At 44.3% G+C, this 64886-nt stretch overlaps 11 non-coding genes across 11 annotated transcripts; 4 read left to right on the forward strand and 7 right to left on the reverse strand.

The window, feature by feature from the left end:
• Positions 1–1974: 1974 nt before the first annotated feature.
• On the reverse strand, positions 1975–2048 carry trnat-agu (transfer RNA threonine (anticodon AGU)). The gene has a single exon. It is a non-coding gene; the product is annotated as a tRNA-Thr (tRNA).
• A 9425-nt stretch (positions 2049–11473) lies between these two features.
• Positions 11474–11555, reverse strand: trnas-gcu (transfer RNA serine (anticodon GCU)). Its single transcript has one exon. It is a non-coding gene; the product is annotated as a tRNA-Ser (tRNA).
• Positions 11556–14909: 3354 nt separating this feature from the next.
• Positions 14910–14983, reverse strand: trnat-ugu (transfer RNA threonine (anticodon UGU)). The gene has a single exon. It is a non-coding gene; the product is annotated as a tRNA-Thr (tRNA).
• A 5514-nt stretch (positions 14984–20497) lies between these two features.
• On the reverse strand, positions 20498–20570 carry trnav-aac (transfer RNA valine (anticodon AAC)). The gene has a single exon. It is a non-coding gene; the product is annotated as a tRNA-Val (tRNA).
• Positions 20571–26693: 6123 nt separating this feature from the next.
• On the forward strand, positions 26694–26767 carry trnan-guu (transfer RNA asparagine (anticodon GUU)). The gene has a single exon. It is a non-coding gene; the product is annotated as a tRNA-Asn (tRNA).
• A 6224-nt stretch (positions 26768–32991) lies between these two features.
• On the reverse strand, positions 32992–33065 carry trnai-aau (transfer RNA isoleucine (anticodon AAU)). The gene has a single exon. It is a non-coding gene; the product is annotated as a tRNA-Ile (tRNA).
• Positions 33066–37821: 4756 nt separating this feature from the next.
• trnas-cga (transfer RNA serine (anticodon CGA)) lies at positions 37822–37903 on the forward strand. Its single transcript has one exon. It is a non-coding gene; the product is annotated as a tRNA-Ser (tRNA).
• Positions 37904–42287: 4384 nt separating this feature from the next.
• On the reverse strand, positions 42288–42361 carry trnat-agu (transfer RNA threonine (anticodon AGU)). Its single transcript has one exon. It is a non-coding gene; the product is annotated as a tRNA-Thr (tRNA).
• A 4139-nt stretch (positions 42362–46500) lies between these two features.
• On the forward strand, positions 46501–46589 carry trnap-agg (transfer RNA proline (anticodon AGG)). Its single transcript is given in 2 exon segments — positions 46501–46536; positions 46554–46589. It is a non-coding gene; the product is annotated as a tRNA-Pro (tRNA).
• A 4778-nt stretch (positions 46590–51367) lies between these two features.
• Positions 51368–51449, reverse strand: trnas-gcu (transfer RNA serine (anticodon GCU)). The gene has a single exon. It is a non-coding gene; the product is annotated as a tRNA-Ser (tRNA).
• Positions 51450–62161: 10712 nt separating this feature from the next.
• Positions 62162–62232, forward strand: trnag-gcc (transfer RNA glycine (anticodon GCC)). Its single transcript has one exon. It is a non-coding gene; the product is annotated as a tRNA-Gly (tRNA).
• Positions 62233–64886: the final 2654 nt, after the last annotated feature.

The raw sequence follows: 64886 nt of genomic DNA on the forward strand, positions 1-64886 counted from the left end.
CTCTTAAACCAGCAACTATGAAGAAAAACATGCCGGAGAAATACTCGATTTCAGTGCGGCGACACTGGGCCAGAGTAAAGTTCATTCAATATGATTGCCGAGTGGCTGGAGGGTGGATTTGGAACTACTGACCGATTGCACCACGCATTTTCCAGATCTGCTTGGATCACCAATCCCTTCAGCTCATCACTTAGAGGGACAACTAGATTCTCGGTTTCTTTTTCCTGACGATTGATGAAATTTTACAAATTGGAAGCGATCAATATCAAATGTAAAGACGCCACCGACATGCTCACAGATGCAAAGCGGCCACACTCTGCTTCAGTGAGATGAAAGTCAAGAGCGATTTTACGGTCGAATGCAATGGCTAACAAAATTCATTCAACGAAAGTTCAGGTCGTTGAGGTGCCTTTAAAGTCCTGATTGTTTCTATTGGACTTCTTCCCAAAGCATTTGAGATTCACGTGAGACGATTTGGGGACGTTATTTTCTTTTGTGCAAAAGTTTCAACTGCAGTTCAAGATCATAAATTCCTGGGACGACAGTTGTTCACAATTTATCGGTGCTGGGACCACTGCTGTTCACAATTTATTGGTGCTGGGACCAAGGTTGTTCACAATTTATCGATGCTGGCACAACTGTTGTTCACAATTTATCGGTGCTGGGACCACTTTTGTTCAAAATTTACATTCATGATTTGGACACGGGAATCGGAAGTACAATTTCAAAACTTAGGGACGACACCTAATTGCGAGCTGTAGTTAATACAAAGAAAAATGCGAATAATAAAGGAAGACATTAGTAAATTCGCAGAATGGGCGTGTAAATGGCAAATTAATTGCAATATTTATTATATACTCCCTTGCCTTTTTGCCCCCCCCCCCCCACCAAATGCATTACCTCACATTTCTTCAGATTGAATTGCATTTGCCACTTTTCTTTCCACCTGTCTGCTCTATGGATATCTTCCTGCAGTCGACAGCTTTCCTCCTCACTCTCAACCACAGGAACATTTTTTGTATCATCTGCAAATTTCTTCATCATGCCCCCTACATTTCAGTCTAAATCAATGATCTGTACCATGAAAAGCAGGGACCGAGTACGAAGCCGCATGGAACCCCACTCGAAACAGCCTTCCAGTCACAAAAGCACCCGTCGACCACAACCGCTTGCTTCCTGCTACTCAGCCAATTTTGGATTCAACTTGCCAATGTCCTTTGCATCCAATGGGCTTTTACATTTTTGACAAATCTGCCCTGTAGGACTTTGTCAAAAGCCTCGTTAAAATCCATGTTGATTTCATCAATCGCGATACCCTCATCGATCCTCCTTGATACCTCCTCAAGTAATTCAATTCAAACGACCATCCCTTAACAAATCCACGCTGACTGTCCTTGATTAATCCGTGCCTTTCTAAATGACGATTCATACTTCAGCTCGAGTTCAGGCCGACTGGCCTGTATTTACTCGATCTATCCCTGTCTCCCTTTTTCAACAATGGTACAACGTTAGCAATCCTCCAATCCTCCTGCACGACACCTTTTGCCAGGGTGGATTGGAAAATGATGGTCAGAGCCTCCGCTATTTCCTTCCTTGCTTCTGTTAACATCCTGGGATATATTTAATCTGGGCCTGCAGATTCAGGTCGAGCGATTTGAGGACTTCTTTTTCCTCTTTGCAAACGTTTGTCCGGCAGGTCAAGATCACAAGTCTTGGTCCAAATTCGGACGACGTCCGGCTTTGAACCTCAAATCGTGAATTATACCCCGATCCCAACGAGCCCAGAAACAAGAACGTGTCCTTTCATTAACGTGTTGCAGACACATTCTCTGAGAGGTCTGTCTGTGGAATGAAAGGGCGTTTTTGAACAGTCATTCTGTTATCCGTTTCCTCCTGAAACCTGAACAAACACGAACACCACATTGTTATTTTGTCGCTTTATTGCATAAATTAGGTAAAGTAATGAGCTGCACAAGGCGCTGCTGGGAGTTGAACCCAGGATCTCCTGTTTACTAAAAAGATGCTTTAACCAACTAAGCCACAGCGCCAATTGATGACAGGGTGCCCCCACCTCCTCACTAATATCTATCAGCGACACTTCACTGTTGGGGGTTCAGGCCGTTTTATCTCTGTCCATTTCGCTTGTCCGTTCACCTGTGCATCCCGACACTGACTGCATTTCTCGCTGTGTTTATCTTTGTGTATCCTTCAGTGCGTTGATAAATGGATGATTATGTGTGATTGTATTTGTGACATTAAATAAATCAGGGCTTCAGAGAATTCTCGCTCTGACATTGGAGAACTATTGAGCCGAACTTTACAGCGGAGTGTTGTTTATTGTGGTGCTGAAACTAAAAAAAAGCGTAAGAGGAGCAAAAAGGGAAAAGGAGAAAAACTTGTGAGGGAAAATGTGGACAACTCTCAAGGTTTTTACGAGTATATTAAGAGAAAGAAGGGAGGCTGAGAGTAATGTGGGCTGCTTAAAGACAGATGGAGGTGATATTGTAATTGAAAATCAGGAAATGGCAGAGTTGCTAATTTTTTACTTTGCATCGCTCGTCACAGAAATGGATGACGCTAACATACCAGAGACACGAGGAAAACTGTTAATAAATCAAGGGGATTCAGTAAAAGTAAAATAATGGCAATGGAGAAAAAGAGGAGGCGAAAGATCGACAAATCTCCAGGACCTGATGGTTTCCACCCCAGGGGATGAAATGGAACAGGTGAGGAAATTGTACACACTTTAGTCATGATCGATCAAAACTCTCTTGATTTAGGAATTGTTATTTAACGAAGCGCATCTTGATTGGAGGCTTCTGTTTGAGAAAGATCTCGAAGTGATAATTGAGAGACCGAAAATAAAGCTGTTTGGCAGGAGCGCTGATGCTGTCGGTTGTTCGCTGCTCTCGTATTGTACAATTGTTAAGCGTGCGTTACTTATTTATAGCAGTATGGGCTCCAGAAATGACCGGGTTGTGAGTTCGAGCGTCTTCTAAAACAATCAAACCTTTTTCTCTGAACATTTTGATCGGAGTTCAAGGTACAAATGGTATCTTCCATAACGCATCTTGTTAACAACCAGTCGTTTTTACAACACGCCCTTGTGGGACAAACGTATCGAGGTCAACAATCGGCTTCTTAGTTTTCCCATGTGGGCACTTGGGTTCCTCTGGCCTACCGTCTTTCAATAGCAAGTGCCAGTTTACTTGTTCAAAGGGGGAGAGGGGGCTTTTAGCGGCAGCTCATATGGCAAAGGGGCCGGTACAAGATCTTTAAATCTAAAGAACCAAACAAACAATTATTTTCTTTAAGCCGATTTTGATCGGTTGGAAGTTTCGTGTGGGGAAAATTTGGAAGAAAAATATGCTGCCTGGTTTCACTGTGTAACGGGTGAAATTATTCAGCTCACAGATGTTAATACGCTGAAAGGTCGAGAGGCCGTTTCCAGCTCCCGTGTGGGACAAGTTCAGCTTTTGAGCCGGTGGGTAAAGTGTTATTTTAATTGCTGCTAACGAATGACAAGACATTTGGCACAAACAAGAAGAATTGTAAACTCACGAGTTCACTGTTCATGTTTCTTACATCTTGTTCAACAGAAACAAGGATTCTCCTCAACACGTTGCTGAGAATTTTATCAAACGGTCCTCACCCTTGCTCGACGGCTGCAGGGTTAATTCAGAGATCTCCCATGAATATGTACGATGGGAGCTTATGTAGTATCGAGCCTGGGTAGCTCAGTCGGTAGAGTATCAGACTTTTAAAGTGGGTAGTGAGCTGAAGGTCCAGCGTTTAACTCCATGTCCAGGCTCCAAATTTCGGAACAGCTGGCAAGCTGTGTCTTTGCAGGGGGACCTGCGATGTGTTGTCAAAGTTTCGACAGTATCTTGTTTCCCAGGGATGGGCAGTAATGCGCTGTCTGAGGCGGTTTCCGATCAGGAATTGAACTTTATTGTGTTAGTTCACTGTATTAATTTCGCAAAACTCATTCAACTCTGTAAAAAAAGACGAATATTTGTTCAAATCGCCATTGATCATCCAGTAACTTTCTGTTTCCGGCTGAAAGAATTGCTTACTTTTTTTATCCGCTCATTCACCAGGCCGAATTTAGGGAGTTCAGTGGGGAAGTGAAAAAGGAAATGAGAGGCAAGGAGAATTATGACTATAGACTGACGGCCAACATAAAAGGGAACCCAAGAGACTTCGACAGGCATGCAAACAGTAAACGGGTAGTCAGAGGAGGGGTGAGGCCGATTAGGCACGACAAAGGAGATCTACTCCTGGAGGCAGAGGGGATGGCCTTGGTACCAAATGAGTACTTTGCATCTGTCTTTACCAAGAAGACAGATTCTCAGCAAAGGAAGTTATCGTTGAGATACTGGATTGTCTAAAAATTGATAAAGAAGAGGCACTTGAACGGCTGGCTGTACTTAAAGTAGATAAGCCACCACGTCCGGATGGGATGCATGCTCGGTTGCTGAGGGAAGTAAGGGTGCAAATTGCAGAGGTACTGGCCATAATCTACCAACATCCTGAGATATGTGTGTGGTGCCAGAGGACTGGAAAGTTACAAAGATTACACCCTTGTCCAAAAAAGGGTGTACGATTAAACCCAGCAACTATAGGTCAGTCAGTTTAACCTCAGTGGTGGGGAAACGTTTCGAAACGATAACCCGGGACAGAATTAACAGCCACTTGGACGAGGGTGGATTGATTAGGGAAAGGCAGCACGGATTTGTTAAAGGCAAATTGTGGTTAACAGGCCTGTTAGAGTTTTTTGATGAGGTAACAGAGAGGATAGATGAGGGCAATTTGGTTGATGTGGTGTATGAGGACTTTCAAAAGGTGTTTGCTGAAGTGCCGCATGGTCTGCTTCTGATCAAGATTGCGGCCCATGGAATAAACGGGGCAGAAACAACATAAATGCAGAATTGACGAACAGAAGGAAACAGATTACTGGTGAACGGTTGTTTTTCGAACTGGAGAGAGTTGTACAGTGGTGTTCCCCAGGGATCATTGCTGGGACCACTGCTTTTCTTTTATATATTAATGACTTGGACTTGAGTGCACAGAGCACAATTTCAACATTTGCAAATGAAACAAAACTTGGAAGAGTCGTAAAAAATGATAAGGATAGCGATGAACTTCAAATGATATAGACATGCTGGTGGCATGGGCGGAGACGGGTCAGATGAAATTTAACGCAAAAAAAATACGAAGTGATACATTTCGGTCGGAAAAACGAGGAGAGGCAAAATAAACTCCAGGGCACAAATGCAAAAGCGGTAGAGGAACAAAGAGGGGTTTATGTGTACAAATCGTTGAATGTGGCAGGGCAGGTTGAGAAAGCGGTTAAAAAGCATACGGGATCCTGGGCTTTAGAAATAGATGTCTTGAGTGCAAAAGTACAAAAGTATAGAAGTCAGGATGAAACTTTACAACACACTGGTTCGAACACAACTGAAATTTTGTGTGGGGTTCGGGACACCGCACTTCAGGAAAGATGTGAAGGCCTTCGAAGGGGTTCCGGAAAAAAATACTATAATAATTCCAGGGATGAGGGACTTTACTCACGTGGATCGACCGGAGAATCTGAGGTTGTTCTCCTTGGAACAGAGACGGTTTTGTCGAGATTTGATAGAGGTATTCAAAATCATGAAGGATCTCGGCATGGAAGATGGAGAGAAACTGTTCCCATTGGCGGAAGGGTCAAGAACCAGAGGACATCGATTTAAAGTGATTGGCAAAATAACCAAAGGTGACATGAGGAAAAACTTTTTTACACAGCGAGAGGTTCGGATCTCAATGCACTGCCCGAGGGTGTGATGGAGGCAAATTCAATCATGGCCTTCAAAGGGGAGCTGGATCAGTACTTGAAAGGAAAAAAAAATGCAGGGTTTCGGGGAAAGGCGGGGGAATGGTTCCAGCTGGATTGCTCTTGCAGAGATCTCGCACGGACTCGATGGCGCGAATGGCCTCTTTCCGTGCTGTAAGCTTTCTATGATTCAATTCTATGTGTTGGTTGCAATGCAAAGGGAACAGAGCGTGCCATAAATCGACACGACTCTGAGTATCCTCACAAGCAATGTATTTTAAGAGCAACTAAATCTGAAACGTCTTACTTGATATCTCAAGTCGTGCACTCGAAAGCAATTTGGTAAAGGGAGACTAATATTGGTGAATGGAGATAGTTGGTGCACAACTTGATATTGCTGTCCACCCGAACAGAAAACGAGATTGAATGGATCGAAGTGGTCTGAAACGATGGGCGATCGGCTGTGAGACGCAACCAACTTTTACACTGGCTGCACAACTAAAGTAACAGCGTTTCGTTTGTCTAGGGGTATGATTCTCGCTTAGGGAGTTTCATTGAGTGATATGCGAAACGTCCCGGGTTCAAGTCCCTGACGAGGCCGTATGTGTTTAGACAATTGGTGAAAAGTCACCAATTGTCTTCTCACATCTTTTCAGTTTTGCTGTTGGTGGAACTGAATTATATCCGGAGGATGTTTGAGCTCCAGTGGACTGAATGCCGAAGTTTCGTCGACGCAATACACATGAAGCAAATAAAATGTCTCAAGATGATGAGGAGATTGAAACTGAATTTGGATTTTTCCCAATTCAGGCGGATATTAGATGACGGGATAGAAAGCCACATATCCAAGTTTGCCGATGACACTAAGATGGGCAGCATTGTAAGCAGTGCAGATGAAAGCATAAAATTACAGAGCGGCATTAATATAAAAAATGAATGTGCAAAATTGTGGCAAATCGATATGAATTTCGTCAAGTGTGAGGTCATCTACTTTGGACCGAAAAGGATAAATCAGAGTACTTTCTAAATGGTGAAAAGCTCGAAACAGTGGAGGTCCAAAAAGACTTTGGGGTCCATGAATATGCATCATTAAACTGTCATGGACAGGTACAAAAAATAATCAAAAAGGTTAAAGGAATGTTGGTCTTTATATCCAGAGGACTAGATTCAAGGGGATAAGTATTATGATACAGTTATACAAAGCTCTGGTGAGACCAGACCTGGAGTATTGCCTTCAGTTCTGGGCAACGCACCTCAGGAAGGATATATTGGCTATGAAGGGAGTGCAGCGTCGATTTACTAGAATGTTGCCTGGACTCCACAGTTAAAATTATGCGGAGAGATTACATAAACTCGGGTTTTCCTCGAATTCAGTCGATTAAGTGCTGATTTGATCGAACATTTCAAAATATTAAGGGGAACTGATGGGGTAAATAGAAAAAAAAAACATTTCCGCCCGTTAGCGTGTCTCGGACTCGGGGAAGCAGCCTAAATATTAGTGTCAGGACTTTCAGGAGTGAAGTTGGGAAACACTTCTGCAAGCAAAGGGAGGTAGAAGTTTGGAACTCTCTTCCGCAAACGGCAGTTGATGCGAGCTCAATTGTTAATTTTAAAACTGAAATTGATAGATTTTTGTTAACCAAAGGCATTAAGGGACATGGGGCTAAGGCGATAATATGCAGTTAGGTTACATATCAACCAGGATCTCACTGAATTGCGCATAAGGCTCGAGGGGCGAAATAGTATACTTTTGTTCTTCAGCTCCTCATTGTTACAGAATGATCCTGCATTGTATTGGGAATCGAACCAAGGTCTCCAGCGTAACAAGTAAGAATTCGACCCCAAGCACCATCAATGCGCGCGTTTGTAACAGCAGCATGTGTCCATTTGGAATCCGATCTGAATGAACATGCCGTTTACAGCTGCGGTGGCCGAGTGTTTGAAGCGTTGGACTCAAAATTCAATTGAGGTTTTCCTGCCCAGGTTTAAATTCTGATCGCAGAGCTACTGTTTAAAGATCCCTTCAGTGCTGAAATAGATTAATTGGAGTTAATTGACCGCATTTATCTCTCTCCCAGAATGAGAGATTCTCCAGCGAGGCCGGTGCTTTTAACTTGTGTCCAATCTTCTCTTGCAAGATTTCAAGACGCAAGAAGGAATCTCTCCCAATCTGTAACATAAATTCTGCTAGTTTGAAAAACCTGACATTTATACTCTTTAATTTCTTTGCATGCATCTCTCTTTCTCTCCCTGTCTCTGTCTCTTGTCTCTCTCTGTATTGTCCCCGATGGACTTCTCAGGCTTCCTTGAACGGCGATGGCTGATCTAACCTGCAAAAATAGCAGAGAAGGGTTAAGAAAAAAAAGACTGAGGAAGTAGGAAAAGGAAGGGTGCAACCCAGCTGATAAATTCGTAGCTAATGTTTCCACATTCGTGGCTCTTCGTTGTCATGGTGAATGAAAGCAGCAATTTGAGTAAAGTGTACTTATGGTGGAGTGTAAACTATGACGATGCCGAGACAGACGACAATGTCGTTTCAGAGTAATTCATTCTGTAAAGTGTTACTTGATAATACAAGTCGTACATTCAAAACAAATTTGATAAAGAGAGACTAATGTTGTTGATCTGAAATAATTAGTTTAGAACCTGATATTGCTCTACATCGTATATCGTACAAGAAAGCGAGTTTGAATGGCCATGGTGTTCTGAAAGGATGGCGGATCGGCTGCGTGGCAGCGAAATTTTACAGGGGCTGCACGGCTCTGTTACCAGTTGGACTTTGGATCTGATTCTCGCTCAGGGAGTTTCACTGTTTCAAATCCCGGTATGAGCCCCCTTGCGTCCCCATTTTTCGTCAAAAACCACCAATTGGCTTCTCACATCTTTGAAGCAAGTGCAGAAGGCAGGTTTGATTTATCTCCAGCCGAGCATGTTTGAACACCAGAGGAGAGAATGCAAAGGGTTTGTCCACGAAAGACACGTAGACGAAATGAAGATAATCTTTCAAGAAGTTGTACAGATTGAAGCCGGCACATGAATTTATCCCAATTCAGGCGATCTCATGGGTACAGATACAAAAGGTAAAGGAAGCTGCATTGGCCTGGAACCAAACCCCTGGTTTCCCGTCGGCAGGCGAGAGTTCTGCACTCAACCACCAATCCACGCACGGCTGCAGGCTGCACGTGTAGCGTTGGATACAAGTCTGGAACATGCAGTCTGGCAGAGTTCCTGTGATAAGCCTGCGCAGTCTACAACCGCGTGCTACCTGTGGGTGACCAAACGAGTGGGTCAAGCATGGTCTTGAAATTCACTGAGATTCGAAATCACTTCACACCGCCACTGTAAAATGGTCAAATAAATAAGAGCTGTAGTTACCAGGCAGCGTTTACTTTTTTCAGAAATAATGTAAGAATCCAGCCCTATGTACACGTCTAAGATTTCACGGCATGCGACGAATTTCCTTTAAGCTGCCACCTAAATTCTGCTCAATCACAGAATTGGAGATTTATACTATTTTTCTTTGCATGTATCTATCTATCTCTGTCTGCGTTTCTTCACTTTCGCTGTTGATCCCTAATGGACTTATCAGGCTTCCTTCAACGGCCAGGTCTGCAAACCCGGGATGGGAAAAGGCTGTCGGTTCTTCGTCCAATTGTTGGATTTCAACGGGATGAGATTTGCTGTGTTCCGTCTCCGTTTTCGGAAAAAATTAACCCAGATGGGATTCCCCGTCCTCGGGTCCCGTCATCTTCGGGTAATGGGAATGAACCCGATCTAGCACTCGATTTAATATCTGTATTATCATTGTTTAACAATAAAATTATAGGGATATATTTTTTTTGAGGACACATTTTAGAAATGAACACATTACAGACTTATTCGAAAACTAGAAGCACGTGGGATGAAAGGGTCGGTGGAAACGTGGGCAAGTAATTGGCTGAAGGATAGGAGGCAGAGGTTAGTGGTGAACGGATGTTTTTCTGACTGGAGAGAAATATGCAGTGGGATCCCCCGTGTGTCGGTATTAGGATTATTGCTTTTCTTGTTATATATAAATGAATTGGATGTGGCAATAGGGAGCACAATTTCGAAGTTTGCGGATGATACAAAACTTGGTAACGTGGTAAATAGTGAGCAAGATAATAGCAGACTTCAGGAGGACAAAGACAGACTGGTGAAATGGGCAGTCACGTGACAGATTTAACGCCGATCAGTGTGAAGTGATGCACTTTTGGAAGAAGAACATGGAGAGGCAGTATAATCTAAATGGAACTATTTATGGGGGGTTCTAAGAGCAGAGGGACCTGGGGGTTCATATTCAGAAAACAGGGCAAGTTGATAAGGTGATTTCGAAAGCGTATGGGATACTTCGCTTTGTGAATCGGGGCATTGAATATTAAAAAAGGAAATCATACTAATCCTTACAAATCAGTGGTTCGGCCTCAGCTGAAGTATATTGTACAGATCTGGGCACCACACTTTAGGATGAAAAGGCATTGAAGAGGATTCAGAGCAGGTTGACCTGGATGACACCAGTGCTGAGGGACTTCAGTTCTGTGGAGAGATTGGAGAAGCTGGGATTATTCTCCTTACAGCAGAGATGTTTAACGGGAGACCTAATAGAGATATTCAAAATAATGAGGGGTTTTGAAAGAGCAAGTAGGGAGAAACTGTTTCCTCTGGCAAGTGGGTCGGTAACCGGAGATCACAGATTTAAAATAATTGGCAAAAGAACAAGAGGGGAATTGAGGAGATTTTTTTTTCACACAGAGGGTTGTTAAGATCAGGAACGCACTTCCTGAAAGAGTGGTGGAAGCAGATTCCATAGGATCATTCAAAAGGCAATTGGACATAATTGAAGAGGACTAATTTGCAGTGTTATGGGGAAAAATCTGGGGTGTGGGTCTAATTTGGACAGATCTTCGAAAAAGCTGACACTGGCACGACGGCCGAATGGCCTGCTTCTGTGCTGTAAATTCTCTGATTCTATGATAACCTTCTGAATCATTGAAATTGATGCTATTCGTTGTTGAGGAACCAAGAAAATTATAACCTTGATATTCGGCTTCTCCATTCCCTTATGAATATCGCAGCTTACAATGTCCAGGCGGGGGTGGGACTGAATGGGGGATCGAGTGCGGAGATTGGAATGGAAGCCCAGCAAAATGAACTTGGTCTCATCAGTTTTTGTTATTTTTCCTACCAGTTGCCCGAAGCAGGCGGTGAACCTTCGTGTCGAGAGAGGATCGTCATTTCAGTTCAGAAGGAAAAAGGTCTCAAGAAAATCGGGTAAAACGCACACAGAATGATCCGGGACTTACAGCACACCCCTTTTTAACAGACACAGACACGGAATAATCCGGGACTAACAGTACGTCCCTTTTTAACGGACACAGACACGGAATGATCCGGTCATAAATCTTCATTGTGGTTCATAAGTTTCTCTTTCGTTGACCATAAGATTTACTCTTTTTACAATGACACCAATGTACAATTTGATACTTCGCGACCGTACAATCTCAACACCTTCCTGGAAGGAACTGTAGCTGATTTCAGCAAACAATGCAAAACCCACGGTCTGCCGTTTCGAGAAGGATGGGACTTTCACCAGATCTTCTGGGTGGACTGAATGATAGAAACAAAACTTAAACAAAATAACGACGAGGATGGGACTCGAACCCACGCGTGCAGAGCACAATAGATTAGCAGTCCATCGCCTTAACCTCTCGGCCACCTCGTCGCATTATGAAATAAGCGAAAGCTCCTTTATTCAAAATGAAAATACTGGCTATGTTGCCAACCTGAAGTGAAAACTGCAAATGTGTTTATCCTCAGCAGGTCAGGCAGAATCGTTAGACACAGAAACAGAGTTAACGTTTCAGGTCGATGGCCATCACATGAGTATTCCAACTCACTCAACTTGCGCATTGTAGATGGTTGAACGGCTTTAGGGAATTAGAAGGTGAGTGACTTGGCTCAGAATATCCAGCCTCTGACCTGCTCTTGCAACCAGAGTTTGTACGTGGCTGGTCCAGTTATGTTTCCGGTTAATGGTGACCACTAGTATGTTGATGGTGGGGGATTCGGCGATGTTAATACCGAATCCCCACAGAAGAGATTTACTGTAATGATTCCAGGGATGAGGGGCATAAGTTTCGTGGACAGATTGGAGAAGCTGGGGTTGTTTTGCTTGGAACAGAGACGGTTACGAGGAGATTTGATGGAGGTATTCTAAATCATGAAGGATCTGGACAGAGTGGATAGAGAGAAACTGTTCCCATTGGTGGAAGGTTCAAGGAGCAGAGAACATCGATTTAAGGTGTTTGGCAAAAGAACCAAAGGTGACATGAGGAAAAACTTTTCTACACAGCGAGTGTTTAGGATCTGGAATACACCGCCCTCGGGGGTGGTGGAGGCAGATTCAATCATGGTCTTCAATAAGGAACTGGATAAGTATTTGAAACGAAAGAAAATACAGGGCTACAGGGAATGGACGGGGGAGTGGGTCTATCTGGATTGCACTTGCAGAGAGCCGGCACGGACTCGATGTGCCGAATGGCCTCTTTTCGTGCTGTGACCTTTCTTTGATTCTATTCTATTTGTGGGAGGCGATGCGAAGCGACCGGAGCGTGACGTAAATCGACCTGTTCATGTACATTCCCTGATAATAAATCCTAGTGTGATGCAAAGAAGAAATTCATAATTATGGTACATATCTTTTATATTATACTGACTATAAGAGGTACTCGGTTCACCAGGGCGCCATTGTGCACATTGATTGATACTTCGCCGAGATCACACCTTACAGTCCCAACACCTCCATCTAAGAAACAGTTGGGTAGCAATCCAGACTTTGCTGAATTGTGCAAAAATGTGTAAACCAGCAATGCGGAAAAGCACTTCTTATCAAAGATGGGTTTTTTGTGAGGCGGCCAAAATGGAAGGGTGTACAAATTCTGGCAGAGTGAGATTCGAACCCACATAATTCAAAGATGGAAACCAGCATCTGAGACAGCGCAGTTGCTCACGCATGTGATAAGCCATTCAGATCTGATGATAAAGGTCATCGAGCTGAAAAGTTCCCTCTGGTTCTTTCACCACAGGTGCAGCCTGACCTGCTCAGCGTTTTCAGCACTTTCTATTTTCATTTTTGTGATTTCACAATGGCTGTTTTCCTGAAAACACCCAATTTGACCCAAGGACGCAGCTCACACTTCACTTTCCTCACGCGCTTAAAGTCTGCCGTTTCCGAACAAAATCTCCTCCGCGCCGAGCTTTCAAAGGACCTTTCGCTCACGGCCAACCTCCTGTAATCGACACCTTTTCACCATTGCCGCTCTTTTCATTTCTCCTCATTCCTTTTCAATCGGACATTTCCACAGACCTATTAAGATCAAGCGAAACATTTCCGACTTTGCTGCACCGCCCAGATTGCCAATAATGCACCTTCCAGCCGTCATTCGCAGCTATGCAGCGCCGCCCGTCTCTCCCGCACATCAACTGCTCGGGGAAAAGCGCCAACGACCATGAAAACAAAACCCAGTTCTTCAGTTAACATCCCCCGTATCACAAGATACCCATGGAAATTTCACGGAAAAGTATGCGCTGTCCTACCGAATGCCAGCTCTCCTTTCTTAGAGCTTGTCTCTGGAGCAGATCGAAATTCATCGATTGGTTTCAAGTCACAAATGAACATTGATGCGAACGGGACATGTGCCCCCGAGAAAAAGCGGTCGATGTGGAGCAAACTTAAAGACGTAAGAATGTGAAAGTAAATGTTAGAGTGGGCAAGGCCGCAGTAAATCTCAATGAAATAGACCATGATTGTGGAAGGAAGGAAAAGCTGGAAGAAGCGGCGGGTCTGAATTTTGGATCATCCAACAGAGACACGTGAGAGAACAAAAACAGGATACAGACAAAGGTGCTGGGGCAGAAAGGCAAAGAAAGAAAGAAGAGGAATGAAACGAGAGTGAATGAAAGAATGGGAGAGAGGGAGGTGAAAGAAAGAAAGAGAGAAAGAAAGATAGAAGGGAGCGAGAAAATCAAGCGTGCAATACTCACCCCGCAAACGGGCGCTGCTCCCAATCGGCTACACTTCGTCCCACAGACCCTCATCCCATTCACACCATCCTACAATACACTGTCAATGTTGTGCAGAGAGACAGAGAGTATAAAGGCATAAAGAAACACACACCATCCTACAATACACTGTCACTGCTGTGCAGAGAGACAGAGAGTTTAAAGATACAGAGATACTTACATACTATCCTACAGTACACATTAAACATCAGTGCAGTGAGTCAGATAGTTTACAGGTACAGAGACACTCACAGCGTCCCACAATACACTTTAAACCATGTGCAGTGAGACAGAGCGTTTAAAGATGTAGAGAAATTCACCTTTTTTTTCAAAAAGTGGCACATCCCAGAAGCAAGAGAAAGCGTGGGTCAGTCTCCCTCTCCTGATAGAGCTGAGGCTTGTCAGTAGGGAGTTCCCTCCTCCCTGTATTGGCCGTGGAGGAAGTGCAGAGTAGATTTAATAGAATACCTTCAGCATGACCGAGGTTAGGCTGACTGGCCTGTAATTACTTGATCTATCTTTTTCTCCCTTTTTGTACAACAATACAACTTTAGCAGTCTTCCAATCCTTCGGCATATCACCTGTAACCAGGGAGGATTGGAAAATTATGGTCAGAGCCTCCGTTATTTCCTCCCTTGCTTCTGTTAACAGCCTGGGATATATTTCATCGGGGTCTGGAGATTCAGGTGGAGTGATTTGGGGACTCATTTTCTCTTTGCAAAGATTCTCACCGCAGGTCAAGATCACAAGTCCAGGTCCAAATTAGGACTACTTCCGGGTTTGAACCTCAAATCGTGAATTGTACCCTGACCCCAACGAGCCCAGAAACAAGAACGTGTCTTTAAGTTAACCCGTTACAGACACATTCTATGAGAGGTCTGACTGCACAATGAAAGGGCGTTTTAGAAGAGTCAATCTGATATCCGTTTCCTCCTCAAACCTGAACAAATACCAATTGAAAAGTGCCATTTTGTCGCTTGATTCCACAAATCAGGTAAAAATAATTAGTTACACAAGGCACTGCTGGGAATTGAACCCAGGATCTCCTGTTTACAAGACAGATGCTTTAACCAACTAAGCCACAGCGCCCATTCAAGATCACTTTGCCCTACCTCCTCTCACTAATATCTATCAGCGATACGTCACTGTCTGTTTGGGGTTCAGACCGTTTCATCTTTGTCTGTTTCACTTGTCCGTTCACCTGTGCATCCCAATGCTGCCTGCATATCTCGTTGTGTTTATCTTTGTGCATCCATCAATGCGTTGATAAACGGATGAGTATGTGTACTTATGATTGTTACATTAAATAAATTACCGGTTTAGACAATTCTCGCTCTGAAAGTGAAGAACTATTGAGACGAACTTTACAGCAAAGTATTGTTTATTTTGGTGCTGAAAATAAAAAACCGGAAGAGGTCCAAACAGGGAAAAGGAGAAAAACCTGTTAGGGAAAATGAGGACAACAGTCAAGATTTTTACCAGTATATTAAGTGAAAGAAGGGAGACTAAGAGTAATGTGGGCCGCTTAAAGTCAGATGGAGGTGATACTGTAATTGAAAATCATGAAATGTAGAGTTGCTAAATATTTACTTTGCTTCGTTCTTCACAGAAATAAATGAGCCTAAGATATCAGAGATATGAGGAAAACTGTAAATAAATCAAGGGGATTCAGTATAAGTAAAATAATGGCAATGGAGAAAATAATTAGATTAAAGATCGACAAATCTCCAGGACCTGATGGTTGCCATCCCAGGGGACTGAGAGGACTCGGTGAGGAAATTGTACATGCTTTAGTCATGATCGTACAAACTCTCTTGATTCAGGAATTGTTCCTTCGATGGAAACAATTTCAATGTCACTCCATTATTTGGGATGGGTGGCAGTGATGATGTTGGAAATTCTAGACCCATTAGTCTGACATCCTTTGTGGGGAAGTTGCCAGTATCCGTTATTGGGGAAAGAGAGATTGAGCACTTGGATAAACATGAATTGATCAGAGAGAGCCAGCATGGATTTGTAAAGGGTGAGTCAAGTCTAACAAAACTAGTTGAACTTTATGAAGATGTAACTAACGTGGTAGATAATGGAGTGTCCATGATTGTTATATGATATTGACTTCCAGAGGTATTCGATAAGGTACCATATAAGAGACTGTTAACGACAATGACAGTGCGTCGAATTTAAGGCAAGCTAATGAAATTGGTAGGGAGTTGGTTAGAAGGTGGGAGACAGAGATCTGGCATATAAATGACGTAGACGAAGGAATAGAGAGCCGTATATCCACGTGTGTCGCTGACACCAAGATAGGTGTCACAGTGAGTCGTGTAGATGGAAGCAGAAAGTTGCCAAGGGAAATTGATAAATTAAGTGAGTTGGCAAAACTGTGGCAGATGGAGTAACATAGAATTACATAGAATGTACAACACGGAAACAGGCAATTCGGCCCAACTAGACAATGCCGGTGTTCATGCTGCAAACATGCCTCCGCCAACCCCTCTTCATCTAACCTTATGAGCAAACCCTTATATTCCTTTCTCCTCCATTTGTTTTTCTAGCTTCGCTGTAAACGAATCCATGCTATTCGCCGAAACGACTCCTTGTGGGAGCGAATTGCACATTCTAAACACTCTCTGGGTAAATGTGTTCCTCTTCAATGCCATGTTGAATTAAATAGTGACTACCTTATATTCATGGCCTCAATGATTTGGAGTCCCCGCATTCACAAGTGCAAACACCTTATCTACGTCTAACCTATCAAACCCTTGCATAATCTTAAAGTCCGATATCAGGTCACCCCTCAGCCTTCTCTTTTCCATACAGAAGAGTTCCAGTCTGTTCAAACTTTCAATATGGAGAAGTGTGAGTTCATCGACGTTGGACTGAAGCAAGATAGATCAGAGTATTTTCTAAATGGTGAGAAGCTCGGAACTGTGGAGGAGCAGAGAGATTTAGGGGTCCAAGTACAGAAATCGCTGAAAGCCAGTGGAATGGGTGAAAAATTAATTTAAATGTCTCATGGGATGTTGGCCTTTATTTCAAGGAAGCTGGTATACAAAGGTGGGAAGTATGTTAAAGATAGAAATCCCTGCTGAGACCCCATTTAAAGTACTGCATTCAGCTCTGGGCACCACATCTCAGGAAGGAAATATTGGCCTTGGATTGGTACAGCGCAGATTCACCAGAATGATACCGGGGCTAAAATGGTTAAATTATGAGGACAGGTTATGCGGAGGTCGGTCCTCGTTTTTCTCTTATGGATCCGGCCCCATCCGTTTACTGTTGACGGGAGCGGGTCTGATACGAAGTCAGTCAGAATCGGATGAAAATCACATCACGGGCACAGCGGGTCTGGGACTGGCGACTGGTTTTACATTGAGTCTTTTTTTGGGATAGGCTGTCCATTGTTTGCATAATAATAATAAGTTTGATAAAATGAAGGTTTTTTCAGTTATTTCCCGTTTCCACCCTCACCAGTTTTATATAGTAAAATGTAACAATGTTTAAGGGATGTGATGGACAGTGTTGGTGGAATCAGTGCAATTTAACTTGAGAAATTGTAGAATCTCTTGTCCATCCCAGGCTCTTACCTCAGGTTTAGACCCTCAGCTAGTTTAAAACCTGTCACTCACTGATATAAATAAACCAGTAACAATCCCGAAACCTCAGCGGGTATATTTGTTCCGATACTAAGTGACGGTCCCAATTTCCACTGAAATTCTCGATCAGCAAATACCAGAGGCTGTTTTGGGTTTGACAAACTGTGAAACAGATTGTTTTAAAAGCCGGAAAGAGGGAAAAACTGGTGGTTGATATTAAGTGTTACACATTAACGCTTTCTGTTTCCAATTTACAATTTATCTTTGTGTGTGACTGAGAGGAGCGGCTATAACGGAGCCCAGTGACTGGGTAACGAGCTGCACTGAATCATTGTCCTGTGTTACAGACCGGCTCGTTAGACCTGTTCATTCCGTCTCATCTCATTGTCAGCAAACAGGAAATTACTAAAGTTTAGGCTGGTGAATAACAGCTCGAAATATCAATCCTCTCCACCATTGGGGACAGAGTCTTCCGAAAAACAGGGATTTTCACTCATGCAAATTTCATCCACATTTTCTGCTCTTCATTTCTCAGATCTATTTGATGCGGCTTTCCCTTCAATTCACGACCTACAGGAAAAACCCGATTTTATCGTCAATTTTCGGGTCAAGAGGGATGGTGAGATTTCAAATCATTAAAATCGACCCTGATTGACGCCAATATCGTCAGCTACACCTTTGACAAATGCAAAGCGGCTTCACTCACGGTTTTGCTGCACAACTCGTTCAAAGATACTGTCGGTAATTGGAGGGTCTTTGAAGTCATGACACGATCATAACAGTTCGCGCTGCCGTTTTTTTCAAGACGCTTCAGATTCATGTGGAATGATTTAGGTCTGGCGGTTAAATCCATTCCCTCTTCACAAATCCGCCTTTGAACCTGTATCCTTTAGTATTTTTTATAACCGATACCAAATCGGTTTGCCATGTACTGTACATTACTTTTTAAAATATTACAGATGAGCGGAGCACTTGAGCTGTCACAGCTGTGACTTTGACCTTTCTCCCTCTGCTCTCGATCTCCCCGGTAACTGTCACTAACCACAAACTTCTGTCTCACTTCTCCATCAGAAAGTTCCGAGCCTAGGTTTTCAAATGAAATAACACCCATCTCTTCAGTCAACGACAGTTGAGAGAGAGTTTCTTAGTTTCATAACACACTTTATCCAAATCCTCCTTAAAGCACCATCAAAAGTTGTCCTTTAGTTAATAATAAGATCAATAAAAGTTCTTATCTTCTGGGGTTTTGTTTCAGATTCCAGGGCTTTGAAAGTTCACTGCGGATATTTATCGAAGCGCATCTTGATTGGAGGCTTCTTGGAGAAATCGGAGAAAGATCACAAAGCGATAATTCAGAGACGGAAAATGAAGCTGTTTGACGGGAGCACTGATAGAACCGATTGCGCGCTGCTCTTGTGGCGGAAGCGCTCAGCGTGCGGTACTTTTATGAACTCCAGAAATGCCCAGGTTGTGAATTTGAGCCTCATCTGGAACAATCGAACATTTTGAGTTCAAGGTACAACTGGTATGTTCCATAACGCATCTACTTCTTAGTGTTCCCATGTGAGCACTTGGGTTCCTCTGGCCTACCGTCTTGCAATAGTAGGTGTGAATTTACTTGTTCATAGGGGGAGAGGGAGCGATTAGCGGCAGCTGATATGGCAAAGGGGCCGGTACGAGATCTTTCAATCCAAAGAACTAAACATACAATTCTTCTTTTCGTTTAGCGGATATTCATCAGTTGGAAGTTTCGTGTGGGGAAAATCTGGATGGGAAATATTCTCCCTGGTGTCACTGTGCAACGGGTGAAATTATTCAGCTCACAGATGTTCATACGCTGAAAGATCGAGAGGCCTTTTCCAGCTGCCGTGTGGGACAAGTTTAGCTTTTGAGCCACTATGTAAAGTGTTATTTTAATTGCTGCTAACGAATGACAAGACATTGTTAAATAATAGCAACATTATGAAATAAATTTAAAACAGAAATAGATAGTTTCCTAGAAGTAAAGGGAATTCGTGGTTACGGGGAGCGGGCAGGAAATTGGACATGAACTTAGATTTGAGGTTGGGATCAGATCAGCCATGATCTTATTGAATGGCGGAGCAGGCTCGAGGGGCCGATTGGCCTACTCCTGCTCCTATTTCTTATGTTCTTATGTTCATTTTTGGCACAAACACGAGAATTGTAAACTCGCGAGTTCACTGTCCATGTTTCTCACATCATGTTCAACAGAAACAAGGATTCTCCTCAACACGTTGCTGACAGGGACCCTCACCCAATTTCGACATCTACGATGGATAATTCAGAGTCCTACAATGAATATGTACGATAGGAACTAAACAAATTGCGAGCCTGCGTCGCTCAGTTGATAGAGTAACAGACTTTTAAAACGGGTAGTGATCTGAGGATCCAGTGTTCTGGTTGTAAATTTTGAAACAGCTGGCAAGTTCTGTCATCGCAGCGGAGCAACAACTACGGGACAGACGATGCCTGCGATGTGTTGTCAAAGCTTTGGTGTTAACTTGTTTCCCAGGGATGGGCAGTAAGGCGCTGCCTGAAGCGGCAATTGCAGCTTCCCGCCAGCAACGTGTGATCGGACAGGCGGCCTGAATGTTGTTGCTCTCGTGGCTTCACTCAATGCGGGAGCTGGGGAACATCGAACATCGAAAAACTGATCTGTTTGTTGCCGCGGCTGCAATGCTGTTTATAACTGTATTTATAAACCGAGGCAGCGCTGCAGGATCCTTTAATGATCTCTCACAAATCAACTGAAAACAATCGCAATGTGCAGCTTTGAGAGGGGCTTCCTGCACAGTCGGGGCATGAAACCTGAATGAGGGCGAGACACTGTCTGTATATGTGTAGTGTTTGAATGTATATTGAACTGTACAGAGAATGGAAAACATATCGGTTCTGTGAGGTGTGGTATTTTATTCACATTGAACCACAGAATGAATTCTTGCTTTTTTTCAGACGGATTGATTTTTAGTGGGGAACTTTTTCAAAATGTTTCTGCCCGGTTTCGAACCTGGGACCTTTCGCGTGTTAGGCGAACGTGATAACCACTACACTACAAAAACTCTGCTATACAGTTCACTATAGGAAACCCTCAGAAGATAGCTGCCGACTGCAAATGCTCTCAGTGTGGGAGACGGGTCCCTGTCCCGTTCAGGGAATCAAATTCTCCAAAATAGTTGACTGTATTAATTTCGAAATACTCATTAAACTCTGAAAAAAGAATAGTTGTTCAAATCGCCATTAGTCAACTAATAACTTTTTGTTTCAAGCTGAAGGAAATACTGACTTTTAAAAAAATTATTCACCAGGCAGATGACAGAAAGTTCAGAGGGGAACTGAAAGTGGAAATAAGAGGGGCAAAGAGAGGGTATGAGAATAGACTGGCGGCCAACATAAAAGGCAATCCAAAAGTCTGCCACAGGCATGTAAACATAAAACGGGTCGTGAGAACCCGACTCTGATTCGGGACCACAAAGGAGATCGATTCATGGAGGCAGCCCAAAAATGCTTCTGCTCGGTTTCGAACCGGACAGTTTTCGCGTGTTCGGCGAACGTGATAAGCACTGCACTACAGAAACTCGGCTGGATATATTGTTATAGGAAACCCTCAGAAGATAGCTGCCGTCTGCAAATGCTCTCAGTGTGGGAGACGGGTCCCTTTCCTGTTCAGGGAATGAACGACGACAAAATAGTTTACTGTATTAATTTCGCAATACTCATTAAACTCTGAAAAAAGACGAATAGTTGTTCAAATCGCCAATAATCAACTCATAACTTTCTGTTTCAGGCTGACGGAAATCCTAACTTTTTTTTTATTCATTCACCAGGCAGAATATCGAAAGTTCAGAGGGGAACTGAAAAGGGAAATAAGAGGGGCAAAGAGAGGGTATGAGAATAGACTGGCGGCCAACATAAAAGGCAATCCAAAAGTCTTCCACAGGCATGTAAACATTAAACGGGTCGTGAGAACCCGACTCTGATTCGGGACCATGAAGGAGATCGACTCATGGAGGCGGAGGGGGTGGCCCAAAAATGTTTCTGTACGGTTTTCAACCGGGGATCTTTCGCGTGTGTTGCAAACGTGATAACCACTACACTACAGAAACACTGCTACATACGTTGTTTTAGGAAACCCTCAGAAGATAGCTGCCGTCTGCAAATGCTCTCAGTGTGGGAGACGGGTCCCTGTCCCGTTCAGGGAATTAACTTGTACAAAATAGTTTACTGTATTAATTTCGCAATACTCATTAAACTCTGAAAAAAGACGAATAGTTCTTCAAATAGCCATTAATCAACTAATAACTTTCTGTTTCAGGCTGACGGACATCCTAACTTTTTAAAAATTCAATCACCAGGCAGAATACAGAAAGTTCAGAGGGGAACTGAAAGGGGAAATAAGAGAGGCAAAGAGAGGGTATGAGAATCGACTGGCGGCCAACATAAAAGGCAGACAAAAAGTCTTCCACAGGCATGTAAACATTAAACGGGTAGTAAGAACCCGACTCTGATTTTGGAGCATCAAGGAGATCGATTCATGGAGGCAGAGGGTTTGGCCCAAAAGACTGTGGACCAAACTCTGGAAAGTGGGTTGAGGCTCGATACCTCTTTTTCGGACGGCTCAGACACGAAGGGCCGAATAGCCTCCTTCTGCGGGGTAACTTTCTATGATTCCATGATATGATTTCCGGCTGTCTCGGAATGGTGTTAATATACAATCTACTCTAAGTATACTTTAATCAAATTGGTGCCTCTGTTTCACTGTGAGAGAGAAGAGGCATTAATGTGTAGACATTGGCTGCAGCAGCTGGGTTGCCCCTTCACTTTTCCTCCTGTCCCAATCTTTCTTTAACCTTCTCTGCTGGTGTTGCAGGTTCGATCAGCCATCGCCGTTCAAGGAATCCTGAGAAGTCCATCAGGGGATAACACAAGAGACAGAGACAGGGAGAGATAGAGAAATGCATGCAATGAAAATAAACTGTATAAATAGAATTATACAATCATTATTTTTTGAGTTCGTTCATGGGATGTGGGCGTCGCTGGCGAGGCCAGCATTTATTGCCCATCCCTCATTGCCCTTGAGGTTGGTTACAGTATAGAAGGAAGTTATTCAGACAATCGAGCCCGTGCAGGCTCATTGTAAGAGCAATCCAGTTAGTCCCAATCCCCCGCTCCTTTCCGGTAGCCCTGCATTTTTTCCCTTCAAGTACTTATCAAATTCCTTTTTGAAAGCCACGATTGAATCTGCTTCCACCATCCTTTCAGGCTGCGCGTTCCAGATTACAACTACTCGTTGGTAAAAAAGTGTTTCCCCATGTCGCCTTTGGATCTTTTGCCAATCACCTTAAATCTGTGTCCTCTGCTTCACGACCCTTCCGCCAATGGGAACAGTTTCTATTTATTTACTTTATCTAAACCCGACATGATTTTGAACACTTCTATCAAATCTCCTCTAAATGTTCTCTGCTCCAAGGAGAACAACCCCAGCACGGGGTAAATGCGATCAATTAGCTTCAATTCATTTATTTGAGCATTAAACAGCTCTTTAAACATTACTGTGACGTTCTGGTCGCGAGCCCTCACGGTCTCAGGTGTTCCATCAAATTTCCACTGCTGTTAGAATTTCTGCCAATGTTCATTTTGGCCTGTTCGCAGAAAACCCGATTGTCGTTCGATGGAGCAGAGGATGTGAAGAAGCTGAAAGTGAAAGTGCAGATATTATTTTCATCGCAATGACTGGACACGTTTCCACAGGTAAGGGCCTCTCACCTTAAGGTTCTTTCCAGCAGAGTGGGACAGGTGATCAAAGTGACTGGGCTCGAGCGGCGCAACCAGTCAGTGCGCGGTCCTTATATGACAGTCCAGGGCCTGGAAATGGCGAGGTTGTTATTCGAGGCCCACCGAAACCAACCAATCCTTTTCCTTGTGAAAATTTCGGCCGGAGTTGAAGGTACAATTGGTGTGTTCCAAAATGCGTCTAGTTATTTGCATAGCCGTGTGGTTCCTCTGGCGTATGCTGTTGCAATAGCAGATGAGAACATTTCGGACTGAAATGAGGAGAAATTTCTTCACTCAGAGGGTGGTGAACCTATGGAATTCTCTACCACAGAAGGCTGTGGAACCCAAGTCACTGAATATATGTAAGAAGGAGCTGGATAGATTTCTAGACACAAAAGGCATCAAGGGGTATGGGGAGAGAGCGGGAATATGGTATTGAGTTCCAGGATCAGCCATGATCAAATTGAACGGCGGAGCAGGCTCGAACGGCCGAATGTCCGACTCCTACTCCTATTTTCTAAGTTTCTATTGACAATTGGTGTGTTCCGTAATGCATCTAGTTTTTTGTTCAGCCATGTGGTTTCTCCGGCCGACGCTGTCGCAATAGCAGATGAGATGTTTAGTCTTCTTAGTTTACAGAGGGAGACTTCGGAATTGGAGCCACATACTATGATTTTGATCCATCTACAAATTATGGGATTTAGCTTGAGCTTTAAACCAGCGCGTTAGACCGCTCAGCCACGATACTTTCCATCTTGCGATCTTCACGTGCTACTTTGACAGGAATAGAATTACTGCAAGCAAGAATTCTACCCCTCAAGCACCAATGCTCGCACGGCAGCAGGATGAATGTGTCCAGTTAGAAACCTGTCTGAAGGAACATTCCGTCTGACAGAGCTGGAAGTCCAGTAGATTGACTTTCTCGGTGAGCAGATGATGAGCCTCCTTCTTGAGAGTGTTTCGCCAATCCAACTCAGAGTGGATTAAACATTATAAATTCGGGTGGGACTGGAGCCACTAGTATAAGAGAAAGTGGATGGGGGCTGTTTCCCTTCCTTGACAGATATTAATGATCCTGTTCCGGTTTTGCTGCAAAATTTCACTTCCCAGCTCCGAAATCAACGAACTAAAATTTAACGGTGGTGCGATGCGAACACACAATTTCTGAGCGAAAAGTCCGATGTGCTACCCATTGCGCGACTAAACCGGTTATGAATTATATGATTTCACATTACCCATATGCAGCTTATGAGCTTTAGATGCGGCAGAGCAAGTGGTTCGAAAGCTCAGTGGGGTTTCAAATGAACTCCTGAGAATGTTTGTTCAATGCGTAGTGCTCTCTCTCCCTCTTTCTTTTGCTCTCTCTCGCTTTCTCTCTTGAGCTCTCACTCTCCCCGTTCATCTATAGAGGGTTCGAATACAAAGAGGTGGAAGTTATGTTACAGCTGCACAGAGCTCTGGTGAGACGCCATCTGGAGGACTGCATTCAGTTCTGGGCACCCCACCTCAAGAAGTATGTATTAACCTGGAGGCTCGAGGGGCTGAATGGCCGATTCCTGTTCCTATTTTGCAATGAATTAAACAATAATTCAAGAATAGAGGCGCTAATGTATCAGGATGAGTGAGTGAAGAATGTTTTCTGTTTGAAGTACTGATTTCATTAATTGAATATTCTCTGTGTCCCAGCTCAGTGCAGTCCAGTCCAGAAAAGCTGCTCGCACAAAGTGGCATTTTCTGTGAGAACACAAAAGGCTTGTTCAGGCCATGACAGTACCGAGTGCGGGTAGGTCTGCGCATGAAATGGAAAAGTGAGGTGAAATGCTCCCACGAGCAGCGGATGTCTCTGTTTACATTTCCAAAATGCACACACGCATCGGCCGAATCGATTCAACTCATGGGGAAGCTGCGAGGCGAGACAGGGCTGCAGTGGATCATTTAAAGCAACTGACATACACAAGATTCCGCCCGTTTCACGTGGCATCTCCTGTTTCTGACTATTATTCCCCTCCTGCTTCCTCTATTCCTCCAGCTGCCAGCTGAATTAGAAGCTTGATGAAAACACAGGGGAATTCATGAATCCCATCCTGACCTGGACAGCAGGGAGGGAGAGGGAAAGAACGGTGCTGGCCTTTGAGAAGGGATGGATTCTGCACATGCCGGGAAAAATAGACACAAAGATCTCATCTCCCTGCTTCTTTGGTATGTGGGCTATCTTAATGCTCAGGTGATGATATCACTCCCCCCCCCACCGAGACCATGACCTCCACTCACACTCTCCATCCAATCTCGCACACCTTTGCTTAGGTTTGAAATCGTGTAAGTTTTCACACTGGGATTCAATTTGAAGAAAGCGATGCTGTGATAACCTGGGGCTATTGAGGAGTTGCAGTGCAAGAAGGCTAATGATAACAGTGACAGTTCTGACACTGTGAGCGACAGTTAAAGGTGGACAACATTTAAAGTCTCATGCAGCAGGTCTGGGTCCAAATCTTTCACGTGGCATGTCCTTCTGCTCCTGTCACTCATTTACCTCCACGGAGAGTTCATTTGGAATTCCTGTGCGGCTGCATTGCGCATTTTCCAGTTCTGCTTCGAACAATCGGGACTTTAAAGGCATCTCTGTGACCTGCACTTTCTTTAAATGAGTTTAGTTCGCTTTGCATTCGACTGTGAAATCGCTTTCGGATTTCATCTCAATGAACCAGACTGTGACCGCATTGTATCTGTCAGCGTGTCAGTGGCGAGGTTGGGGTCAGCACGTGTCGTTTTCAACTTTTGAAATCTCACCAATTACAAGAAAAAAGAGACATTGAATCAAACTGTCCCTGTCAGTGATGAATTGAAGGGAATATCGCTCCAAGCAGATCTGGACAATGCGAAGCGCAGCCGCACAGGAGTTCCAAATCCACCCTCTCGCCACTCGGCAATCGCATTATCTGAAATTTACTCTGACCCAGTGTCACCGCGCTGAAATCGAATGTTTGTCAGCCACATTTTTTCTTAACATCATAGTTACTGGTTTAATGGTGAAAACTGCCGTCCGCTGCACTGTAAGTACAAGAGACAACTTTGTAGACACCGTGTAGTGCCACAGACCTGCTCGTTGGACCTGCTCGTTTCATCTCCTCTCATTTTCACCACACCTGAATATTACTGGAGCAGAGAATGGAGAATCACAGCTCGAAAAATCAATCCTCTCTGCCACGATGCGACTAAGACTTCCAACATACAAATGTTTAATGGCAAGGTGAGTTTAATGTTCAGAAATAATAGAGCACAGATTTTCACTCATGCAAGCTTCACACCCTTTATTTTGGAAAAGTAAACTGATAGTGGAGAGATGTTATATTGATCGCGGCAACCTGAATTTTTAGCTGGTTGAATCAATGGCTCAAAACCAAACGTGTCGTGTCTCTGTGGCGCAATCGGTTAGCGCGTTCGGCTGTTAACTGAAAGATTGGTGGTTCGAGCCCACCCAGGGACGGGAGGGAAAATTTTACCTTAAGTTTCATGGTCTCGCATTTCCTGTTTTCAAATATATGTTTTGTCTGCAAAAAAATGCACGGTTTCAATGGCCAGCTGAGCACGGCCAATCTTCCACTATTTAGCCTTCACGGAAATCAGAATTCTTCTTGACAGACAAGGTCGAAAGATTTCAGGAGAGCCGCTTCACTCTGACATGGATGTTTCTGCAGTGAGCGACACCAGACTGTTTCCACAATAAATGTCAGTCCTTTTATTTTGGAAACGCAAAATTGTTTTCGCATTCCGAAGGGTTTCAGTTCATTTGTGAACTCCACCACTGACACTGCTGAAGGTTGTAGGCTCATAGGATGGGACCTCCAGGAGTGGACTGTAAGAAAGCTGGGTTTCGGCATCCTGACAAATATATGCCGAGGAACCAGAGGAAACCTTACGAAGGAACCGTCTGGGGTTTTATCTGTTAATTTAGGTCTCAGGGTGAATGATTCCAGACTCCCCGAACTGTCTTACATTTAACTCAGGTTAGATCAGGATCAATTCAGTTTATAGAAGGATAGTGTCAAATATCACCCACAATCGAGGGGGTCAAAATCAGCCATTAGAGAAGCTACGAGATCATTGGAAAAGAAGATGGTGCACAATTGTGGGAATAAAAGCAAACGCCTTTTCAGCTGCGTCGGGAGTCAGAAGACCATGAAAGATAGTTTAGGTCCACTGAAAGGCAGTTCAGGACAGATTCCCGGACTATGGCAGAGCTGTTAAATGATTATTTCTCATCAGCCTACACTCCTGTGATTGATGCTGAGATTCCAGCTGTGGGATGTGCTGTCGACAATAACATCATAAATATTAAAATAGAAAGTGATGTCATCTTGGATAAAATACGAAATCTCAAAATAGATTGTGCTCCAGGTCCAGATGATATTCACCCACGGGTGTTTTAAGAGATGGGACGGGTGGTCTGTGAGCCCCTTGCCTGTATCTTCAACAGCTCAATAGAGTCAGGGATTGTCCCCTGAGATTGGAAGGTAGCTCACGTAGTTCCCATTTTCATTAAAGGGGACAAATCAGAGACTGGGGATGACGGGCCCATCAGTGTGACATCGATCAGATGGAAGATGCTTGAATGGATCCTAAGCGATGCTGTTTTGACCACGGGGAAAGAGAAGGAGCCATTAGAGATACTCAACGCGGCTTCCGAAAAACAAGGTCGTGTCTTACAAACTTGCTTGAGTTTTTTGAAGAAGTTGCTGGGTTAGTGGATGAGGGTAATCCGGTTCACATTGTCCATCTCAGGGGTGTCAAACTCATTTTCGATGGTGAGCCTGATCTGATATCATGGCACTTGGCCTGGGCCACATTCCGCAAAAGTTATTAAACTGGAAATAGATGAAGATTAAATATATTGGTACTGACTTACGTTTAGATTTTATTTATTGCTGCTGCTGCTCCCGATACCTGGCACCTCTTAGCTTGAACCATTGCATCAACATTTGGAGTAAATGACTTGGCTGTGTGATGTCTTGGATAAAAACATGAGGAGAACTTGTCATTAAAGAACTTTGGAAGTGATTTCCACAATTTCACAACTCCCTGTGTAAAGAGATTTCTCTTGATCACTGCACTAAAGCAGAAAGTAGGGGTTAAGGGTCGCTGCTCAGACTGGTAAAAGGTGGAAAGTGGTGTTCCACAATGATCGGTGCTGGGACGACTGTTCACAATTTATATAAACGATTTGGACTCGGGAATCGGATGGACAATTTCAAAATTTACGGATGACACCAGTTTGGGGCGGGGTAAAGTAGATACTGATCAAGACTACAAAAACATACAAGAAGACATTAATAAACTTGCAGAATGGGGGTGTAATTGGCAAATTAATTTTAATAAAGATGAGGATGAAGTGGAGCATCGTGGTAGCAAGAACAAGAAGGCCTCATAATGCTTGGACAATAAGAGTCTATATGGGGTAGAGGAGTAGAGAGATCTGGGGACACAGATCCACAAATCACTAAAATTAGTGATGCAGGTTAACATGGCCATTAAAAAGCAAACCAAACACTTGGGTTCAATTCTGGAGGGATAGAATTGGAAAGCTATGTTAAACTTGCATAGAACCTTGATTAGACTACACTTGGAGCATTGTGAACAGTTCTGGTCTCCATATTATATGAAGGATATAGAGATACTGGAGAAGGTGCAAAAAGGATGTCACCATTTTAGTGGTCGCTGGATTTGGTGTCTCTGTGCAACTGATCCCTGTATTTGGTGTCCAAATGTAAATGATCCCTGGACTTGGCGTCTCAGTGCAAGTGGTCCCTGGATTTGGTGTCTCTGTGTAAGTGGTCTCGAGATTTCGTATCCCTGTGTCCGTGTCCTTGGATTTGGTGTCTCAGTGTTAGTGTTTCCTGGATTTGGTGTCCCAGTGTAAGTGGTCCCTGGATTTGGTGTCCCAGTGTAAGTGGTCCCTGGATTTGGTGTCCCAGTGTAATTGGTCCCTGGATTTGGTGTCTCAGTGCAAGTTGTTCCCGGATTTGGTGTCCCGTGTAAGTTGCCCTAGATTTGGTGTCACAGTGTACGTGGTCCCTTGTGTATTGAGGCATCGCTCGTGGAATTTGTCACCTCCTTCCACTTTTGCAAAAGTTGTTGACAGCTTATTAAAGCCATTAACTGGCTCTCGGGTAGGGCACAGAAAAAATGAGACATCGTCAGTTTCCCTGAGAATGACAGGTCTGAATTCGAGTGAGAGAACATTTAGCAATTAAACCAGACTGGGCGGGTCAGGCCTGAGTTTTTTTAAAATTCGTTAACGGGATGTGGGCGTCGCTGGCAAGGCCGGCATTTATTGCCCATCCCTAATTGCCCTCGAGAAGGTGGTGGTGAGCCGCCTTCTTGAACCGCTGCAGTCCGTGTGGTGACGGTTCTCCCACAGTGCTGTTAGGAAGGGAGTTCCAGGATTTTGACCCAGCGACAATGAAGGAACGGCGATATATTTCCAAGTCGGGATGGTGTGTGACTTGGAGGGGAACGTGCAGGTAGTGTTGTTCCCATGCGCCTGCTGCCCTTGTCGTTCTAGGTGGTAGAGGTCGCGGGTTTGGGAGGTGCTGTCGAAGAAGCCTTGGCGAGTTGCTACAGTGCATCCTGTGGATGGTACACACTGCAGCCACAGTGCGCCGGTGGTGAAGGGAGTGAATGTTTCGGGTGGTGGATGGGGTGCCAATCAAGCGGGCTGCTTTATCTTGGATGGTGTCGAGCTTCTTGTGTGTTGTTGGAGCTGCACTCATCCAGGCAAGTGGAGAGTATTCCATCACACTCCTGACTTGTGCCATGTAGATGGTGGAAAGGCTTTGGGAGTCAGGAGGTGAGTCACTCGCCGCAGAATACCCAGCCTCTGACCTGCTCTCGTAGCCACAGTATTTATATGGCTGGTCCAGTTAAGTTTCTGGTCAATGGTGACCCCCAGGATGTTGATGGTGGGGGATTCGGCGATGGTAATGCCGTTGAATGTCAAGGGGAGGTGGTTAGACTCTCTCTTGTTGGAGATGGTCATTGCCTGGCACTTATCTGGCGTGAAATTTACTTGCCACTTCTGAGCCCAAGCCTGGATGTTGTCCACGTCTTGCTGCATGCAGGCTCGGACTGCTTCATTATCTGAGGGGTTGCGAATGGAACTGAACACTGTGCAGTCATCAGCGAACATCCCCATTTCTGACCTTATGATGGAGGGAAGGTCATTGATGAAGCAGCTGAAGATGGTTGGGCCTCGGGCACTGCCCTGAGGAACTCCTGCAGCAGAGTTGCGACTTACTAACGGAAAAGTAGCGGCCAGTTTACTTCGCACCATGGGGAAGGTCTGAGCACTCGGGTTTCGGTATAATTTATTTATTTATTATGTTTGTTGCTTCCCTGGCACCAACCTCGATGGGATGACAATAATTGATTTTCTGTTCACCAATTCCGGCTTTCAATGGCGGGGCATTTCCCCACAATCCCCCGCGCCTCAGAATGTGCCCTATCAATGAATACAGGAGAACAGTGCGCGGTGCCAGGACCGGGCTGTGCTCTGAGCATGCGCAGTGCGAGTGGCGGCGAAGGACTGAGGAGGAACAGGCGTGTCGGAGGCCGGGAGAAGACGGGGGAGTAATTGAACCTGTGGGTAGGCGGAGAAGCGTCACAAGCACCTGATGGCGTCTTGAGGCCACAAATCCGAGTCCACAGGCCCAGTGTTTGCACCTCGGTGACAGGCCCGACAAGCAGCCGTCCAAAAATCAGTGTGACTGGCCGCCATCTTGCGAGCGGAAGTCATTGTCGAATCTTGGCGCATGCGCGGCCATCTTGGCGCTGGAACAACGAGTGGGCGGGGTTTCAGGGTCCCAGTGACCAGGAACAAAGAGTGGGCGGGGCTTCAGGGTCCCAGTGCCTCATTTATTTTATCCTCACTCTGCCCACAGCGGGTGCAGAACTGAACCCAATCAGAGGAGAGGGAGGGAGAAAACTGGGAGTGGAGGGAAGAAATATTGGAGATGGTGGGATGGGTTTGGATTTTAGCGCAGGGAGGAGGGAGAGTGTGTGGGACGGGGATTGACGGCTTTGGCGGAAAAGAGAGGATAGAAAGTTCCATAGAAACTAGAATTGTCTGTTCCAAATTTCGATCCTGTATTTTGAGTGATGACTTTTGTGAACTTTTACAGGGTATTAGAAGGGGAGGATTTGCAGACGGGAAATTCAAACCAAAGATCACGTCAAGATCTGACAGAGTCACTCGATTCATCAGGACTTGAATATCATCGACCTATGAATGTGGAAGGAGAAATGTTTGTCTGTTCTGTCTGTGGAAGAAGATTTCAAACATCAGTGTGACTGGAAAAGCACCGAGACACACACACCCGAGTGAGAGTGTTCCAGTGCACTGACTGTGGAAAGAGCTTTCACCGGTGACACAGCCTGAAAAAACACTGCACCATTCACAGCGGGGAGACACCGTACACGTGTTCTGCGTGTGGACGAGGCTTCAACTGATCGTCCAACCTGGAGAGACACAAGGACACCCGCACCACGGAGATACCGTGGAAATGTGGGGACTGTGGGAAGGGATTCAATTACCCATCAGAGCTGGAAACTCATCGACGTAGTCACACTGGGCAGAGGCAGTTCACCTGCTCCACACAAAACAGGAAAACCACAGTTTCCGGTCTGGGGTGCGTTTCCTGATCTCACCCGGAGTGGTACTGAGCCCCACAGAGCAGGAAACGCCCAGGCACAGTCCCAGGCCTGTGCCAGACAGTCGAACTTGGGATGGAGCCGATACAGCTCAGTTGAGAATGCAAAAATTTGAAAGTCCCGAGTTCAATTCCGAATTTCAGCAAAATTTGGTTGTTTGGATCTCATTCTTTGGGTCGAATCTCGCATTAATTTCCACTGAAAGATTAACAGGCGCTGGAGGCTTGGGGAAGGAGCAGAGAAGCATCAAGGATGAGAAATATTGATAGCATCTTTATTTAGCTTTATTTCTTTCTGCATTTTTCTCTTTTTTTTGCCTCTCTCAGCGCCGGCGAACATTTGATTTGAAGCATTTGATTCCTAAACTGATGCCTTTTCCTCATCTCCGCTCTGTCTGTTTCTAACTGCTTGTGACCGTTGAAGGGAACAGGCCCCGAGTTAAACGTTTTTCAGCAAACCGACAGAGAGATATCACAGCGGGAATAAAACTCGTTGCTTCACATTGTTAGATACTCAGTGACTCAGTTTGTAATGTGTGTCAGTAAACATACCCTGATACTGAGTGACACAGATTGCAATGTGTGTCAGTAAACATACCCGGATACTGCGTGACACGGATTGTAATGTGTGTCAGTAAACACACCCTGACACTGAGTGACACAGATTGCAATGTGTGTCAGTAAACATACCCGGACACTGAGTGACACAGGTTGTAATGTTTGTCAGTAAGCATACCTGGAAGAATGGTCCCGGAAATGGAAAGAAATGGAGAGATAGGAAAAGAGACAGTCAGAAAGAGATGGAGACACGGAAAGGTGAGTGAGAAATGAAGGTTAAATGAAAAATGAGCGGAAAGATTTTTTTTCTCCGCCCCAGGGGCAAAGGTATATCAAACATTGTAATGAATGCTATTCCAAAAACGATTCCTTTTGAATTTTGCATGAACTTCCTTGTTTGTGAAGTCTGGATTTTCAAAGTCACTCAAATAATGTCATAAATTACTGATGGCCCGGAAGGGGATCGAACCCGCGACCTTGGCGTTATTAGCACCACGCTCTACCCAACTGAGCTAACCGGCCATTTTTTTTTTCTTACGGCAATCGGTTTGGGGCACTCATTGGGTGGTCTGTGTTTTACTTCTTGCACTGCGTTGTTCGGTTATTGCACGAACATTGAACACACCACATCCCTTAAACATTGTTACTTGTTTCTGCATAAAACTGGCAAGGGTGTAAATCGAAATTAACAGATAAGGAGCACTTTAATGCGACAAATTTAATTCTGGTAAAAATTATGTTCTGAACATTGAAAGCCCACCCCTGAAACACTGCCCCGCTGTGAAAACAGTGGGCAGGACACTGAGGGACTGCGAAAATTGTGTGCTGAGTTTTCCGCAGTGCAATGCTTGTCATGTTCGCCTTTTACGTGAAAAAGCTCTATTTCAGTTCCCGCATAAAAACATAGTTTTGAGGAACTTGCTTCGGATAAGCCTCCAGTCGTCAACTTGTGCTTCGAGAAGGGACAATTCTTGTTCCTTCCTGTTAACTTTAACAACGGCTGTACCAAATTCCAAGTGTCATAAACTATCAATATTTGAAACCAGACCCTTAAATGCAGTCTGGAAAGTGGAAAACGGTGAAAGTGCATCACATACAAAACACAAAAACTTATTTAAGGTTTCACTATCCATGTTAGTATTTCCGTGATTCTGCAGCACAAAGTTATCGGTTACAACAATTATTCATCTTTCACAGAATTTCATTAGTTTCATCAATTAATTTAATAACGTTCTTTGGTTACTGCAACCACAAGCTTTAGCTCGGTGAAAAATTAATGTTGTTAATCATGCGATGTGATGTTTTTCTCTGGCACAATCATTTAGCGCGTTCGGCTCTTAACCCAAAATTTGTTGGTCCAATGACCCCCAAGGGACGATACAATATCCTGGATTTCAATGCGTGTTTTCACTGTAAGAAAATGCACCATAAATGAATTTGATGAAAAGAGACTAATATTGTTGACTTGAAATAGTTAGTGTCCAACTTGACATTGCACCACATCGGAATCGAAATTCAGATTCGGGGCCAGAAAAGCAGATGATGCACGGAGGCAGAGGGCAAGGCTGAAGTATTAAATGAGTACTTTGCATCTGTCTTCACCAAGGAAGAAGAAGCTGCCAGAGTCAGTAAAAGAGGAGGTCGTGGAGATACTGGATGGGATAAAAATTGATAAAGAAAAGGTACTAGAAAGGCTGGCTGTACTTAAAGTGTGTAAGTCACACGGTCCGGATCGGATGCATCCTTGGTTTCTGAGGGAAGTAAGGGTGAAAATTTCAGAGTTGCTGGCCATAATCTCCAATCGTCCGTAGATATGGGGGTGGTGCCAGACGACTGGAAAATCTCAAATGTTACTCCCTTTTTAAAAACGTGTGCAAGGATAAACCCAGCAACGACAGGACAGTCAGTTCAAACTCGGTGGCAGGGAAGCTTTTGGAAACGATAAATACGGGATAACAATAACAGCCAGTTCGACAAGTGTAGATTAATAAAGGAAAGCCATCACGAATTTGTTAAAGGCAAATCGTGTTTAACTAACTTGATTGAGTTTTTCGATGAAGTAAAGTGCCACATAATATGCTTCTCAGCAAAATCGAAGCCCATGGAATAAAAGCATGGATACTAAATTGGATAAATGACAGGAAACAAACAGTCGTGGTGAAAGTATTTTTTTTCGGACTGGAGGAAGGTAGACAGTGTTGTTTCCCAGGGGTCGGGACTAGGACCACTGCTTTTTGATATATATTAATAAATTGGACTTGTCCGGACAGGAACAATTTCAAAATTCGCAGATAACACAAAACTAGTAATTGGAGTAAACAGTGAAGAGGATACTAATAGTCTTCAAGAGTACACAGACGGGCTGGTGGAATGGGCGGACACATGGCAGATAACATTTAATGCAGAGAAGTGCGAAGTGATATATTTTGGCAGGAAGAATGGGGAGAGGCAATATAAACTAAATGATACAATTCTAAATGAGGTGCGGGAATAGAGAGTCCTGGGTGCATATGTGCACACATCTTTGAAGGTGGCAGGACAGGCTGAGAAAGTGGTTCTGGGCTTTATAAATAGAGACATGGAGTACAAAATCAAGAAAGTTATGTTGAACCTTTATAAAACACTGGTTCGTCGACAACCAGAGTATTGTGTCCAATTCTGGGCACCGCATTTTAGGAAGGATGTGAAGGCCTCAGGGAGCATGCAGAAAAGATTTACTGGAATTGTTCCAGGGATGAGGGACTTCAGTTACGTGGACAGACTGGAGAAGTTAGGATTGTTCTTAGAGCAGAGTCGGTTGAGAGGAGATTTGATAGAAGTGATCAAAATCATGAAGGGTTTTGAAAAAGTAAATAAAGAGAAGCTGTTCCCATTGGCAGAAAGGTCGAGAACCAGACGACACAGATTTAAGGTGATTGGCAAAAGAAACCAAAGGCGAAATGAGTAAAACTTTTTTACGCAGAGACTTGTTATGATCTAGAACGTGCTGCCTGAAACGATGGAAGCAGATTCAATCGTGGCTTTCACAAAGGAATGGGATAAATACTTGAAGGGAAAAAATTGCAGGGCCACGTGGAAAGAGCGGGGGAATGAGACGAACTGGATTGCTCTGACAAAGAGATAGCACGGTCTGGATGGGCCGAATTGACTTCCTTCTGTGCTGTAATCATTCTATGATTCGATGATTGGATGGACAGAGCGGTCTAAAAGGATAGGCGATCGGTTGTGGGGAGCAGGGAAACTTTCGACTGGTTGCACGGCTGTGTTACTGACGGCTCGTTGGTCTCGGATTATGGTTTTCACTTTGGGCGTTTCACTAATTGATATGTGAGAGGTCCGGGGTTCAAAATCCCGGACGAGCCCTCCTGTGTCACTATTTTCAGTGGAAATTCGTTCATTTATTTTTCACATCTTTTCAGCGTTGCAGAATACAGGATTGACTTAATTCCAGAGCATGTTTGACGTTTCGTGGCTCGAATGCAGAGGGTTTGTCGACGCAACACCACATAGCGAAAGGAAAATGTCTCAACGTGGTGTGCAGATTGAAGCTGAATGTGAATCTATCTCTTTTCAGGGGTGCAGAAAGAAAATGCTCCTTCATCGGCCGGGAATCAATCCCCGTCTCCTCGGGTGGCAGGTGAGAATTCTACCAGTGAAACAGCAACGTCCGGACGGTCGCGGCTGCATGTGTCCAGTTGGAAACCTGTCTGAAAGAACATATAGTCTCACAAATCTCCTGTGAGTACCCTGTGCATTCTGAATAACAGCCGTGCATCAAAGGCGCTCGCAGCTGCGGTAGTCGCGTGGTTCAGACGTTAGATCTGAAACCCAATGGGGTATTCCGGCAGAAGTTGGAATCGTGCTATCGGCGCTATTGTGTAAAGTTTTGTTCAATGCTCAAATAAATATGATCTGGAGATAACGGGCTGCAATTCCTTCCCTCAGAGAGATACTCCACCGCGGCAGATCATTTTAACTGGGAGCCCAGTGGTCACTTGCAAAATATCAAGATACGTGAAGGGAACTTCACAATGTTCCACAACTGTCCAAAACTGGGCACCACACTTTATAAAGGATGTGAAGGCCTCAGAGAGGGTGCAGAAATATTTACTGGAATGGTTCCAGGGATGAGGTCATCAGTTACGTGGGTAGACTGGAGAAGCTGGAGTTGTTCCCTTCGAGCAGAGAAAGTTGAGTGGAGATTTGATAGAAGTGTTCAAAATCATGACGGGTTTAGATAAAGTAAATTAAAAAAAACTGCTCCCGTTGGCGGAAGGGTTCGAGAACCAGAGGACGCAGATTTACGGTGGTTGACAAAAGAACCAAAGGCGAGAAAAGGAAAAACTTCTTAAACTAGCGAGTGGATATAATCTGGAATGCATCGCCTGAAAGGGTGGTAGAAGCAGATTTAATCCTTGTTTCTAAGAGGAATTGGATAAGTATTTGAAGGGAAAATAGTTGCAGGGATACGGGGAAAGAACAGGGGAATGGGACGATCTGGATTGCACTTAAAGAGAGCTGGCACAGGCTCGATGGGCCGAATGGCCTCCTTCTGTGCAGTGACGATTCTATGATTCTATATCTCCCAATCTCCATCGTAAATGCTGCGAACTTGACGTTAGGTTTTTTCGATACTTTTATCTCTCGATCTCTCTCTGTCTCTGTCTCTCTGTGTTTCCCCCTGATGGACTTCTCAGGCAGCCTTGAACGGTAAAAGCTGATCGAACCTGCGACACCAGCAGAGAAGGGTAAAGATCGAAAGACTGAGACGGGAGGAAAACTAAAAATCCAACCCAGATGATGAACTCGCAGATAATATCTACACATTAATGTCTCTTCGTCCTCATAGTGAAAACATCAGTAATTTTATTCCAGTGTAAAAAGAAAGAAAGTCTTGTCTTTAAAAAGCGCTTTTCAAGACCTCAAGACCTCCCAAAGCGCTATACAGCCAATGAGGTATTTTTGAAGTGTCGTCACTGTATTTCCTTGTGGGAGAGTGGATAATCTGCGGATGCCGAGGGAGACAACAATGTAACTTTCGAGAAATTAATTCTGAAAAGTCTCACTTGGCATGACAAGTCGCACATTCAAAACGAATGTGGTAAAGAGAGGCTAATATTGTTGATATGAAATAGTTAGTGTACAACTTCACATTGCTGTCCATCGGAATAGAAAAAGTGATTGGATGGATCGCAGGATGGCCGATCGGCGATGGGTTGCACCGAATTCTGCACTGGTTGCACCCTTTTGGTAGCAGTAGCTGTTTTGTTTTTGCATAGCTGCGATGGCCGAGTGGTTAAGGCGTTGGACTCGAAATCTAATGGGGTTTCCCTGTGCAGGTTCGAATCCTGCTCGTCGTGCTATTTCTTATAGATTTGTTCAATGATCAAACAAATAAGGACTGGAGTTGACGGACCGTGTTCCCTCCCTCAGAGAGATGATCCAGCGTGCAAATGCTTTCAATTCGGAGCCAATGGTCTCTTGCAGTGTTGCACGGCACGTGAAAGAATCTCCACCAAGCTCCATCTTAAATTCTGCTCGTTCGCAAAGCTTGATATTTATCCAATTTGTTTCCATACTTTAATCTCTCCCTGTCCCTGTCTCTTGACTCTCTGAATTTTCCCCTGATGGACTTCTCAGGTTTTCTTGAACGGCCAAGGATGGTCGAACCTGCAACACCAGCAGAGAAGGGTAAAGACGGAAAGACTGAGACGGGGGAGAAGCAAAGGTGCAACCCAGTTGATGTATTCGGAGCTATTGTCCACACATTTATGTCTCTTCGACCTCACAGTGAAAAAAATCAGCAATTTGAATACAGTGCACTTATGGTAGAGTGTTTAAATGCGAGTGTTGAGACAGACACCAATCGAACCGTTGCCATGGTGATGATCGAATCTAAACACTAGACCACAAGGAAACGCTGAAAATTCTTTGGTGCGAACAAGCAGCCCAACGCGGCATTTCCTACTTGCCTCTTTGTAATTCAGGTCATTATCGTGCGAGACAAGCTGCCCGCAAAAAAATGGCATTTTCTGTTCAAACTACTATCGCGACAGAAGGTGATGTTCAGGCAATGACAGCACCAAGTGCAAGTAGGCATGTACATGAAATGGAAAGTGAGGTAAAATACTACCACAAGCTGCTGATGGACATGTTTCCATTTCCAAAATTCACGAACCTGAATGCAGCTCCTGGGAAAACTGCAAGGCCACGCAGGTCCATCATGAATCATTTGAAGCAACTGGCAGTTTAAAGTGGCATCTCCTCCTGCTTCTGTCGGGGGTGAAGGAGAGACACCGTCGTTATAAACGTACAGTTTGATTTTGTACAGAACTGTACAGAGAAGGAGCACATATACTGGGGCTGTGAGATATTCTATATTATTCATATTTAACCACAAGAATATCCGCAGTCAGAAGCTGAAAAGAAGGGAGAGATAAGAGGCCTGAGAATAAACACAGAGCTGAATGAATCACGGAAGAGTGAAAGAAAAGTAAATCTTACCAGTTCTGCTGTGTTCCGTGCGCAATCTTGGGCGCTCCCCGATGGACTGATGGTGAGAATTCAATGCTCCCACCAACGCATGAGTTCGATTCCAAGTCAGCGAATTAACTTTAGCAAAAGTTATTAAATTAATTACATGAAACTAATTAAACCCTGTTGGTAGATGAATGACTGTTTTATTCACCATTAATCAAACGATAACTTTCTATTTCATACTGAAGGAGATGTTGACGTGGTTACCGAGAGACAGTCAAAACTTTAATCAGATTTTTATGCTTTGCAGGTGATCAAATTTCATCATTTTATAGACTGTATCTTAAGGGTATGATTAAAGCTCAGTGCAGCTGTTGTTAAATTTAAAATGAATAGGAAATTGTCGCCTTTTATTACAAGAACGCCCGAACCGGTTCTCCGATCAAGATGAAAGCAACACAACGAGGAACATCTGATACAAAAATTCCCACCGTTTTGCTTTTCCAACATAAAGGGTGTGACATTTATTCTCTGAACTTAGAAACAGTCTGGTCTCGCTCACTACAGAAATCTCCATGTCACAGCGAACCCGCTCTCCTGCAGCTGGTGCGGCCTCCCTTCGGGCCTTTCGGGGACTTGTCTGCCAAGGAGAATTGTAATTTTCTTGCTTCCAAAAAATACATTGAAACCCTGGAACTTTGAGGCGATGAATCCTGAGGAAAAATCAAATAACAGCTCGAACCATCAAACTTCCGTGCAAACCGACAGCACCAACGAGACAGGCGAAGAGGTCACTTGTTAAACCAATAATTAATTGGGCTAAACTTTGAGTTTGCAGCGACCAATATAACAACTGTCTACAGTCAGTCCAAAATGAATGGTTGAAGCTTGTAGGAATGAAAATCCAAACAGCCGGTCTTCACTCTTAAACCAGCAACTATGAAGAAAAACATGCCGGAGAAATACTCGCTTTCAGTGCGGTGACACTGGGCCAGAGTAAAGCTCAGTTAATGTGATTGGTGAGTGGCTGGAGGGTGGATTTCGAACTCCTGACCGATTGCACTGTGCATTTTCCAGATCTGCTTGGAGCACCAATCCCTTCAATTCATCACTTACAGGGACAATTCGATTCTCGGTTTCTTTTGGCTGACGCTTGGTGAAATTTTACAAATTGGAAGCGATCAGTGTCAAAGCTAAACACGTCACCGACATGCTCGCAGATACAAAGCGGCCACACTCTGCTTCAGCAAGATGAAAGCCGAGAGCGATTTCACGGTCAAATATAATGTCGAACAAAACTTATTCAAAGAAAGTGCAGGTCGTTGAGTTGCCTTTAAATTCCTGATTGTTCGCATTGAACTTCTTCCCATTGCGTTTGAGAGCCACGTGGGGCGATTTGGGGACTTCATTTCATTTTATGCAGAAGTTTCAAATGCAGTTCAAGGTCAAAAGTCCTGGGACCACTGTTGTTCACAATTTATCGGTGCTGGGACCACTGTTGTTCGCAATTTATCGGTTCTGGGATCACTGTTGTTCACAATTTATCGGTTCTGGGATCACTGTTGTTCACAATTTATCGGTGCTGGGACCACTGTTGTTCTCAATTTATCAGTGCTGGGTTCACGGTTGTTCACAATTTATCAGTGCTGGGACCACTGTTGTTCTCAATTTGTCGGTGCTGGGTCCACTGTTGTTCACAATTTATCGGTGCTGGGACAACTGTTGTTCACAATTTATCGGTGCTGGGACAACTGTTGTTCACAATTTATCGGTAATGGGACCACTGTTGTTCACAATTTTGTCAGTGCTGGGACGACTGTTGTTCACAATTTATCGGTGCTGGGACAACTGTTGTTCACAATTTATCGGTGCTGGGACCACTGTTGTTCACAATTTATCGGTGCTGGGACAACTGTTGTTCACAATTTATCGGTGCTGGGACCACTGTTGTTCACAATTTATCGGTGATGGGACCATTGTTGTTCGCAATTTACAAAAATGATTTAGTCATAGGAATCGGAAATACAATTTCAAAATTGACAGACAGCACATAATTGGGAGCTGTAGTTAATGCAAAGGAAAAATGCGAAAAATACAGGAAGACGTCAGTAAACTTGCAAAATGGGCGTGTAAATGGCAAATTAGTTTCAATATTTATTGTGTATTCCCTTGCCTTGTTTGCCCTCCCTAAATGCATTACCTCATTCTCCAGATTGAATTGCATTTGCCACTATTCTATCCACCTGTCCATTCCACTGATATCTTCCTGCAGTCCACAGCTTCCCTCCTCACCATCAACCACACGACCAATTTTTCCATCTTCTGCAAAATTGTTAATAATACCCCGTACGTTTAAATCCAAATCAATGATCTGTGCTACGAAAAGCAGCGACCTAGTACGGATCCCTGCGGAACCCCACTTGAGACAGCCTTGCAGTCACAAAAACACCCATCGACCATTGCTTCCTGCCACTCAGTCAATTTTGGGTCAACATGCCAATTTCCCTTGGATCCAATGGACTTTTACACTTTTGACCAATCTGCCATGTAGGACTTTGTCAAAAGCCTCGCGAAAATCTATGTAGACTACATAAAACGCACTACCCTCATCCACCTTCCTTGATACCTCCAAAAAAATTCAATTCAAACGACCTTCCCTTAACAAATCCATGCTGACTGCCCTTCATTAATCCGTCCCTTTCTAAATGAAGATTAATACTTACCCCCAGAATTGTGCTCAATATCGAGGTGAGGCTGACTGGCCTGCAATAATTCGATCTATTCCTTTCTCCCTTTTTAAACAACGGTACAACTTCAGCAGTCCTCCAATCCTCCGGCATCACACCTGCAGCCAGGGAGGATTGGAAAATGATGGTCAGAGCCTCCGATATTTCCTTCCTTGCTTCTGTTGACAGCCTGGGATGTATTTCATCCGGGCCTGGCGATTCAGGTGGAGTGAGTTTGGGACTTCCTTTCCCTCTTTGCAAACGTTTGCACCGCAGGTCAAGATCACAAGTCCAGGTCCAAATTAGGACTACTTCCGGGTTTGAACCTCAAATCGTGAATTATACCACGACCCCAACGAGCCCAGAAACAAGAACGTGTCTTCAAATTAACGTGTCACAGACACATTCTATGAGAGGTCTGTCTGCACAATGAAAGGGCGTTTTTGAACAGTCATTCGGTTATCCGTTTCCTCCTGAACAAACACCACAGTGTTATTTTGTCGCTCAATTCCACAAATTAGGTAAAATAACCAGCTGCACAAGGCACTGCTGGGAGTTGAACCCAGGATCTTCTGTTTACTGGACAGACGCTTTAACCAACTAAGCCACAGCGCCAATTGATGACACTGTGTCTCCACCTCCTCTCATTAATATCTATCAGCGACACTTCACTGTTGGGGGTTCAGGCCGTTTTATCTTTGTCTGTTTTGCTTGTCCGTTCACCTGTGCATTCCGACACTAACTGGATTTCTCGCTGTGTTTATCTTTGTGTATCCATCAGTGCGTTGATACACGGATGATTATATGTGATTGTATTTGTTACATTAAATAAATTCGGGGATCAGACAATTCTCGCTCTGACATTGGAGAACTATTGAGCCGAACTTTACAGCGAAGTGTTGTTTATTGTGGTGCTGAAACTGAAAAAAAGCGTAAGAGGAGCAAAAAGGGAAAAGGAGAAAAACTTGTGAGGGAAAATGAGGACAACTCTCAAGGTTTTTCCAAATATATTAAGAGAACGAAGGGAGGCTTGGAGTAATGTGGGCCGCTTGAAGACAGGTGGAGGTGATGTTGTAATTGAAAATCAGGAAATGGCAGAGTTGCGAAATATTTACTTTGCATCGGACGTCACAAAAATTGATGAGGCTAAAAGCAGAGACACGAGGAAAACTGTTAATAAATCAAGGGGTTTCGTTTTAGTAAAATAATGGCAATGGAGAAAATAATTAGGCTAAAGATAGACAAATCTCCACGACCTGATGTTTACCATCCCAGGGGATTGAAAGGAACAAGTGAGGAAATTGTACATGCTTTGTCATGATCGATCAAAACTCTCTTGATTTAAGAATTGTTATTTAATGAAGCGCATCTTGATTGGAGGCTTCTGTTTGAGAAAGATCTCGAAGTGATAATTGAGAGACCGAAAATGAAGCTGTTTGGCAGGAGCGCTGATGCTGTCGGTTGTTCGCTGCTCTCGTGTTGCACAATTGTTAAGGGTGCGTTACTTATTTATAGCAGTATGGGCTCCAGAAATGACCAGGTTGTGAGTTCGAGCGTCTTCTAAAACAATCAAACCTTTTACTCCGAACATTTTGACTGGAGTTCAAGTTACAACTGGTATGTTCCATAACGCGTCTACTTCTTAGTTTTCCCATGTGGGCTCTTGGGTTCCTCCGGCCTGCCGTCTTGCAATAGCAGGTGCCAGTTTACTTGTTCATAGCGGGAGAGGGGGCTTTTAGCGGCAGCTCATATGGCAAAGGGGCCGGTACGAGATCTTTAAATCTAAAGAACCAAACAAACAATTCTTCTTTTCGTTAAGCCGATATTCATCGGTTGGAAGTTTCGTGTTGGCAAAATTTTGAAGGGAAATATGCTGCCTGGTGTCACTGTGTAACGGGTGAAATTATTCAGCTTCCAGATGTTAATACGCTGAAAAGTCGAGAGGCCTTTTCCAGCTCCCGTGTGGGACAAGTTCAGCTTTTGTGCCGATGGTTAAAGTGTTATTTTAATTGGTGCTGACGAATGACAAGAAATTTGGCACAAACAAGAAGAATTGTAAACTCACGAGTTCACTCTCCATGTTTCTTACATCATGTTCAACAGGAACAAGGATTCTCCTCAACACGTTGCTGAGAATTTTATCAAACGGACCTCACCCTTGCTCGCCGGCTGCAGGGATGATTCAGAGATCTCCCATGAATATGTACGATGGGAGCTTATGTAGTCTCGAGCCTGGGTAGCTCAGTCGGTAGAGTATCAGAATTTCAAAGTGGGCAGTGAGCTGAAGGTCCAGCGTTTAACTCCCTGTCCAGGCTCCAAATTTCGGAATAGCTGGCAAGCTGTCACTTTGCAGCGGGACCTGCTATGTGTTGTCAAAGTTTCGGAAGTATCCTTTTTCCCAGTGTGGGCAGTAATGTGATGTCTGAAGCGGTTCCCCATCAGGAATTCTAGTTCACTGTATTAATTTCGCAACACTCATTAAACTCTGTAAAAAAGACGAATGCTTGTTCAAATCGCCATTAATCAACCAGTAACTTTCTGTTTCCGGCTGAATGAAATGCTAACTTTTTTATGCTCTCATTCACCAGGCCGAAATTAGGGAGTTCAGAGGGGAAGAGAAAAAGGAAATGAGAGGCAAAGAGAAATATGACTATGGACTGACGGCCAACATAAAAGGGAATCCAAAAGTTTTCTGCAGGCTTGTAAACAGTAAACGGGTAGTAAGCGTAGGCGAGAGGCGGATTCGGCCCGATCAAGGAGATCTACTCATGGAGGCAGAGGTACCAAATGAGTACTTTGCATCTGCCTTTACCAAGGAAGAAGATGCTGCCAGAGTCTCAGCAAAGGAACTTATAGTTGAGATACTGGATGGTCTAAAAATTGATAAAGAAGAGGCACTTGAACGGCTGGCTGTACTTAAAGTAGGTAAATCACCTGTTCCGGATGGGATACATGCTGGTTTGCTGAGGGAAGTAAGGGTGGAAATTGCAGAGGTACTGGCCATAATCTATCAACATCCTTAGATATGTGGGTGGTGCCAGACGACTGGAGAATTGCAAAGGTTGCACCCTTGTTCAGAAATGGGTGCTCGGATAAACCCAGCAAATATAGGCCAGTCAGTTTAACCTCAGTGGTGGGGAAACTTTTAGAAACGATAATCCGGGACAGAATTAACAGTCACTTGGTCGAGGGTGAATTGATTAGGGAAAGCCAGCACGGATTTGTTAAATACAAATCGTGCTTAACTAACCTGTAAGAGTTTTTGATGAGGTAACAGAGAGGATAGATGAAGGCAATTCAGTTGATGCGGTGTATATAGACTTTCAAAAGGTGTTTGATAAAGTGCTGCGTGGTAGGCTTATCATCAAGAAAGGGACAGGAAACAGAGATTACTGGGGAACGGTTCTTTTTCGAACTGGAGAGAGTTGTACAGTGGTGTTCCCCAGGGATCAGTGCTCGGACCACTGCTTTTCTTGATATATATCAATGACTTGGACTTTAGTGCACAGGGCACAATTTCAAAATTTGCAGATGAAACAAACCTTGGAAGGGTAGTAAACAGTGTTAAGGACAGTGATAGACTTCAAATGACATAGACAGGCTGGTGGCATGGGCGGAGACGTGGCAGATGAAATTTAACGCTGAAAAATGCGAAGTGATACATTTCGGTTGGAAGAACGAGGAGAGGCAATATAAACTCCAGGGCACAAATGTGAAAGCAGTACAGGAACAAAGAGAGGTTCATGTGTACAAATAGTTGAATGTGGCAGGGCAGGTTGAGAAAGCTGTTAAAAAGCATTCGGGGTCCTGGGCTTTATAATTAGATGTATAGAGTGCAAAATTATAGAAGTCAGGATGAAACATTATTACACACTGGTTCGAACACAACTGAAGTATTGTGTCCGGTTCGGGACACCGCACTTCAGGAAAGATGTGAAGGCCTTGGAGGGGGAGCAGAAAAAAAATACCAGCATAATTGCAGGGATGAGGGACTTTAGTTACGTGGTTAGACTGGAGAATCTGAGGTTGTTCTGCTCGGAAAAGAGACGGTTTTGTGGAGATTTGATAGAGGTATTCAAAATCATGAAGGATCTCGACATAGAAGATGGAGAGAAACTGTTCCCATTGGCGGAAGGGTCAAGAACCAGAGGACATCGGTTTCAGGTGATTGGCAAAATAACCAAAGGTGACATGAGGAAAACCTTTTTCACACAGCAAGAGGTTCGGATCTGGAATGCGCTGCCCGAGGGTGTGATGGAGGCAGATTCAATCATGGCCTTTAAAAGGGAACTGGATAAGTACTTGAAAGGAAAAAAAATGCAGGGCTTCGGGGAAAGGCGGGGGAGTGTTTCTAGCTGGATTGCTCTTGCAGACAGCGAGCACGGACTCGATGGGCCGAATGGCCTCTTTCCTTGCTGCAGCCTTTCCATGATTCAACTCAATGTGCATGAGGCGATGCAAAGGGAACAGAGCGTGCCGCAAATCGACACACCTCTCAGTATCCTCCCAAGCAATGTAGTTTGAGAGCAAATAATTCTGAAACGTCTCACTTGACAACTCAAGTCGTGCACTCGAAACCAATTTGGTAAAGGGAGACAAATATTGGTGATTGGAAATATTTAGTGTGCAACTTGATATTGATGGACACCGGAGCAGAAAACGAGATTGGATGCACAGACGTGGTCTGAAAGGATGGCCGATCGGCTGTGGGAGGCAACGAACTTTTACACTGGCTGCATAGCTGAAATAGTAGCGGCTCGTTGGTCTAGGGGTATGATTCTCGCTTAGGGCGTTTCATTGAGTGATATGCGAGAGGTCCCGGGTTCAAATCTCGGACGAGCCCTCCTTTTAGTGAAAAGTCACCAATTGGCTTCTGACATCTTTTCAGTGTTGCTGTTGGTTGAACTGAATGAAATCCAGAGTGTGTTTGAGCTCCAGTGGACTCATTGCCGAAGTTTCGTCGGCGCAACACAAGTGAAGGAAATAAAATGTCTCAAGATGATGAGGAGATTGAAGCTGAATTTGGATTTTTCCCAATTCAGGCGGATATTAGATGACGGGATAGAAAGTCACATATCCAAGTTTGCCGATGACACCAAGATGGGCAGCATTGCAAGCAGTGCAGATGGAAACATAAAATTACAGAGAGGCATTAATATAATAAATGAATGGGTAAAATTGTGGCAAATCGATATCAATTTAGTCAAGTGTGAGGTCATCCACTTTGGACCAAAAAGGATCGATCAGAATACTTTGTAAATGGTGAAAAGCTCGAAACAGTGGAGGTCCAAAAAGACTGATGTGCCCATCTACATACATCATTAAAATGTCATTTAAGGTACAAAAAATAATCAAAAATGTTAATGGAATGTTGGTCTTTATATCTGGAGGAAGAGAATACAAGGGGCTAGGCATTATGCGACAGCCATACAAAGCCCTGGTTGGACCGCACCTGAAGTATTGTATTCAGTTCTGGGTAACGCACCAAAGGAAGGATATATTGGCTGTGGAGTGAGTGCAGCGTCGATTTACTAGAATGTTACCTGGACCCCAAGGGTTAAATTACGCGGAGAGATTACAGAAACTCGGGTTTACCTCGAATTTAGTCGATTAAGGGCTGATTTGATCGAACTTTTCAAAATATTAAGGGGAACTGATGGAGTAGATATAGAAAAACTATTTCCGCCGGTTAGGATGTCTAGGACTCGGGGACATAGCCTAAATATTCGGGTCAGGACTTTCAGGAGTGAAGTTGGGAAACACCTCTGCAAGCAAAGGGAGGTCGATGTTTGGAACTCTCTTCCGCAAACGGCAGTTGATGCGAGCTCAATTGTTCATGTTAAACCTGAGATTGATCGATTTTTGTTAACTGAAGTTATTAAGCGATACGGGGCTAAAGCGATTATATGGAGTTCGGTCATATATCAGCCATGATCTGTTTGAATTGCGGAACAGGCTCGAGGGGCGAAATGGCACACTTATATTCCTCAGATCCTCATTGGTGAGAATGATTCTGTATTGGCCGGAAATCGAACCAAAGTCTCCCGCATAAGAATTGAGAATTCGACCCCTGCACAACCAATGCGCGCGTTCTGAATAGCGGCCAGTGTCCATTTGGAATCCGATCTGAATGAACATGCCGTTTACAGCTGCGGTGGCCGAGTGTTTAAAGCGTTGGACTCAAAATTCAATTGAGGTTTTCCTGCGCAGGTTTGAATTCTGCTCGCAGAGCTTCTGTTTCAAGATCACTTCAGTGCTGAAATAGATTAATTGACCGCATTTATCTCTCTCCCAGAATGAGAGATTCCACAGCGTGGCCGGTGCTTTTAATTAGTGTCGGATCTTCTCTTGCAAGATTTCAAGACCCGAGAAGGAATCTCTCCCAATCTGTAACTTAAATTCTGCTAGTTTGCAAAACCTGACATTTTTACTCTTTATTTTCTTTGTCTGCATCTCTCTCTCTCTCCCTGTCTCTGTCTCTTGTCTCTCTGTTTTGTCCCGATGGACTTCTCAGGCTTCCTTGAACGGCGACAGCTGATCTCACCAGCAACAATAGCAGAGAATGTGAAAGGAAAAAAAAGACTGAGACAGTCGGAAAAGGAAAGGTGCAACCCAGCTGATAAATTGGTCGCTGATGTATCCACATTCATGGATCTTCGCTCTCATAGTGAATGAAAGCAGCAATTTGAGTAAAGTGTACTTATGGTGGAGTGTAAACTATGACGATGCCGAGACAGACGACAATGTCGTTTCAGAGTAATTCATTCTGTAAAGTGTTACTTGATAATACAAGTCGTACATTCAAAACAAATTTGATATATTTGATGTGATATAATTAGTGCAGAACTTGACATTGTACAAGAAAGCGGGATTCTATCGACAGAGCCTTCTGAAAGGATGGCGGATCGGCTGCGTGGCAGCGAAATTTTACAGTGGTTGCACGGCTCTGTTGCCAGTTGGTCTTTGGGTCTGATTCTCGCTCAGGGAGTTTCATTGGTTCAAATCCAGGATAAGCCCCGTTGTGTCCCCATTTTTAGTCAAAAATCACCAATTGGCTTCTCACATCTTTTCAGCGGTGCAGAAGGCAGGTTTGACTTATTTCCAGCAGAACATGTTTGAGCACCAGAGGACAGAATGCAAATGGTTTGTCCACGTAACACACGGAGACGAAATGAAGATAATCTTTCAAGAAGTTGGACAGATTGAAGCCGTCACATGAATTTATCCCAATTCAGGCGATCTCATGGGTGCAGAATACAAAAGGTAAAGGATGCTGCATTGTCCTGGAAACAAACTCATGGTTTACCGCCGGCAGGCAAGGGTTTCACACTGAGCCACCAATGCACACACCGCTGCAGACTGCACGTGTAACGTTGGATACATGTCTGGAACATGCAGACTGGCAGAATTCCGGTTTGTCCACCTCAAAAATTTCAAGAATTGCCTTCAAGCTGCACCTTAAAATCTGCTCAATCACAGAATTTGGAGATTTATACTATTTTTCTTTGCATGCATCTCGATATCTCTGTCTGCGTTTCTTCCCTCTCTGCCTTTCCCCCTGATGGACTTATCCAGCTTCTTTGAACGGCCAGACGGGTTTCTGGAACGCCCAGGTTTCCAGACTGTAGAATCTTCAGTCCATTTATTGTATTTCGACAGGATGATCTTTGCTATGTTTCCGTCTCCGTTTTCAGAAAATATAAGCCCAGATGGGATTTCATCTCCACGGGTCCCGTCACCTTCGGGTAATGGGAATGAACCCAATCTATCATTCGGTCTTAATATCTGTATTCTCATTGCTTAAGAATAAAATTACGGGGTTACAGTTATTTTGAGGACACATTTTAGAAATTAACACATAACAGACTTATTCGAAAACTAGAAGCACGTAATTAGCTAAAGGATAGGAGGCAGAGAGTCGTGGTGAACGGATGTTTTTCTGACTGGAGAGAAATATGCAGTGGGATCACCCAGGGGTCGGTATGAGGACTATTGCTTTTCTTGTTATATATACATGACTTGGATGTAGGAATAGGGAGTACAGTTTCGAAATTTGCGGATGATACAAAACTTGGCAACTTAGAGCATAGTGAGGAAGATAGTAGCAGACTTCAGGAGAACATGGACAGACTGGTGAAATGGGCAGTCACGTGACAGATTTAACGCCGATCAGTGTGAAGTCATGCACTTTTGGAAGAAGAACAAGAAGAGGCAGTATAATCTAAATGGGACAATTTATGGGGGTTGCAAGAGCAGAGGGACATGGGGGAGCATATTCACAAAACAGGGCAAGTTGATAAGGTAGTTAAAAAGCGTATGGGATATTTGGCTTTGTAAATGGGGGCATTGAATTTAAATACAAGGAAGTCACACAAAACGTTTACAAATCACTGGTTAGGCCTCAGCTGGAATATATTGTACACTTCTGGGCACCATACTATACGAAGGATGAAAAAGGATTGAAGGGGATTCAGAGCAGGTTGACCTGGATGATAACAGGGATGAGGGACTTCAGTTATTTGGAGAGATAGGAGAAGCTGGGATTATTCTCCTGACAGCAGAGATGGTGAACGGGAGACCAAAGAGAGGTATTCAAAATAATGAGGGGTTTTGAAATAGCAAGCAGGGAGAAATTGTTTCCTCTGGCAACTGGGTCGGTAACCAAAGATCATAGATTTAAAATAATTGTCAAAATAACCAGAGAGGAATTTAAGAGATTTTTTTTCAAACAGAGGGTTTGTTAAGATCAGGAACGCACTTCCTGAAACGGTGGTGGAAGCACATTCCACAGGATCATTCAAAAGGCAATTGGACATGTACTTGAAGAGGACTAATTTGCAGGGTTATGGGGAAAATCTGGGGTGTGGGTCTAATTTGGACAGGTCTTCTAAAAATAGCCGGCACAGGTACGATGGCCGAATGGCCTCCTTCTATGCTGTAAGATTCTATGATTCTATGATTACCTTCTGAATCGTTGGAATTGATAATATTTAGTGTTGTGGAGCCAAGAAAATTATAACCATGATATTCGGCTTCTCCATTCCCTTATGAATATCGCAGATTATAATGTCCAGGCGGGGTGGGACTGAATGGTGGATAGAGTGCGGAGATTGGGATGGAAGCCCAGCAGAATGAACTTGATGTCAACAGCAGGCGGTGAACCTTCTTCTCCAGAGAGGATCTTCATTTCAGTTCAGAAGGAAAAAGGTATCAAGATAATCGGGTGAAATAGACACGGAATGAACCGGGACTGACAGCACATCCCTTTGAAACAGACACAGACACGGAATGATCCAAGACTTACAGCACATCCCTTTTAAACAGACACAGACACGGAAAATTTCCATGACTGACAGCACATCCCTTTTACACCGATCGAGACACGGAATGATCCGGACATAAATCATAATTATGGTACATAAATTTATCTTACGTTGACTACAAGATTTACTCGTTTTACAACGACACCACTGTCCACTTTTATTATTCGCGACCTTGCAATCTCAATACCTTCTTGGTCGGAATTGTTGCTGATTTCAGCAAACAATGCAAAAACTTCCTTCTGCCGTTTGCCGACCTTCTGGATGGACTGAATGAAAGAAACAAGATTCAACATAACGTCGACGAGGATGAAAGTCGAACCCACGCGTGCAGAGCACAATGGATTAGCAGTCCATCGCCTTAACCACTCGGCCACCTCGTCGCATGCGCAAATTTGCGAAAGCTCCTTTATTCAAAATGAAAATACTGCCGATGTTGCCAAACTGAAATAAAACCGGACATCCTCAGCAGGTCAGGCAGAATCTTTCGATACAGAGTTAACATTTCATGTAGATGACCATCACATGATATTCTATTGCAATCCTGACTTGCGCCTTGCAGATGGTGGGACGGCTTTGCGGTGTCAGGAGGTGAGTTACTCGGCGCAGAATATCCAGCCTCTGACCTGCTCTTGTTGCCACAGCATTCAGCTGGCTGGTCCAGTTAACTTTCTGGTTCATGGTGACCACCTGGATGTTGATGGTGGGTGATTCCTGGAAAGATTCCAGGAATGAGGGGCTTTAGTTTCATGGATAGACTGGAGAAGCTGGGGTTGTTCTCCTTGGAATAGAGACAGCTGCGAGGAGATTTAATCGAGGTATTCAAAATGATGAAGGATCTGGACAGAGCAGATAGAGAGAAACTGTTCCCATTGGCGGAAGGTTCAAGAACCAGAGGACATAGATTTAAGGTGTTTTGCAAAAGAGCCAAAGGTGACATGAGGAAAAACTTTTTTACACAGCGAGTGTTTAGGATCTGGAATGTACCGCCCGAGGGGGTGGTGGAGGCAGATTCAATCATGGCCTTCAACAGGGAACTGGATAAGTATTTGAAATGAAAAAAAAATACAGGGCGACAGTGAAAGGGCGTGGTGGGGTCTTGCTGGATTGCTCTTGCAGAGACCCGGTACGGACTCGATGTGCCGAATGGCCTTTTTTCCATGCTGTAACATTTCCATGATTCTATTCTGTGTGTCGGGGGCGATGCAAAGCGACCGGAGCGTGACGTAAATCGACCTGCTCATGTCCATTCCCTGATAATAAATCCGAGTGTGATGCAAAGAAGAAATACATAATTATGGTCCATATCTTTTATCTTATGCTCACCACGAGAGATACTTCGTTTACCAGGGGGCCATTGCGCACTTTGATTGATACTTCACCTAGATCACCCCTTACAATCCCAACACCTCCGTGCAAGAAACATTTTGGGTGGCAATTCAGACTTTGCTGATTTGTGCAAACAGATGTAAGCCAGCAATGCGGAAACGCACTTCTTTGGAAAGAAGATTTTTGGGTGACTCGGCCAAAATGAACAGCTCTACTAATTGTAGCAGAGGGGGGATCCGAACCCACATAATCGAAAGATTGACTCCACCATCTTGGACAACTGCATTGCTCTCCTCCAAACCAGTCCATCCATTTCTGATGAAAAAGTTCAGAGGGCTGAATCCTTACCTCTGGTTCTTTCTCCACAGGCGCTGCCTGACCTGCTGAGTGTTTCCAGCATTTTCTGTTTTCATTTTTGTGATTTCACAATGGCTGTTTTCCTGAAAACACCCAATTTGACCCAAGGACAAAGCTCCCACTTCACTTTCCCCACGCGCTTTAAAGTCTGTCGTTTCTGAACAAAATCCCCTCCGCGCCGGATATTCAAAGGACCTTTCGCTCACGGCCAACCTCCTGTCATCGACACTTTTTCACGATTCCCGCGCTTCTCATTTCTCCTCATTCCTTTTCAATCGGACATTTCCACAGACCTATTAAGATCAAGCGGAACATTTACGACCTGACTGCACCGCCCAGACTGACAAAAGTGCACCTTTCAGCCGTCATTCGCAGCTCTGTCTCTCCCGCACATCAACTGCTCGGGCAAAAGCGCCAACGACCATGAAAACACAGTTCTTCAGTTAACATCCCCCGTGTCACAAGACACCCCATGGAAATTTCACGGAAAAGTATGCCGCTGTCCTTCCGAATGCCAGCCCTGCTTTCTTAGTGCTTGTCTATGGAACAGTCACGCAGATCGAAATGTATCGATTGGTTTCAAGGCACAAATGAACATTGGTGCGAGCGGGACATGTGCCCCCGAGAAACAGCGGTCGATGTGGAGCAAACTTAAAGGCGTAAGAATGTGAAAGTGAATGTTACAGTTGGCAAGGCCGCAGGAAAGTCTCAATGAAATGGACGATGATTGTGGAAGGAAGAAAATGCTGGAAGAAGCGACAGGTCTGAATTTTGGATCATCCAGCAGAGACACATGAGAGAACAAAAACAGGATACAGACAAAGGTGCTGGAGGCAGAAAGAAAAAGCACGAAATAAGAGGAATGAAAAGAGAGTGACTTAGTGGAGCGCGAAGAGATACAGTAGCATAGTGGTTATGTTAATGGCTAATAAGCCAGAGACCTGGACTCAGAATCCGGGGTCACGAGTTCATAATCCCGCCATGACAGCTGGAGAAATTCAATTCATGAAAAATAAAAGTTGGAATTAAAATACCAGTATCAGTAATGGTGGCCATGAAACAACCGGATTGTTGTAAAAACCCATCTGGTTTACTCATGCCCTTCAGGGAAGGAAACCTGCCTTCCTTACCCAGTCTGGCCTCTATGTGACTCCAGACCCACAGCGACCAATGTGGTTCATTCCTAATTGCCCTCTAAAATCGCCTGGCAAACCACTCAGTTGTAAAATCTCGATTAACAAAAAAGTCATAATAAAACCGGACGGGCCACCAGGCACCGGACACGACAAAGGCTCAAACCAAGCCCAGTCGAGTCTGCAAAGTCCTCCTCACGAACATCTGGGGACTTGTGCCAAAATTGGGAGAGCTGTCCCACAGACTTGTCAAGCAACAGCCTGACATAGCCATACTCACAGAATCATACCTTTCAGCCAAAATCCGTAGACTCTTCCATCATCATCCCTGGGTATGTCCTGTCCCACTGGCAGGACAGACGGAGCAGACAGTGGCGGTACAGTGATATGCAGTCAGGATGGGAGTGCTCAACATTGACTGTGGACCTCATGGCATCAGGTCAAACATGGGCAAATGAAACCACCTACTGACAAGCCCTCAGCAGCTGATATCAGTCCTCCTCCATGTTGAACACCACTTGTAGGAAGCACTGAGGGTAGCTGGGAGATTTCAATGTTCATCACCATAGGTGGCTCGGTAGCACCACTACTCGCCGAGGCCTGAAGGGCATTGCTGCAAGATTGGGCCGACTGTAGATGGTGAATGAATCAACACGAGGGAAAAACCAACTTGACCTCGGCCTCACCAATCGACGTGTCGCAAATGCATCTGTCCATGACAGTATTGGTAGGAGTGACCACTGCATAGTCCTCGTGGAGACGAAGTCCTGTCTTCGCACTGAGGATACCATCCAACGTGTTGTGTGGCACTACCACCGTGCTAAATGGGATAGATTCAGAACAGATCCAGCAGCTCAAAACTGGGCATTCCATGAGGTGCTGTGTGGCCATCCTGCAGCATCATAATTGTATTCCAGCACAATCTGTAACTTCTTCGCCCGGCATATTCCTCACTCTGCCAACAAGCCAGGGAATCAATCCGGGTACAATGAGGAGTGTGGAAGAGCATGCCAGAAGCAGCACCAGGCGTACCTAAAAATGAGGTGCCAACCTGGTGAAGCTACAACTCAGGAATAAATGCATGCTAAACATGCTATAGATTAGAGCAAAGCGAATCCACTACCAACGGATCAGATCAAAGCTCTGTAGTCCTGCCACAGCCAATCGTGAATGGTAGTGGACAATTAAACAACTAACGGGAGGAGGAGGCTCTGTGAACTCTGTAAACATCCCCATCCTTAAGTGATGGACGAGTCCAGCACGTGAGTGCAAAAGACAAGGCTGTTAGAGTTTGCAGCCAGAAATGCCAAGTGGATGAATCCATCACGGCCTCCTCCCAATATTCATCGCAGCCAGTCATCAACCAATTCGATTCACTCCACGTGATATCAAGAAACGGCTAAATGCACTGGATACATCAAAGGCTATGGGCCCCGACAACATTCCGGCGGTAGTACTGAGGTCTTGTGCTCCAGAACTAGCTGCCCCTCTGGCCAAGCTGTTTCAGTACAGCTACAACACTGGCACCTACCCGACAATGTGGAAAATTGCCCAGGTATGTCCTGTCAACAAAAAGCAGGACAAATCCAATCAGGCCAATTACTGCCCCATCAGTCGACTCTCAATCATCAGCAAAGTGATGGAAGGTGTCGTTGACAGTGCTATCAATCGGCACTTACTCACCAATAACCTGTTCAACGATGCTCAGTTTGATTCCGCCAGGACCACTCAGCCCCAGACCTCATTACAGTCTTGGTCCAAACATGGACAAAAGAGCTGAATTCCAGAGGTGAGATGAGAGTGACTGCACTTGACATCAAGGCAGCATTTGACCGAGTGTGACACGAAGAAGCCCTAGTAAAATTGAAGTCAATGGGAATCAGGGGAAAACTCTCCAGTGGCTAACACAAAGGAAGATGGTAGTGGTTGTTGGAGGCCAATCATCTCAGCCCCAGGTCATTGCTGCAGGAGTTCCTCAGGGCAGTGTCCTCGGCCCAACCATCTTCAGCTGCTTCATCAATGACCTTCCCGCCATCATAAGGTCAGAAATGGGGATGTTCGCTGATGATTGCACAGTGTTCAGTTCCATTCGCAACCCCTCAAATAACGAAGCAGTCCGAGCCCGCATGCAGCAAGACCTGGACAACATCCAGGCTTGGGATGACAAGTGGCAAGTAATATTCACGCCAGACAAGTGGCTGGCAATGACCATCTCCAACAACAGAGAGTCCAGCCACCTCCCCTTGACGTTCAACGGCATTACCATCGCCGAATCCCCCACCATTAACATCCTGGCGGTCACTATTGACCAGAAAATTTACTGGACCAGCCATGTAAATGCTGTGGCGACGAGATGCTGGGTATTCTGCGGAGAGTGACTCACCTCCTGACTCCCCAAAGCCTTTCCGCCGTCTACAAGGCTAAGGTCTGGAGTATAATGGAATATTCTCCCCTTGCCTGGATGAGTGCAGCTCCAACAACACTCAAGAAGCTCGACACCATCCAGGACAAAGCAGCCCCCTTGAATGGCACCCTAGCCACCACCCTAAACATTCACTCCCTTCACCACCTGCGCACAGTGGCTGCAGTGTGTACCATCCACGGGATACACTGCAGCAACTCGCCAAGGCTTCTTCGACAGCACCTCCTAAACCGACGACCTCTACCACCTAGAAGGACAAGAGCAGCAGGCACATGGGAACAAAACCACCTGCACGTTCCCCTCCAAGTCACACACCATCCCGACTTGGAAATATATCGCCGTTCCTTTATCGTCGCTTGGTCAAAATCCTGGAATTCCATTCCTAACAGCACTTTGGGAGAACCTTCACCACACGGACTGCAGCGGTTCAAGAAGTCGGCTCACCACCACATTCTCAAGGGGCAATTAGGGATGGGCAATAAATGCTGGCCTCGCCAGCGACGCCCACATCCAGTGAACGAAGAAAACATTAATGTGAAGACATTGGCTGCAGCAGCGGGGTTGCACTTTTTATTTTCCTACTGTCTCAATCTTTCTTTATTAACTGGACAAATCAAATTGGGCAGGGCAGCCTTGAGGAAGAGTTTATTGAGTGTATTAGGGATGGATTTCTTGAGCAGTATGTAACTGATCCAACAAGGGGCCAAGCAACCTTAGACCTGGTCCTGTGTAATGAGCCAGGATTAATTATTAATGTCCTAGTTAAGGATCGCCTTGGAATGAGTGACCATAACATGGTGACATTCCATATCGAATTAGAGGGTGAGAAGTTTGGTTCTCAAACAAGCGTACTGAGCTTGAATAAAGGAGACTATGATGGTATGAGAGCGGAATTGATTAAAGTGGACTGGGAAAATAGATTAAAGGGTAAGACGGTACATGAGCAATGGTGTTCATTCTAGGAGTTATTTTACAACTTTCAAAAAAAAAATATTCCACTGAGGAAAAAAGGGTGTAAAAGAAATGACAGCCATCCGTGGCTAAGTAAAGAAATTAAGGACAGTATCCGACTAAAAACAAGGACATATAAGGTAGCCAAGCTTAGTGGGAGGATAGAAGATTGGGAAGACTTCAAAAGACAGCAAAAAGTAACTAAAGGATTGATTATGAAAGGGAAGATAGATTATGAAAATAAATTAGCAAAAAATATAAAAGCAGATAGCAAGAGTTTCTATAGTTATATAAAAAGAAAAAAGGGTGGCAAAGGTAAACGTCAGTCCCTTTCGAGGATGAGAAAGGGAAATTAATGGTGGGAAACATGGAAACGGCAAAAATGCTGAACAAATATTTTGTTTCAATCTTTACGGTAGAGGACACTAAGAATATCCCTGATGTGGAGATGCCGGTGATGGACTGGGGTTGACAATTGTAAACAATTTTACAACACCAAGTTATAGTCCAGCAATTTTATTTTAAATTCACAAGCTTTCGGAGATTTCCTCCTTCCTCAGGCAAATGTTTCAAGAGCTCCTTGAAGCCTACGCATTTATACATATAGAACAATACATGGTGTTTACAGACTGCCCCTGCAACTGCCCGTTGCCAAGGCAATCACCGTGTTCAGACAGAGAGGTGTCACCTGCAGAACCCCCGAATACACATTCAACAAAAAAACAAACAGGGAAAAAAAACAGAGAAAAAAAACAGAGAGAGGCAGAAACATCCGGAAGGCAGAGAGAGCCAGCAAATGACCCATTATATTAAAAACAGATAACATTTGTTCGCTGGTGGGGTAACGTGTAGCGTGACATGAACCCTCTCTGTCTGAACACGGTGATTGCCTTGGCAACGGGCAGTTGCAGGGGCAGTCTGTAAACACCATGTATTGTTCTATATGTATAAATGCGTAGGCTTCAAGGAGCTCTTGAAACATTTGCCTGAGGAAGGAGGAAATCTCCGAAAGCTTGTGAATTTAAAATAAAATTGCTGGACTATAACTTGGTGTTGTAAAATTGTTTACAATTAAGAATATCCCAACACTGGACAAACAGGGGGCTCGACGGGGGGAGGAGCTAAATACGATTAAAATCACTAAGGAATTGGTACTCAGTAAAATAATGGGACTGAAGGCGGATAAATCCCCTGGACTTGATGGCTTACATCCGAGGGTCTTGAGGGAAGTGGCAGTTGGGATTGTGGATGCTTTGGTAATAATTTTCCAAAATTCTCTGGACTCGGCAAAGGTCCCGGCAGATTGGAAAACTGCAAATGCAACACCCTTATTTAAAAAGGGTTGTCGGCAGAAGGCTGGAAATTATAGACCAGTTAGCCTAACATCTGTGGTGGGTAAAATTTTGGAATCTATTATTAAGGAGACAGTAGCGGAACATTTGGATGAACATAATTTAATAGGTCAAAGTCAGCATGGCTTTACGACGGGGAAGTCATGTCTGACAAATTTGCTTGAGTTCTTTGAGGACATAACGTGCAGGGTGGATAAAGGGGAACCAGTGGACGTAGTGCATTTAGACTTCCAGAAGGCATTCGACAAGGTGCCACATAAAAGATTATTGCTTAAGATAAAGAATCACTGGATTGGGGGTAATATTCTGGCATGGGTGGAGGATTGGTTATCCAAAAGGAAGCAGAGAGTTGGGATAAACAGTTCATTCTCGGACTGGCAACCAGTAGCCAGTAGTGTTCCGCAGGGGTCGGTGCTGGGTCCCCAACTCTTTACAATCTATATCAACGATTTGGAGGAGGGGACCAAGTGTAACATATCAAAGTTTGCAGATGATACAAAGATGGGAGGGAAAGTGGAGAGGGAGGAAGACATAAAAAACCGACAGGGGGATATAGACAGGCTGGGTGAGCGGGCGGAGATTTGGCAGATGCAATACAATATTGGAAAATGTGAGGTTATGCACTTTGGCAGGAAAAATCAGAGAGCAAGTTATTATCTTAAAGGCGAGAAACTGGAAAGTACTGCAATACATAGGAATCTGGGGGTCCTCGTGCAAGAAAATCAAAAAGTTAGTATGCAGGTGCAGCAGGTGATCAAGAAGGCCAACGGAATGTTGGCTTTTATTGCTCTGGGGACAGAATATAAAAACAGGGAGGTATTGCTGCAATTATATAAGGTATTGATGAGACCGCACCTGGAATACTGCATACCGTTTTGGTCTCCATACTTAAGAAAATACATACTTGCTCTCGAGGCGGTACAACGAAGGTTCACTCGGTTAATCCCGGGGATGAGGGGGTGGACATATGAGGAGAGGTTGAGCAGATTGGGACTCTACTCATTGGAGTTCAGAAGAATGAGAGGCGATCTTATTGAAACATATAAGATTGTGAAGGGGCTTGATCGGGTGGATGCGGTAAGGATGTTCCCAAGGATCGGTGAAACTAGAACTCGGGGGCATAATCTTTGAATAAGGGGCTGCTTTTTCAAAACTGATATGAGGAGAAACTTCTTCACTCAGAGGGTAGTAGGACTGTGGAATTTGCTGCCCCAGGAAGCTGTGGAAGCTACATCATTAAATAAATTTAAAACGGAAATCGACAGTTTCCTAGAAGTAAAGGGAATTAGGGGTTACGGGGAGCGGGAAGGAAATTGGACATGAATTTAGATTTGAGGTTAGGATCAGATCAGCCATGATCTTATTGAATGGCGGAGCAGGCTCGAGGGGCCGATTGGCCGACTCCTGCTCCTATTTCTTATTGACCTTCTCTGCTGGTGTTGCAGATTCGATCAGGCATCGCCGTTTCAGGAAGCCTGAGAAGTCCATCAGGGGACAATACAAGAGACAGAGACAGGGAGAGATAAAGAAATGCATGCAAAGAAAATAAAGAGAATACATAGAATCATACAGTCATGAAATGGTAACAACACAGAAGGAGGCTATTCGGTCCATTGAGCCCGTGCCGGCTCATTGTAAGAGCGATCCAGTTCGTCCCACTCACCCGCTCCTTCACGTGTGTTGCGCCTTGGAAACTTCCACACCCTGTCCTCTGGAGCTCAAATATTCTCTGGAAAAAAATCAATTCTCCCAACAGCAACACCGAAATGATGTCGGAAGCTAATTGCTGACTTTTCACGAAAAGCACTGAGATAGGAAAGATCGTGCGGAATTTGAAACTGAGATCTCACGTATACCATTTAACGCAAAAGCTCCAAGCGAGAATCATCCCCGAGACCCACGAACCGCTGACATTGAAATCGTACACCAGTTAAAATGTGCGCTGCCTCCCACTGCCGATCGGCCATCCTTTCAGACCTCTTCTGTCCATCCAATCTCGTTTTCTATTCTGGTGCACAGCAATATCAAGTTGTACATTAACGACTTCCAGTGACCAATATTAGTCTCCCTTTACCAAATTGGTTTCGACTGTACGACTTGAATTATGAAGTAAGACTTTTCAGAATTAGTTGCTCTGAAACTACATCGCTTGGGAGGATACTGAGAGGTGCAGATGAACAGTGGAACCTTGGAGTGCATGTCCACAGATCCCAGAAGGTAGTAGAACAGGTAGATAATGTGGTTGTGAAGTCACAAAGGATACTCTCCTTTATTTGCGAGGCATAGAATAAAAGAGCAGGGAGGTTATGGAAGAAATGTATGAAACAATAGTTAGGCCACAGCCAGAATACTGCGTACAGTTGTGGTCACACATTACAGGATAGGTGTGATTGCACTAGAGAGGGTACAGAGGAACTTTACGACAACGTTGCCAGAACTGGAGAATTTTAACGACGAGGATAGATTGGATAGGCTGGGGTTGTTTGCTTTGGAACTGATGAGGCTTTTGGGAGATTTAATTAAGGTGTATAAAATTATGACGGGCCGAGATAGAGTGGATAGCAAGAACCTATTTCCCTTAGCAGGGAGGTCAATAATCAGGGTACACAGATCGAAGATAATTGGTCGAAGGATTAGAGGGGAGCGGAAGATTTAATTCCCAGCCAGTGAGCGGTGGGTGTCGGGAATTCACTGCCTGAAAGGGTGGGAGAGGAGGAAACCCTCATCGCATTGAAAAATAAAAACTTCAACATGCACGTGAAGATCCGTAACCTACAAGATTAGTGACCAAACGCTGGAAAGTGAGATGAGGCTCGGTACCGATTTTTCGGTAAGCACAGGCAAGATGTGCAGAATGGCTTCCTTCAGTGGCCTAACTTTCTATGATTCGATGATATGATTGCCGCCTGTCTCGGCATCGCGATAATATACACTCTACCATAAGTATACTTCAATCAAATTGGTGCTTTGTTTCACTGTGAGAGCGAAGAGACATAAGTGTGTAGACATTGGCTGCTGCAACTCGGTTGCACCTTTATTTTCCTACCGTCTCAGTCCTCTTCTCCAGCCTTCTCTGCTGGTGTTGCAGGTTAGATCAGCCTTCGCCGTTCAAGGAAGCCTGAGAAGTCCATCAAGGGACACATAGAGAGACATGAGACAGAGACAGGGAAAGATAGAGATATGCATGCAAATCAAATAAAGAGTATAAATGTCAGGTTTTGCAAACTAGAAGAATTTAAGTTACAAATTGGGAGAGATTCCTTCTCGGGTCTTGAAATCTTAGAAGAGAAGATTGGACGCCCGATTAAAAGCACCGGCCACGTTGAAGCATCTAGGAGAGAGGTAAATGTGGTCAATTAATTCCATTTAATGTATTTGAGCATTGAAGAGATCTTTGAAGAGCAGCGCTTCGAGCAGAATTCAAACCGAGGCAGGAAAACCACATAGGAGTTTTGAGACCACCGCTTCAACCTTTCGGCCATCCCAGCTGTAAACGGCATGTTCGTTCAAACAGGATTCCATTCAGAAACATGCAATTTCTGTATAAGTTAGCATTGGTGGTTCAGGGGTAGAATTCTCGCCTGCCACGCGGGAGACCCGGGTTCGATTCCCGGCCAATGCACGATTATTTTGCATTCTGCACCAAGGAGGAACTTCGGAACAGGATTGTGGTTTTTGGTCCTTCCAGCCTGTTCCGCAACTCAATGAGATCATGGCTGAGTTGTGACCGAAGTCACTGCACCCGCCTTCGTCCCATAGTTCTCAATACGTTTGGTTAACAAAAATCTATAAATCACGGGTTTGAAATTAACAATTGAGCTTACATCAACTGCCGTTTGTGGAAGAGACTTGCACACTTCTACCTCCCTTTGCTTGTCGACGTGTGTCCTAACTTCACTCCCGAAAGTCCTGACTCTAATGTTTAGGCTATGCCCCCAAGTCCAAGACACCTCAACGAGCGGAAATAGTTTCTTTGTAACTACCCCATCAGTTCCTCTTAATATCTTGATAATTTCGATCATATCAGCCTTTAATCTACTAAATTGCAAGGAATACAACCATAGTTTGTGTAATCTCTCCTCGTAATTTAAGGCTTAGAGTCCAGGTATCATTCTAGTAAATCTACACTGCACTCCCTCCAAGGACGGTATATCCATCCTAAGGTGCGGTGCCCAGAACTGAACACAGCACTCCAGGTGTGTTCCAACCAGAGCTTTGTGCAGATGTAGCATAATGTCTATTCCCTTGTATTCTCATCCTCTAAATATACAGGCCACCATTCCATTAGAATTTTTGATTATTTCCTGTACCTGCCCATGACATGTTATTGATCTATGTACATGGACACCTAAGTTCCTGTGGAACTTCAGAGTTTCGAATTATTCACCTTTTGTAAAGTATTCTGATCTATCATTGTGAAGTCCAAAGTGGATGACCTCACACTTGCCAAAATTGAAATCCATTTGCCACGGTTTTGGCCATTCATTTATTATATTAATGTCTCTCTGGATTGTTATGCTTTCATCTGCACTGCTCACAACGCTGCTCATTTTGGAGCCATCCACAAACTTCGATATGTCGTTCTCGAACCCGTCATCTAATATTAATGAGAACGCCTGAACTGGGGGAATTCACATTCAGCATCAATCTCTTCATCATCCAGAGACATTTTATTTACTTTACATGTGTTGCGCCTTGGGAAACTCAGCACTCTGTCTTCTGGAGCTCAAACATGCTCTGCATGTAATTCAATCCTACCAACAGCAATACTGAGAAGATATCAGAAGCCAATTGGTGTCTCTTCACTCAAAGTTGTGGAATAGCAAGGCTCATCCGGGATTTGAACGCGGAACTTCTCGGACTTCAATTAACTAAAGCCTCAAAGCGAGAATCATGCATTTGGATCAACCAGGCGCTGTTACTTGCTTTGTGCAGCCAGTGACAAGTTTCGTTGTCTTCCAAAGCCGATCGGCTATCCTTTCAGACCTCTTCTGTGCATCCAATCTCGTTTTCCATTCCGGTGTGCACTAATATCAAGCTGTACACTAACTATTTCCTGTCGCCAATATTAGTTTCCCTTTACTAATTCGGTTTCGTCTGTGCGACTTTTATCATCAAGCAAGACGTTTCAGAATTAGTTGCTCTGAAACTACATTGCTTTGGAGGATACTGAGAGGTGTCGATGAAAAGAGGGACCTTGGAGTGCATGTCCACAGATCCCTGAAGGTAAGAGGACACGTAGTTAAAGTGGTTAAAAAGGCATACAGGATACTCTCCTTTATTAGCTGACGCATAGAATGTAAGAGCATGGAGGTTATGGTAGAAATTTATAAAACAATGGTTCAGCCTCAGCAAGAAAGCAACATATAGTTGTGGTCACCACATTACAGGAAAGATGTGATTGCACTAAAGATGGTACAGAGGAGATTTACGACACTGTTGCCAGAACATGATAATTTTAGCTATGAGATTAGATTGGATAGGATGAGGTTGTTTGCTTTGGAGATGAGGAGGCTGTTGGCAGATTTTATTGAGGTGTATAAAATTATGACGGGCCGAGATTGAGTGGATAGCAAGGACCTATTTCCCTTAGCAGGGAGGTCAATTATCAGGGTACATAGATCTAAGGTAATTGGTAGAAGGATTAGAGGGGAGAGGAAGATTTTTTTCCGACCCAGTGGACGGTGGGGGTCGGGAAATTACTGCCCGAAATGGTGGGAGATGCATAAACCTTCATCGCATTGAAAAAATAAAAACTTCAATATGCATGTTAAGATCCGTTACTAAAAGTATTAGGTAAGAAACGCTGGATAGTGAGATAAGGCTAGGTATCGATTTTTTCGGCCGGCACAAGCACGATGTGCAGAATGGTTTCCTTCTGTGGCCTAACTTTCTAGGATTCGATGATATGATTGCCGTCTGTCTCGGCATCGTGATAACATACACTCTCCCATAAGTATACTTTAATCAAGTTGGTGCTTTGTTTCACTGTGAGAGCAGAGACATAAGTGTGTAATCATTTGCTCCAGCAGCTGGGTTGCACCTTTATTTTCCGACCGTCTCAGTCCATTTTTTTACCCTCCTCTGCTGGTGTTGCAGGTTCGGTCAGCCTTCGCCGTTCAAGGAAGCCTGAGAAGTCCATCAGGGGTCACACAGAGAGACAAGAGACAGAGACAGGGAAATATAGAGAGATGCATGCAAAGAAAATAAAGTGTATAAATGTCAGGTTTTGAAAACTAGCGGAATTTAAGTTACAGATTGGGAAATATTGCTTCT

The sequence above is a fragment of the Heptranchias perlo genome, chromosome 20 (genome assembly GCF_035084215.1).
Source record: "Heptranchias perlo isolate sHepPer1 chromosome 20, sHepPer1.hap1, whole genome shotgun sequence".
In the NCBI taxonomy this organism is placed as follows: domain Eukaryota; kingdom Metazoa; phylum Chordata; class Chondrichthyes; order Hexanchiformes; family Hexanchidae; genus Heptranchias; species Heptranchias perlo.